Consider the following 72089-nt stretch of genomic DNA (forward strand, 5'->3'; position numbering starts at 1 on the left):
TTCATTCTTCTCTTCTGAGTAGGCTTAATCACACTTCCTGGCAGCAGATTTTTCCCCACCAGCGGTTTTTTCTTAGACCTTTTAATAAGATCATTAGGGGGATGATTGTGCTAATAGTGCCACCACAAGGCAAGATGGTGGAAATTTCCCCGTGCTCTTTAGCGACTATGTGAACATACTTTTCCTCTTTTTGCTCCAAAACTGACGGTTCCTAATGGAGATTCTACCTGCACCCTTTTCCATCAACATTTTTATTTCTAGAATGAGAATTTCACTCTACAGCGGAGTGTGCGCTGATATGAAACTTCCTGGCAGATTAAAACTGTGTGGCGGACCGAGACTCGAACTCTGGACCTTTGCCTTTCGCGGGCAAGAGGTCTACCAACTGAGCTACCCAAGCACGACTCACGCCCCGTCCTCACAGCTTTACTTCCGCCAGCACCCGAGTTCGAGTCTCAGTTTTAATCTGCCAGGAAGTTTCAACATTTTTATTCTTTGATGACAATTAATGAAATTGAATTCATCAAAAATTGCTCTGAGTTTTTGAAAATGATGGTTTAAAATTAACTTTTTTAATTTTTATGCCAAAGCATTGTTCAATCTTGGCACTTTTCTATTTCAAACGTCCGGGCTTCTGTTTGAAAAAAATTTCAACCGCCACATCCCAGCCTTTCGTTGCACAAAGTCGTTTCTGATGTTGTTTTCAGTACAATATCGGTAAACCTTAAATTACTAAACTTTGGATGTGATTAGATAACTAACATTATTCATTCTGAAAATACGAGCCCGTAGATCGTTTTGTTGTTTAGTATTAAGAGAAGGTTTACCACCAAAAGTGTATTTAAATGTACAATCCGGGAAGAGATATCGGCAGAGTGTGCACCTAGATACCGATAAATTTGTCACCTGCCTGAAGAACGGAAATCTTGATTCTTTTCGCCTCTTTGATCGCCTTGGATTAGGACTGCTGTGTCCATGTACCCCTGCTCTTCAACTGGTTGCCATCAGACTTATCTTCTTTTGCTATGATTGAAAATCTGCAAGGAAGAAACCATCCTATTGCATCCATGCTGAATTGTTATTAACGTGTTCATGACGTAGCCCAGCTGGCTACAACAGTGTTTGGTGATACGGCACGCCTGGCAGTAGACGGGCCGCACCAACATACAGCGTATTTTTTATAAACAATGGCTCTGAGCACTATGGGACTTAACATCTATGGTCATCAGTCCCCTAGAACTTAGAACTACTTAAACCTAACTAACCTAAGGACAGCACACAACACCCAGCCATCACGAGGCAGAGAAAATCCCTGACCCCGCCGGGAATCGAACCCGGGAACCCGGGCGTGGGAAGCGAGAACGCTACCGCACGACCACGAGATGCGGGCTTTTATAAACAATGTACCGTAATCCTGTCGATATTTAAATTACGCAAAAATGATTCCGTTTTTAGAGTCTAAGTAACTGCTTGATGAAATATTAACAATCAAAATAATAAAATATGATTGTTAGCTAAGAAAATAGATGCTACGAACCTGGAGTAAAAGTAACAACGCAGAATCCAGCTTCGTTTTACTCTAGCAAATGACGGCTTACAGTCAAGGCCACATTATTCCCCACTCCTCCAAACGTCGTAACTCTTGGGAACTTCCTACAGTGCATTTCGTTCCCATCTATCGGAAGCTGCGCTTATTAATCTGACAATAAAAGATGCGCCATAACGCCAAACGGGCCATAACTCCCTCAGGTACATTATCACTGAATGTACCTGAAAAAATTTATCATTGTACAATGCATACTTCAGGGAGATATGACGTCATAAACATTAGGATGTCCCGAAAACCATCGTTTGCTTAAAACGTAGCGCAAATTGCCCAGACTATACATATCCAGCATTCAAGCACTTGGCAACTTCTGAGAAACTTTAAACATAATTTCGAAGCTTTAAAAAAATTTTCTGGCTTACATGCTTAATGTCAAATATTTAACATATTAACTCATTTGTAAAGTAATAAGAAGTCTGAAGCTGTTTTATACACGAGAGTTCGATTCTTTACAGAATCCAGGGTTTACTGGTTTTCCCCTCATCTGTGCTGGATAAAAGAACAACCTTGTTTATTCTTCTGAACAAATTTATGTGATATTAGCACAAATAAGCCCTCGGTCACAAATATTAAGTCAAAATTGACCGGGTTTCGACGCCACTATGAGCGTCGTCTTCAGAATTAGACTAACTGTTCTAAAACATATTAAGTATATAATACATTAATAAAATTAAAGTTTGTACTGAGTGGAAAAAGATGCAGTACGTCATGACATCGCCTTTCCGGGTTAGATCTTTCTTAATGTGTGACTCGTAAGTACTGCATCTTTTTCCAGTCAGTACAAACGTTAATTTTATTAATGTATTATATACTTAATATGTTTTAGAACAGTTAGTCTAATTATGAAGACGACTCTCATAGTAGCGTCGAAACCTGGTCAATTTTGACTTAATATTTGTGACCGAGGGCTTATTTGTTCTAATATAATTCTGACACGGTCACTGAACCTTAGCAGCTATGTCCAAAGTTTTAAATTTATGTGATGTTGTAATACAGTGAATGAAGATGTCGCGTCCTGTCTCCGGTTTGCTGGCAGGTTTACCCACCGGCATACGGCCCGCCGGCGTACGGCCCCCCGCAGTACCCGGTGACTGGTTACCAGCCGCCCACGGGTACCAGCTTCAGTGCCACCTCGGACACTTTCACCGCCTCCGAAGGTGGCTCCAACGGCGACACCAAGTCCGAGTCCAGCTCCGAGAGCGGTTCTGGCAGCTCCGACCTCTCCGTGCTGGACGACCTGGGCGGACTCGTGGGCCTGCTGGGCGGCGGCGACAGCGGCGGCAGCGGGGGCGGCGGCAGCCCCCTGTCCGCGCTCATCTCGCTGCTCCCACTGATCAACAACCTGGTCAGCCTCAAGAGCGGCAAGTTCGGAGGCAGCGGCAACGGCGACGCCAGTGGGGGCTCGCCTCTCGAAGCGCTGGGATCACTGTCCGGCCTCTTGGAGAGTGCTTCCGGCCCGATCAACAAGAAACTGCAGGCGGTGCAGGCGGTATCCTCGCTACTGCCCGTGCTACAGCAACTGAAGCACTCCAAGCCGGTGGGCTTCCGCACGTCGCTGGCCGTCGGCCGAGGTTTCGACCCCAACCGCGTGCGGAGGTCGCCGCAACGTATCTCCAAGCGGTCGCTCCTCCTGCTGCCCAAGAAGTTGGCGGTGCTGGGCGCCATCTCGAAGCTGCAAAAGATTAAATCCGGCAAGAAGGAACCTTTCAGCTTCTTCAACCCCTTCTCTTTCATTCCCGGCCCGTTCGAACTCGTGAAGGAGGGTCTGAAGACGGTGCTGCCGAGCTTCGTCAGTGGACTGCTGGGCTTCGACGACGAGGAGGAGGAGGAGCCGGGAACTCCGGGACCGGCCGGACCGCCGCTCCCGCCAGGGTCCTACCTGGACACCTCGGCACTGCCCGTGCTCCCGGGCCTGCCCCCGATTCCCATCAAGACCGGGCTCTTTGGCTTCGGCTTGCCCCCCAAGTTCATCTTCCAGCCCGTCGCCGGCGGTCAGCCTTATGTGTCCGTACGTTACCCTCAGAACGGAGCCAGCCCTCCGGAAGAGGACACCGGCACGCACTACGCGGACGGTCCGTACTCTGCACCCTACGAATATCCTCCTCACCCGTCGCCACAGTACGGTGCACCAGTGTACAGCCCTCCAGTGTACAGCCCCCCACCGAACGGCGCAGATCAGCTTCCGCGGTCTCCTCCTCCCGAGCCCGATTCCAAGCCGGAACCGGCCGTAGCGTACCACGCTTCGCAAGTGATCCCCCAGCTCCAGATCCAGATCTCGCCGTACCCTCTGCCCCAGGCACAGCACGGCAACGGGTACGGCCCGCCTAGTCCCGGTTACGGTCCCCCCGGACCCAACTACGGCCCACCGAGCGCCACGTACGCGCCTCCCCTCGAGCCTCCTCCACCTCCGATGGAGGAACAGGTGGTGTCACAGGAGCAGGAGGTCGAGGTCCCCGAACGTCCGGAGGCGCCTTACCCACAGGCGGTGCCCCTGGAGCCGTCCACGGAGCCTCCCCCGTCGCCGGCACCGTATCCACCTGCTCCGCCACCACCGCCGTATCCACCTGCGGGTGTCCCCCAGCAGTCGTTCTCCCCTCCCGACTCGTTTGGCAGCAACTTGGATTACTCGCCGCCGAGCTTCAGCCACGATGGCGGCTACGCTCCACAGCAGTTCGGACCGGACGACGGTACCTACTACCCCGGCCCCAGCCTGCCGTACTCTGCAAACGAGATCCACGACCCTCTGGCCTCCCCGTCGGAAGTCAGCTCCTTTGCGGCCTTCCGCAACTCTCAGCCTTACAGCCCAGAAATCTTCAACTCGGAAGATAGCTTCGTGGTAAGTACCTAATGCTTTATTCACCACCATGTGCCTCATAGCTTCCGCATCTACATGTACATAAATACTCCACTGTACAGCGCATGGCACAGTGTACATTGTATCAATGTTATCAGTTCTTTTTCCTATGACGTGCTACAGACGCGAAATTTAACAGACAGGAAGAAGATGCTGTGATATGCAAATGATTAGCTTTTCAGAGCATTCACACAAGGTTGGCGCCGGTGGCGACACCAACAACGTGCTGACATGAGGAAAGTTTCCAACCGATTTCTCATACACAAACAGCAGTTGAGCGGCGTTGCCTGGTAAAACGTCGTTGTGATGCCTCGTCTAAGGAGGGGAAATGCGTACCATCACGTTTCCGATTCTGATAAAGGTCGGATTGTAGCCTATCGCGATTGCGGTTTATCGTATCGCGACATTGCTGCTCGCGTTGGTCGAGATCCGACTGTTAGCAGAATATGGAATAGGTGGGTTCAGGAGGGTAATACGAAACGCCGTACTGGATCCCAACGGCCTCGTATCACTAGCAGTCGAGATGTCAGGCATCTTATCAGCATGGCTGTAACGGATCGTGCAGCCACGTCTCGATCCCTGAGTCAACAGAGGGGGACGTTTGCAAGGCAACAACCATCTGCACGAACAGTTCGACGACGTTTGCAGCAGCATGGACTATCAGCTCGGAGACCATGGCTGCGGTTACCCTTGACGCTGCATCACAGACAGGAGCGCCTGCGACGGTTTACTCAACGACGAACCTGGGTGCACGAATTGCAAAACGTCATTTTTTCGGATGAATCTAGGTTCTGTTTACAGCATCATGATGGTCGCATCCGTGTTTGGTGACATCGTGGTGAACGCACATTGGAAGCGTGTATTCGTCATCGTCATACTTGGGTGCTAACTAATGATACCTACGCAGGATGTATATTTGTGGTAGCACATCCTCTTCGAAAGCGGATTCGTTAAATTTACTTTACAGAGTTTCATTTTTGTTATGAAGATTCTCATTTAACTTCACAGAGCATCTCGTTTGCAATTTTGTACGGCCTATACTGACGTGTTACGGTCATCGCAGCGCACGTCCGGTGTCTGCTGTCGTGCATATTTCATGCAGAAATGCTGGAGCAGTACCATAGAAATAGTTCGACCTGCCTCTTGTTATCGATTTCCTTTACAGAGTCAGCCAACAACTTTAAGTCAGGCATTAGCCTTCCCTGTAACAGATTTTGCATGTTCAAGCCATTTTACGCTGCTTTTATAGTGTTACTCCTAAATGTTCAAAGGATGTTACGTGCTCCAGATAGTCACTGCTAACAATGTAATCCGATATAATCAGTTTTTTATGAGTGCCGTCATGTGTTTACACAGTGGCGGAAATACAATGGCGTGCAAAAGTTAAGGGCGAAAGTAACTTTCAAAAAAATGGTTCAAATGGCTCTGAGCACGATGGGACTTAACATCTATGGTCATCAGTTCCCTAGAACTTAGAACTACTTAAACCTAACTAACCTAGGGACATCACACAACACCCAGTCATCACGAGGCAGAGAAAATCCCTGACCCCGCCGGGAATCGAACCCGGGAACCCGGGCGTGGGAAGCGAGAAAAGTAACTTTCCCATGACGTGTCTTTGCCAAGTAACATAGCACGATAGAAAGAACTGTTACAGTATAGTACAGAAGGCAACTGAAAGAAACATGCAATGACACGAAGAGAACTGGTAGTTTCATTCAAAGACTATAAATTCACAGAAGTCAGAGCGATTCACGGTGCTCCCCTGGGCATTACAAAAGGTGGGACATGTTTCTTAATATTGGGTATGATCACCATGAACGGCAAAGAATACTCCGTAACATGCTCTCACGACGACACAAGATTAGTAACGAGTTCTCGTGGTAGGGCATTCAATTCCTTTTCCGGTGTAGTTGATAACTGTTGGGTGATCGTTGATGTACGTGGACGTGCTTTAATAGGTCTTCCTATCACATTCCACACGTGCTCGATGAGATTTAAGTGGGGGGTATGGGCACGCCACTCCATTTGCCGTATATTCTTACGTTCCGAGAGCTGCTCCACCTTTGCTATTCGATATGGTCGCTCACTGTCATCCATAAAAATGACGTCAGTGCCGAATCCACTTGGAAAGTTGTCATGGCGAAGGACGACCGTGTCGCGATACCATTGACCAGTGAGTGTGCCGTGAGCAGTACACCCATGCAACATTATGCCTCCCCACACCCGAACACCGGGATCACTAAAATGGTCATGTTCGACAACGTTCCTGGGTACATTACATGTTCCCATTTCTTGGTGGAACATGCAGCATCGTCGAACATGATCAGTTACAAGAACGAGTATTACGTGAGTAATCTAGTAATACATTACAGCCCCCTATGTATGGCTCCCGTAGGGGCCGCGAAGGTACATTCACATTACAACGCGCCCAGAGGCATTTTCGCAGACATTCTTCTCGCTCCCCATACGCGACTGGAACTGGAAGTAGCCAGTACCATGCACATCACTTGTGTTTTAAGCTGTGTTCCCCTAAATTCAGAAAATAGTGATTAACCGAGTCCGTCACCCGACAAGAACACAAGTTCATGTCTGTGTATGTCCAAACATGTTTCACCAGAAATCTGGTTTTGTCAGTTGTCGTTTATTTATTCATTCTTCGATTCTATTTTATCTTTCCTGTATCTGTCTTCCGTTTTCACTCACAGGTCTCTACTATATGCAGCAATGAGCCTACTTTTCTTCATTAGTGATGCTAATAGTTTTCAGCTGGTTTTGTCATGAAATCTGGCACTTATTAAAATATTCTGGGTTCTTATGCCGTGGTCGAATGAATTTATTGAAGGAAACCTACGTTTATTCTCAATATGGGGAGATCGTCTTCAGATGGTGTTGTATTGCCTATAATGGGAGTTAGAAGACATTTATCCAAGAGCAAGCCAAATTTAAAAGAATGCAAAATCCCCAAGATTGGCGAAGTTTCACCGAAATTCGAAATTTAGCGCGAACTTCAGTGCGAGATCTTGTTAAGAATTTCCCCAATGAAATCTGGCAACAAATCCACATGGATTCTGGTCGTATGTAAAAAAACATAAGTGGCAAGAGACAATCAGTACCTTCAAAGTACCTTCACTGCATGATACCGATGGCAATGTTACCGGCGACAGCGCCACAAAAGCGGAGTTATTTAATGTGGTTTTCTGAAACATCTTCATCAAGGAAGACGAAGTAAACATTCCAGAACTCAAATCAAGAACAACTGCTATCGTGAGTGACATAGAAGTAGATCCTCTCGGTTTAGCAAAGCAACTTAAATCACTTAATAAAGACAAGTCTTCCTGCCTATACCGTATACCAATAAGTTCCTTTCGGAGTATGCTGATGGGCGCTAATGACCATAGACGTTTTGCGCCCTAAAACCACAAACAACAAAAAAAAAGGAGTATGCTGATGTAATAGCCCAGACTTAGCAATCATACGAAACCGATCGCTCGACCTACAGACTGGAAAGTTGCACAGATCGCACCAAATATATAATTTAAAAAAAAAATAGCAGTACTCCGCTGAATTACAGAACCATATCAATGAGGTCGATTTGCAATAGGATTTTGGAACATATACTGCGTTCGAACATTATAAATTACCTCAAAGAAAACGATCTATTGGCACATAGTTACCACAGTTCCAGAAAATATCGCTCGTGTGCAACATAACTAGCCTTTTATTCTCATGAAGTAATGGGTGCTATCGGCAGGGGATATCAGACTGATTCCGTATTTCTAGATTTCCAGAAGGCTTTTGATATCGTTCCTCCCAAGCGGCTTCTGATCAAATTACGTGCCTATGGAGTATCGTCTCATTTGTGCGACTGGTTTAATGATTTCCTGTCAGAAAGGTCACAGTTTGTAGTAACTGACGGAGAGCCACCGAGTGAAAAAGAAGTGATATCTGGTGTTCCCCAAGCAAGTGTTTTGGCCCTCTGTTGTTCATAATCAATGTAAGTGATTTAGGAGACAATCTGGGCAGCCTTCTTAGATCGTTTGCAGTTTATGCTGTCATTTAATGTCTAACAAAGTAGTCAGAAGATCAAAACCAAATGCAAAATGATTTAGATAAGATATCTGTATGGCGCGGAATGTGCCCTAAATAATGAAAAGTTTGAGATCATCTAAAAGGAATCCGCTAAATTTCAGTTACACAGTAAATCATACAGCTCTAAAGGTTGTCAGTTCAACTAAATACCCAGGGATTACAATTACGAACAACTTAAATTGGAACGATCACACAGTAACGTTGTGGGGAAGGCGAACCAAATAGTGCCCATTATTGGGAGAACACTTAGAAGAGGTAACAAATGCACTAAAGAGGCTGCCTACACTACACTTGTCCGTTCTCTGTTTGAGAACTGCTGTGCGGTGTGGAATCTTTAATGAAATTACATTAAAGAATAATCAGTTACCTTTTTAAAATTTGTTTTTAGTTAATTTGCCTTTCTTTCCTTCTGTACGTACGAAGTTTGTTGTAGAACCTCTTATTTACGTGTGGTAATAAAAATTCATTTACACAGAATTAAGTACATTTAAAATTACGTGAATTCATATTAACTGATTAAGAATATTTAGTTGAGAATTAAATCCTTTACATAATTCGGCCTTGGCACACATTTTCTAAATGCAGTGTTTTTTTTTAAATATTTACTGAATTCTTTCCCGGCATTAGCTATGAAACACAAGACTGTCTCTATTAGCAGAAAATGGTTAAATATTGCCAAGCCGACGATTAACTATCATTGATAAAACACACTTCATTTACATTTAAGTTATTTGAAAGAACCAAAATTGTTAAATTTCAACGTTAACTATCCGCCTATGAATGCACAAATGTGAAACTAGTAATAAATTCCGTCAGTCTCAGGATCGCTGTAAAAGAAAAACATTTTCTTAATTCACTGCTAATTTTTATCTGCTCCCGATTTACGGGTTTGGTTAATTTTTCTTAGCGGAACAATTTTTTAAATGTGCCGCCGCTGCAAATCGTTCGGTCGCGGCACAGCCCAGCAACACCGCTAAAAATGCTGAAAATTCTTTAAAGAAATATCATAGATGACATGGGCAAGCTAATTTACATTAGTAATACACACTTTTGTTAAATTATAATGTATTCAGACCACAACAATAATTCAGCTTACATTAGTTTGTAATTTCTCCTCTAATGGCGGCTAAATCTAGATACAGACAAAAGAAGTCTACCCATTCATAAAATGCTACGTCACAGGTTCCTCTCACTTTCAGCTCTCCACGAAGATGACAAAGAATACACACTATGTGGTGCTTTTTATACTACTGCTGACCATTAATATCTCTTTGCAATCTTACAACATTATTTTCCTCTGTGGCTGAATTTTACATTTTTGTTATCGCAGATATTGACACATTTCGCAATTACATTATGAGTATAGAAATATTACAATCATAAATACATCGAGAATATTACTACAGAAAATATTACAATAATAACGAATGTCCTTTACACAGAATTAAATAATATTTTTTGTTAAATAATTACAGTATATACAAATTGCTTCATAGCGGCGTATATAGTACAATTAAATTTTAGTTTATTAATAGTGTGTGTTGCCAGGGAACGTTACAAATCCTTACCAAATAGAATTGACAGAGACAGCAAAAAAGTTCAAAGAAGAGCAGCTCGTTTTGTACTATCGCGAAATACGGGAGAAAATATCACAGATATGATACGCGAGTAGGGGTGGCAGCCATTGGAACAAAGGCGGTTTTCGTTGTCGCAAGATCTTTTCACGAAATCTCAGTCACCAACTTTCTCCTCCGAATATGAAACATTCTGTTGGCGTCCACCTACAAGGGAAGAAATGATCATCGAAATAAAATAAGAGAAACCAGACCTCGTGCTGAAAAACTGAATGTTTGTTTTTCCCGTGCGCTGTCCGAGAGTGTAACGGTAGAGAAATAATGTGAAAGTGGTTCAACGATCCCTCTGCCAGGAACTTAAATGTGAATTGCAGAATGAACATGTAGATATGTATGAAATGGGGGGGGGGGGGGGGGCGGGGCGGGGAATATTCTAAACTGACCGTTTATGATATACCCTATTCGGTGACACTGAAGATGTGTTGTGAGGCAAATATTAAATTTTTTTTATAGGAGATACACAGAACTCATTGCGTCTCAAGAAGTGATAACTATCCCCTCAATATTTTTTGGATGTAGCCTATTTCGATACCCAAGACGTAAGCACATTTTATCTTTGAAAAAAAAAAAAGAAAGAATAAAAAAACTACATTCGGACGGAGGAGATCAGCGACTGATGTATTGTGAACTCCCTTCAGTTTCAGGCACAGTCACATTCTGTCACGCAATCATTACCTATTTCGGCTTACAACGGCAATCTCCACATTATAAGGTCGCTACCATTATACTGTCCTTGGTCACAGTCTCGTAGTTCCTTAACTCTTGGTTCGGGAAATCGAATGTAGCTGTCTTAGGCTGCGATCATTGTAGCACCGACGTTGGGGAAGTTCACCGACTACCGACATCGGCTAATCTTTACAAATTAATATGCCAGTGCGCGCGCCGTCTCAGTGCAGCCAATCTCATCCCCCGAACGTAAAGATTTCGGACGACAATCGGTGAAATTCAAATCAGTTTGTTTCTTCGGTCAAATCGGCCGACGTTTCCACACGCAAAAGATGGATTGTGAGATATTTTTACGTTTAGTAGAAGAAAGGAGGAGTTTGTAGCATTCTGGGGTTGAGAAAATAATATAATAACAAGGGTACGTGTCGGAATCTAAGGTCTGAAATCGCTACTTTATTGGAAACCACATGTTTCGAACAATTCAAAAATTTCATAAAAATTCACTAAACATAGCCTTACACTGAGGTGACAAAAGTAATGGGGTACCTCCCAATATTGTGTCGCACCTAGTTTTGCCGGCTTAGTGCAGAAACTGTTCGTGTCACGGACTCGACAAGTTGTTGGAAGCCTCCTGCAGAAATACTGAGCCAGGCTGTCTCTATAGCCATCAATAATTGCTTAAGTGCTGCGGTTGCGGGATTTTGTGCACGAACTGACCTGACCTCCCGATTACGTCTCACACATGTCGATGGGATCCATGTCGGGCGACTTGGGTGCCCAAATCATTCGCTCAAATTGTCCAGAATGTACTTCAAACCAGTTGCGAACAATTGTGGCCCGATGCCATGGCGCATTCTCGTCCACAAAAATTCTAGGCGCTTCAGTCTGGAACCGCTCGACCTCTACGGTCGCAGGTTCGAATCCTGCCTCGGGCATGGATGTGTGTGATGTCCTTAGGTTAGTGAGGTTTAAGTAGTTCTAAGTTCTAGGGGACTGATGACCTCAGCAGTTAAGCCCCATAGTGCTCAGAGCCATTTGAACCACAAAAATTCCATCGTTGAATGGCTGAAAATGGTCTCCATGTAGCCGAAATATAACAGTTTCCAGTCAATGATCGGTTCAGTTTGATTCCATGTAAACACAGCCCACACTATTGTGAAGCTTGCACAGGACCTTGTTGACAACCTGGCTCCATGACTTCAAAGGGTCTGGGCCACGCTCGAACCCTACCATCAGCCCCTAGCAATAGAAATCGGTACTCGTATGATCACTCCATGGTTTTCTAGTCGTCTAGGGTCCAACCGATATGGTCACGAGGCTGAGAGAGGCGTTACAGGCGATGGGCAGTTAGCAAAGGCACTCGGGTCGGTCGTCTGCTGCCATAGTCCATTAACGCCAAATTTCGCAACACTGTCCTAACGGATACATTCGTCGTCCGTCACATTGATTCCTGCGGTTATTTCACGCAGTGTTGCTTGTCTGTTAGCACTGACAACTCTACGCAAACGCCGCTGCTCTCCGTCGTTCAGTGAAAGCCGTCAGCCTCTGCGTTGTCCGTGGTGACAGGTAATGCCAAACATTTGGTATTCTCGTCACACTCTTGACACTGTGGATATCTGAATACTGAATTCAATAACGATTTCCGAAATGGAATGTCCCATGCATCTAGCTCCAACTGCCGTTCCGTGTTCAAAGTCTGTAAATTCCTAGCCGGCCGTTGTGGGCGAGCTGTTCTAGGCGCTTCAGTTTGGAACCACGTGACCGCTACGGTCGCAGGTTCGGATCCTGCCTCGGGCACGGATGTGTGTGATGTCATTAGGTTAGTTAGGTTTAAGTAGTTCTGAGTTCTAGGGGACTGGTGACCTCAGAGGGTAAGTCCCATACTGCTCAGAGCCATTTTTTTGTAAATTCCTGTCGTGCTGCCATCATCACGTCAGGGACCTTTTCACACGAATCACCTAAATACAAATAGCAGTTCCGCCAATGCACCGCCCTTTGTACCTCGTGTACTCGATACTACCGCCATCTGTAGATGCGCATAACGCTATCGCATGATTTTTTTGTCAGTGCATTGTATATTACATTGTGCATGTTTGGTGGCTGTGTAGCCGTTACAGCCTATACTCAGTGTAGATTGTGATCTGCTGCACAGACACAAATTGTAATGTAAATTTTCATTCTAGATTATAATTTCAAAAAGTTATGTGTTCAACTCAGAAAGATGGTGCACGTAAATTCTGATGCTCAGAGTTACTGTAGTGGACCTTTTTTGGGTTGTCGTATGCGGAAATTACCTTTTAACGAATTATTGTTACTGTTTACGGGTGTTTAACTGGCAACGGCAAGGAAAATGTTTCTGAAGAGGAGAAATTTGTTAACATCGAGTATAGATTTAAGTGTGAGGAAGTCGTTTCTGAAAGTATTTGTATGGAGTGTAGCCATGTATGGAAGTGAAACGTGGACGGTAAATAGTTTAGACAAGAAGGGAATAGAAGCTTTCGAAATGTGGTGCTACAGAAGAATGCTGAAGATTAGATGAGTAGATCACGAAACTGATGAGGAGGTATTGAATAGAATTGGGGAGAAGAGAAATTTGTGGCGCAACTTGACTAGAAGAAGGGATCGGTTGGTAGGACATATTCTGAGGCATCAAGGGATCACCAATTTAGTACTGGAGGGCAGCGTGGAGGGTAAAAACCGTAGGAGACCAAGAGATGAATACACTAAACAGATTCAGAAGGATGTGGGTTGCAGTAGGTACTGGAAGATGAAGAAGCTTGCTCAGGTAGAGTAGCATGGAGAGCTGCATCAAACCAGTCTCTGGACTGACGACCACAACAACAACAACAACAACAACGGGTGTTTAATGCCGATACGTTGATGATTCTGTTATATGAAGTAGACTGCAAATGTAGTGTACTTGTTTCAACTTTTCAGCGCTTAAGTTATTCAGAATATGTGTTTGACTTTTACACGTGTGCTGAGTGACAGTCTTTCAAGATAAGCTGGCATACGGCTGTTTTTTTCTGAATTTATTTGAAGTTATGCAGAGTGTTTGTTGTCCTACTTTTCAATGTCACCATGAATCATCTCGATTGTGTAATAGAACGTTTTTGTCTTCATCTCCCATATTCGTAAAACCTGTCTAGAATTTCCAATAACTGAGAAAAGAGTGTAGAGTACCCGCCACATCCTTTTCGAGAGAGATATAGCTCATTCACATGTATTCGGCGTCTTCTTAATTGGAAAATCCACAATACAGCAGTCGTCTCGAGGCACAGGGGCGTCTACGTCTAGACCTACATTCATGCTCTGCAAATCATCGTGAAATGCGTGGCAGAGCGTAGGAATTTTCCCCGTTCCATTCACGCATGGAGCGCGGTAAGGATGGTTGTATAAATGCCTCTGAGTGTGCTATAATTAATCTAACCTTGTCCTCATCCGGTAAGGGAGCGATGCGTAGGGGCTTGTAATATTTTCCTAGAGTCATCATTTAAAACCGTTTCTTGGAACTTCGTAAGTAGGCTTTCTCGGGATAGTATACGTCTACCTCCAAGAGTCTGCCAGTTCATGCCGGCAGGGATGACTGAGCGGTTCTAGGCGCTACAGTCTGGAACCGCGCGACCGCTACGGTCGCAGGTTCGAATCCTGCCTCGGGCATGGATGTGTGTGATGTCCTTAGGTTAGTTAGGTTTAAGTAGTTCTAAGTTCTAGGGGACTGATGACCTCAGATGTTAAGTCCCATAGTGTTCAGAGCCATTTGAACCATCTGCCAGTTCAGTTCTCTCAACATCTCCGTGACTCTCTCCCGCGGGTCAGACAAACCTGTGACTAATCGTGCTGCTCTTCTCTGTGTACGTTGAATATCCCCTGTCAGTCTGTTACAGGTTCCAGACACTTGGTAAATATTCTAGGATAGATCATACGAGTGATTTGTGAACAGTCTGCTTTGAAGACTGATTGTATTTCTCCAGTATTCTACCAATCAAACGAAGTCTGCCACCTGCTTTACCCACCATTGTGTCTATGTCATCGTTCCATTTTATAACCCTACGAAGTGTTATACCTAGGTATTTGTATGAATTTCCCGATCCATTTTATAACCCTACGAAATGTTACACCTAGGTATTTGTACGAATTTCCCGAATCCAATTTTGACTCAGTGATGTTGTAGTTGCAGGATAATGTTTTTTTCGTTTTGTGAAGTGCACAATTTCACACTTCTAAACATTTAAAGAAAGTTGACAATCTTTACGCCATTTTGAGATATTATCAAGATCTGAATGGATATTTGTGCATCTTTTTTCAGACTATGCTTCACTATAGATAACTGCATCCATCATCTGCGACAAATTTGAGGTTACTCCTAATGTTGTCCGCAAGGTCAATAGCAAGGGATTCAACGCACTTTCCTAGGATACATCCGAAGTTACCTCTCCATCCGTGAAAACGTGCTGCGTCTTCATTCAGCCACAAATTTCGGCTGCCGTGCTTCTGATAGTAAGCATAGGTGTGGTATTGAGTGAAATGCTTTCGGAATTCAAGAAATACTGTCTCTACGTAACTGGCTCGATTGTTGGCTTTCAGTATTCCATGCGAGTAAAGTGCGAGTTGGTGTTCACACGATTGATATTTTCGAAATCCGCTCTGGTTGGCATGGAGGAGGTCATTCTGCTCGAGATACCTCATTATGTGGCATCCATCTCGCCCACAGATTCTACCGCAATCTAAACTTCTTGATCGAACCAAAAACTGACGGAGACCGGACTCACTGTGCCCAAGCTACCGGCCGATGTGATTGGGCCGGCCATTGTGGCTGAGCGGTTCTAGGCGCTTCAGTCTGGAACGCGCAACCGCTGCGGTCACAGGTTCGAATCCTGCCTCGGGCATGGATGTGTGTGATGTCCTTAGGTTAGTTAGGTTTAAGTAGTTCTAAGTTCTAGCGGACTGATGACCTCAGATGTTAAGTCCAATAGTGCTCAGAGCCATTTGAACCATTTGATGTGATCGGGCAACCGCTACCGACGGCGTCTAGTGACCGTTGACGCTGTCACTGTGAACTCAGCGTTTCACGAGGGTTCAAACTGATAAATCCATTTTTTTGTTAGTGAGAGTTAGTGTTGTCATCGGAACTTAGGGAACGGTGGTTGAAAAACTCCGTGGTTCAAGGACAAAAAGTCAGGATATAAAAAAAAAAAATGTTCAAATGTGTATGAAATCTTAGGTCATGCTAAGGTCATCAGTCCCTAAGCTTACACACTACTTAACCTAAATTATCCTAAGGACAAACACACACACCCATGCCCGAGGGAGGACTCGAACCTCCGCCGGGATGAGTCGCACAGTCCATGACTGCAGCGCCTTACACCCCTCGGCAAATCGCGCGCGACCAGGATATAAAACGGAACGTTTATTTTCACTCATTAGTTATATCCCCCCCCCCCTCCATGATCTATCTACCTTGCCGTTGGTGGGGAGGCTTGCATGCCTTAGCGATACAGATAGCCGTACCGTAGGTGCAACCACAACGGAGGAGTATCTGTTGAGAGGCCAGACAAACGTGTGGTTCCTGAAGAGGGGCAGCAGCCTTTTCAGTAGTTGCAGGGGCAACAGTCTGTATGATTGATCTGGCCTTGTAACGCTAACCAAAACGGCCTTGCTGTGCTGGTACTGCGAACGGCTGAAAGCAAGGGGAAACCCGATGACATGTAGCTTTACTGTATGGTTAAATGATGATGGCGTCCTCATGGGTAAAATATTCTGAAGGTAAAATAGTCCCCCATTCGAATCTCCGGGCGGGGACTACTCAGGAGGACGTTGTTATCAGGTGAAAGACTCAGAAGTGTGTAGGTTGCAGTAGGTATTGGGAGATGAAGAAGCTTGCACAGGGTAAAGTAGCATGGAGAGCTGCATCAAACCAGTCTCTGGACTGAAGACCACAACAACAACAACAATTAGATATCTTCTTATAACAGATAACAGACCAACGCCAAAAAAAAAAAAAAAAAAAAACCGTAACACCAATAAGGAATTGTGCGGCATAAACGAAAGTTGGTAGGCGTGTTTCTACATCTGAAATATGACGTTTGTTCAAATTTCGCGCCAGTAGCATAAGAGAGGCGCTTGTAGCGCCACTATGAGAATACAAATCAGATTTACCGTTACACACTGTAACGGACGTGAACGTTAGTTACCTTTGAGACTGGACATTGTGATTTGATGTTAGCTAAGAATGTCGTTAAGGCGACAAAGACGAACACCTCACTGAGTTTGAACGAGGTTGTGTAATTCGATTGTGAAAAGCTGGATGTTCCTTCTGCGATATTGCAGGAAGACTTGTAAGGAATGTAGCCGGTGTACATGAATGCTGGCAGCGGTGGTCTCGAGAATGCACGGCCGCAAGCACACCGGTCTTTTTTTTTTTCATTTTGTTCGATATAGTTCGTTGCGTTTGGTCTGGGCGGACGTCACAAGACATCCGTTAAAGTCGATCGTTGATTCCTCGACTCAGTTTATTACAGAGAGCACGCAGACCTCTGACCGAACACGCTGAGCTACCGTGCCGGCAAGGGCTCTGGACAGCCACGTGGCACTACCGACAGCGAAGACCATCGTATTCGGCGTTTGGCTCTGGCGTATCGTACTGCATCTGCAGCAACAGTTTGAGTAGCAGTTGGCACCACAGCGACACGACAAAAAGTTACAAATCGGTTACTTCAAGAACAGCTCCGAGCTGCCGTTTGCGACTTCAGTGGTGTCAAGCGAGAGCTCATTGGAGGGCAGGGTGGATGTTTGTTGGGTTTTCTAATGAAAGCTGGTTCTGCCCCGCTGCCAGTGATGTTGATTAGGAGGAGACCGGTCGAGGGCCTGCAATCAACCTGTCTGTGTGCTGGACACGCTGGATCTACACCTGGAGTTATGGTCTGGGTTGCGATTTCGCGTGACAGCAGGAGCACTCTCGCGGTTATCCCACGCAACCTGACTGCAAAATTGTAGTATATCAAATCTGGTGATTCAACATGTTGCGCTACCTCATGAACAGCGTTCCTGGGGGTGTTTTCCAACAGGATAACGCTCGTCCACATATCGCTGCTGTTATCCAACTTGCTCTACAGCGTGTCGACACGTTTCCTTGCCCTGCTCGATCACTAGATGTATATCCAATCGATCACATATGGAACAGCATCGGATGACAACTTCAGCGTCATCCGCAAACAGCATTAACCGTTGCTGTTCTGACAAACTAAGCGCAACAGGCATGGTGCTCCTTCCCGCAAACTGAGGCCGCCACCTGTACAACAGAATGCACGCACGTTTGCATGCTTGTATTCAACATTCTGGCTGTATTAATCACCACCATCTCACATTTTCAATGGCTTACCTAGCGCCTGATAAACCTGTGATCTTGCAATGTCAATCACTTAAATATGTTACCTAGACAAATGTATTTCTGAAATGTCATTACGCTACATTAATTATTTTGCGGTGCTGCCATTTCTTTGCTTCAGTGAATATTACGAACGAAGTTAGTTCACTGGTGCAACTGCACTAAAAAGTACTTTCCTCTTCATAAAAAGTACGAACTGCTAACAAAAAATTTCCAGCGTGCTTGAACATGAGTCAAAAATTATTTAAACGTTAATCCTCATCTATAACGTGCATATTCAGTAGCTAGCCTAAGCTCTTACGGGAGTTATTCTCGCCGTCCAACCTCAGTTGTTTTCAATATGTCATTACAGTGCCTGTGTTCTGAAGAACGATGCATTTGAACTTCAGACATTCATGCATGTCTGAAGGAACATGGCATTGTTCTTCTGAATAACACGAGCACTGCAGCATCGTATTTTTCAGTCGATACCAGGTAGCGACTTTCAGTTAATCTTCGTTGATCCATTATGGACCGTGGGACAACGGCTGGCACGTATTTCTTGATGCAGTAATTTACCAACAGCCGTATGTATTGTAGAAATTTATTTTATGAACTTCTTATGTGCTACCAGTTTCGGCATTACATTGATGCCATCTTCAGGCCCCTGTACAATGAGTAGAACAAATGTACTATCATAAAAAATGTAGAACATAATTTAACAATTGACAGGTATCATGTTAATTATGTAAGTGGCTCAAAAAGACATATTGTATATCATTAAATCTATATGTAACATTAGGGCAAATATGCTTCTGCCTATGTCATGCTGTTGTTAATAGTTTTCACTGTTTTACTCGAATATAGCATGATAGATGAGCATATGTATACGCTATTATTCATAAATCCGTACCACACAGTTGTAATAGGCCATGCAACACATCAAATGTACTGCAATCATATTTCCAGTGGAAGTTGTCCACTGCCATAACTTGCAAATGTGTCCAACATCCTTTTCTAACCCGTCTGGTTTACTGTACTGTTCACCTGTTGTTGCACTCTTGAGTTGCCACTTAACCAATTTTATACTTGATGCAACACTGCATTTCCTTGACACTTAGCTGATGGATATAAATTCGTTATTGTTTGATTTTAGCTACTCAAATATTTTGACCAGTTTTTAGGTACCGTGACATTTTGACCCATCCAGACCATTTCCGACTCATTAAGGTCATTAGACAGAATATGACGAAACTGGATGATGTACTTAAGATCCTGATAGTCATCTCATGCGTTACTACACCCAGTCTTAATGCAACCATGAGAATGATTTTACATGGTTATACGTGGTACCCTTAGTCTTAGGGATGGTATACATTTCATTTTGTGGTTTATGTTCGGACTTATAGGCGGCCTCCTATATTTTTCTTTTTCTTCTTCTTCCCTTCCCTTTTATTCGTTCGATTCCACTTGATATAATCCTACATAACTGTATAGGACTTATATGCAGGGAGATAGACATTTTTTGATATACAGAGATTGAGAATCTTCTTTGTAACTATGACTATATGAGGCAGCTACTGTCTTTGCATTAATCAACTCAGCACAGTGCAGGGTGGTCTTACATAGGAGTTCTAATGAAGTGCGCACGGTGGCAAGGTGTTTGATGATTTTTATAGTACGATTGCATTGGTTTAATTCGTGGATGCAATTGGATTTTAAGACAAACTCTTTTATGCTTTTTATCGTGAATATTGCGGCAGCTATTTGTCATACCACACACAGTACGACCTAGGCTACACATATGTACTTATGTATTCTGACATGGTTATGTCACATTTTCTGGTATTTTAATTTATTTTATTACTTATTTATACTAGTTAATTATTTAAAAAATATTCTTCCACTGGACATATGATTGTATGCAGTACATTTGTTGTGTCGCATGGCCTTTTACAACTGTATGGTACGGATTTATGAATATAGCGTATACATATGCTCATCTATCATGCTATATTCGAGTAAAACATTGAAAACTATTAACAACAGCATGACATAGGCAGAAGCATATTTGCCCTAATGTTACATATTGTTTTAATGATATACAATATGTCTTTTTGAGTCACTTACATAATTAACATGATACCTGTCAATTGTTAAGGTTTTTCCATATTTTTTATAATAGTACATTTGTTCTGCTCATTGTACAGGGGCCTGAAGATGGCATCAATGTAATGCCGAAACTGGTAGCACATAAAAAGTTCACAAAATAAATTTCTACAATACACACGGCTGTTGGTAAATTATTGCACCAAGAAAGATTTTCAGTTAAAGTCTCTTCCCTGTAGGGGTATTACATAATGTGTGTATGAGTAAAGCAAGTGACGAACGAACGACGACATATGGAAGTTTGTGTTTGGCCGTGAGTAGTACATGAATAGCCAAAGTGGATAAGGCGATCGCACGCGTAAAGCCGGAAATCTGGGTTCCAATTGCGGACCGGCACAAATTTTCAGTGTCGGCATTCCCTGTAAGTATTCGCAGCTACGAACGCAGTTCGTGTATCAGCCGTTTCTGGTCACTTGCAGTGAACACACGCACAACAGAAATTGAACTATCGGTAAGAAATTCTACACGATTACGAGCGGCAAGAGAACTGATTTTTGGCGTATATTGGTAGCGAATCAGTCAGGTGTTCTGGCGGTGCTATAGTTGGGAAGGTTCAGGAAATTATGGAGTCGCCGGCCTCTGGTAGCTAAACGTCCTTGGAAAACAGCGGCGTGGCGGTAATAATACAACAGTTGAAGCTACAGGGCTGAGTATTTGAGAAACACACAGGTATGTCATGTCCTAAGCCCTAAGGCGTACCCGTAGTTAACTGGATTCTTGCGATCTCTGGTGTAAGGTATTTAAACTTCCTTGGCTAATGCCATCGACGCGTTGAGGAAGTCAGTTCGGAAATTTTATGTGTTCGACCGCTTCTGAAGTGAATACGCATTATATTTAGAATTGTTAGCAGTGCCCAAAAGTGGGGGCACTTGATGTCCCTCGTAAAGCCGCGCGGGGTAGCCGTGCGGTCCGAAGCGCCTTGTCACGGTTCGCGCGGCTCCCCCCGTAGGAGGTTCGAGTCCTCCTCGGGCATGGGCGTGTGTGTTGTCCTTAGCGTATGTTAGTTTAAGTTAGAATAAGTAGTGTGTAAGCACAGGGAAAGATGACCTCAGTAGTTTGGTCCCACAGAACTTACCACAAATCTTCAATTGTCCCGGGTTAGGCTTCGTGCGGAAGTGTCATGCCATCTCTAAAAACAGGGACATCACGCAGAAATCGGGACATTTGGCAACACTACTGTTCAGTGGCGTTTCGCGAATATACAGGCTGGGTGTTCACAAATTTTTAGATTCAGAAAAATATGAGAGCGTGAAATTAATAGCATCTGCTGTATAACAGTTACGCTTATCTACAAGGTTATACAACTTTCAGTCACAGTCAATAATAATAACAACAGTAATAATAGTAATAATAATAATAATAGTAATAATATGCATAACTTATCTGACAAAAAACAATTTTATTTTTTACTTTTGTTGTTTTGTTCATAGTTAAGTACAGTTTAGGGCAATAATGAAATAATGCGTAAGCTTTCTCAACTCTCCATTTCGCATTTTTGTGTAAGTGGGAATTTTCGAGCTTTTCCATTTTTTTCGGACAAATGAACAAGATTTCTAACAAATGTATTTCACGAATTTACTTCCGGGATGAAAATCAGATGTTCTTTCGCTGCACCCACACAATAGCTTGTGCTAACTGTACACTTCCTTGTTAAAAGTTCGCTTGTAGTCAAGCTTATCTGATTTCGTCACTCTCTCAGTCAGAGGATATGTTCTCGGAGGCTCCAGTTCCTTTGCGGCTAACTTTTCGCGGTAATTTACTTTTCTGTTCCCAGAATGAGATTTTTCACTCTGCAGTGGAGTGTGCGCTGATATGAAACTTCCTGGCAGATGGAAGTTGTGTGCCAGACCGGAACTCGAACTCTGGACCTTTGCCTTTCGCGGGCATATGCTCTACTGACTGAGATACCCAAGCATGACCCACGACCCGTCCTCACAGTTTTACTTTTCTGTTAGTATTTAAAATAGATTCAACATAGTCCATGTTTACACTGCATTCGAAAGTCGATTCTTCCACAGTCAACAACCAAACCCCAAACAGAAGCTGCCATTTATGGAAATGATTAAACTAAAATAGTAATGTCTACCAACATGGTCACCTGTCTGGAACACAAACGAGGCGCTGAGATCCATAAGGGCCTAAAGCACACTGCCGTCGATCCCACTTCTAAGTGAATATCAGAGAAACCAGTGATCTAGCTTTTCGTGAATTTTCATATATGGGCCTAGAGCACTGATAAACTGGACTCACCATAAGGTCAACAGATTTCAGAATCATGAATACATGCTAGAGTCTCACAATCTACGGTGATGTGCTTTAGGTCCTTATGGTTCTCATTGTCAGCCCCTCAAATGGATTATTGCATGATAAACTTAATAACATAATATACCATAACTCATTCAGAAACCAACAAAATAGGTTTACTGTCAGTACAAGAATAACATATACTGAGGTCCGATCTAATTTTACTGCAGTCTATAGTGAGTGAATTAGCATATCTGAGGAGTGTGTCAGCATCTAGCAGGATTTATGCCGAGCAAACGGGGGTAAAAGTCTGCCGCAGTGTGCTACCACTGGTGGTACTGCCATAAACTTCATGTTGAGTGGCAAGGACTAGCTGTGCACACCGTGAACCGTGCACGCTGTTTATCAAATCCTTATATATTTGGCCCATAACGCAGTTACGTCACGCGAGTTGCTCTTGCGCAAAAGCTCCTTAGAACGTGCACAACTGAAGGTGTGCACACGACCCTGATGTCAAGTGTCATGGAGTCTTGGAGGAGTAGTAGATCAGTAGATTTAAGTGCCATATATTTCAGATTGCAGCATCTATGTTACGCTAACAGCATTCAAAGAAAAATAACCAATAAACCCGCAGGGTGTCGAAAGTTAGGGTGTTCTTGTGCTCTTACACTGCAACCATCACTACTACTGGTAGCCTTCCCCTCTGTAATAAAACTTCACAGAATACTACATGAAGCTGCCTAAAACTGGATTATCTGGATAATTAAACCTTGGACTATTTCACGAGGTCGCCCAGTATTTCAGAAAACTTTCTTTTCATCCGCAGACGAATTATTTCAAAGTCAGATGCTCAGGAGCGTTACAAAACTAAGACAGCTTGCCAACAAGTGACACCTGACTGCTACTGCCCGCCACACTTAACACAAGACCAATAAACACGGTGTTGGGGCCAAAGATGCATTTTCACTTATTCTCACAACTCCCCAACGCTATTACCCGCTAGCTTCTAAATACACATCCATATTTTGACTATCTGTCATAATAGCAACCTTATAAAATACACCAAGACAGAAAAGCCTATACTTCTATCTTATGACATGAAAAAACCTTCCGCCAATTTTGCTTCATTAGACATCACCTCAAATTAAACTTATTGACAAAAACCATGGTCTTACACTAGTGCACAAAAATTAAGGACGAAAGTAATTTTCGCATGATGTGTTACTGCTAAGTGACATAGCTACATGAAACTTGGACCATATGTACATTCATGCTCATAAATTACGGATTATTGCAGAATGTATTGCCACACAACGTGGCTCTACACAAAACTGGCGCTAATAGCTTAGGCACATAGGGAACACACACGACACAGATCTGTAGGGCCATAGTATTGGTGATAAGTTGAGAAAACCATCCCGAACCACATGTGTTACAAAACGCCACCATTCCCTGTGCATGTACCCCGACATCTGTATGGGATATGATCACCATGCACACGTACACAGGCCGCACAATGCGTTGGCATACTCTGGATCAGGTGGTCGAGCAGCTGCTGGGTTATAGCCTCCCATTCTTGCACCAGTGCCTGTTGGAGATCCTGAAATGTCATAGGGGATTGAAGACATGCAGTGATACGTCGACCGAGAGCATTCCAGACATGCTCGATGGGGGTTAGGTCTCCATTTGCCCGATATCTTCTGTTTCAAGGTACTCCTCCACGAAGGCAGCTTGGTGGGGCCGTGCATTATCACTAATCAGGAAGAAGGTGGGACCCACTGCACCCTTGAAAATGCGGACATACTGGTACAAAATGACGTCCTGCTAAACGTGACCTGTTACAGTTCCTGTGTCAAAGACATGCAGGGGTGTATGTGCACCAATCATAATCCCACCTCACACCATCAAACCACGACCTCCATACAGGCCCCTTTCGAGGACATTAAGGGGATGGTATCTGGTTCCTGCTTCACACCAGATGAAAATCCGCTGAGAATCACTGTTCAGACGTTCAGGCTATACCTGGACTCGTCTGTGAACATAACCTGGGACCACTGTTCCAATGACCATGTACTGTGTTCTTGATACCAGGCTTTAAGGGCTCTGCTGTGACCAGGGGTCAGTGGAATGCACCTTGCAGGTCTCCGGACGAATAAACCATGTCTGTTTAGTCGTCTGTAGACTGTGTGTCTGGAGACAACTTTTCCAGTGGCTGTGGTAAGGTCCTGAGCAAGGCTACCTGCAGTACTCCATAGGAATCTGCGGGCACTGATGGTGAGATATCGGTCTTCTTGTGGGGTTGTACACTGTGGACGTCCCGTACTGTAATGCCTGGACACGTTTCCTGTCTGCTGGAATCGTTACCATAGTCTTGTGGCACACGGAGGGCCCGTGCTACAACCTGCTGTGTTTGACCAGCCTCCAGTCGCCCTAGTATTCTACCCCTCATAACGTCATCAATATGTGTTCTTTGAGCCATTTTCAACACACAGTCACCATTAGCACATCTGAAAACGTCTGCACACTTACTCGCTGCACCGTACTCTGACATGCACCAACACACCTCTGCGTATGTAGACTGCTGCCAGCGCCACCGTGCGACGACCGCAGGTCAAATGCACCGTATGGTCATACCCCGAGGTGATTGAAACACGCAAACCAGAGCGTTGTTTCACCATGTATCAGCATTATTCTTAATTTATGAGCATGAGTGTAGAAGGTACGAAAAATAACTACAGCAAACGCCCAATACGACGAACACAAGTGACATTTTTATTCAAAGACAATAATTACATTGAAGTCACCGTGATTTGTGACGATCCCCTGGGCACTACAAAAGATGGAACATGGTACTTAACAGGGTGTGTGATCACTACGGACGGCATTGCATGCTCTGCAACGTTCTCCCATGCTGGCCACAGGGTTGGTAGGGAGTTCTCGTGGTAGAGCGTTCCATTTCTCCATTAGTGTGGCTGACAACTGCTCGATGGTCGTTGGTGCTCGTGGAAGCGCTGCAGTACGCCTCCCCAACACATCCAACGTGTGCTCAATAGGATTTAAGTCTGGAGAATGGGCAGGCCATACCGTACCATTCGCCGAATTTCTTCCCATTTCAAGAGCTCTTCTAACTGCACATATCGACGAGGTCGCGCATTGTCATCCATAAAAATGAAATCAGGGCCAAATGCTCCTCTGAAAAGACACACATAGGGAAGAAGTACAGTGCCACAATAAAGTCAACCAATGAGTGTACCATGGTCAAAGATTTGGATGTCAGTGCAGCCTTGCAACATTATACAGGGCTATTACAAACGATTGAAGCGATTTCATAAATTCACTGTAGCCCCATTCATTGACATATGGTCACGACATACTACAGATACGCAGAAAAACTCATAAAGTTTTGTTCGGCTGAAGCCGCACTTCAGGTTTCTGCCGCCAGAGCGCTCGAGAGCGCAGTGAGACAAAATGGAGACAGGAGCCGAGAAAGCGTATGTCGTGCTTGAAATGCACTCACATCAGTCAGTCATAACAGTGCAACGACACTTCAGGACGAAGTTCAACAAAGATCCACCAACTGGTGGATGCCTCTGTAAGAGGAAATCAACGGGTCGGCCTGCAGTGAGTGAAGAAACGGTTGAACGCATGCGGGCAAGTTTCACGCTTAGCCACGGAAGTCGACGAATAAAGCAAGCAGGGAGCTAAACGTACCACAGCCGACGGTTTGGAAAATCTTACGGAAAAGGCTAAAGCAGTAGCATTTCTTAAACAGGAGATTGGAAAACCGATGGATCGGTCATGGTGGAGATCATGATCAACAATTGATGTCATGGCCTCTACGCTCTCCCGACTTAACCCCATGCGATTTTTTTCTGTGGGGTTATGTGAAAGACTCAGTGTTTAAACCTGCTCTGCCAAGAAACGTGCCAGAACTGCGAGCTCGCATCAACGATGCTTTCGAACTCATTGATGGGGACATGCTGCGCCAAGTGTGGGAGGAACTTGATTGTCAGCTTGATGTCTGCCGAATCACTAAAGAGGCACATATCGAACACTTGTGAATGCCTAAAAAAACTTTTTGAGTTTTTGTATGTGTGTGCAAAGCATTGTGAAAATATCCCAAATAATAAAGTTATTGTAGAGCTGTGAAATCGCTTCAATTATTTGTAATAACCCTGTACATCCCCACACCATAATACCTGGACCACCAAAACGATCATGTTCGACAATGCTGGCGGTGGGATCACATAAATGCATCCAGAAACATAGTGAAACATGGAAATGCTGGACATACCTTCACATGGCGAGAGGAGGGAACACGTAATGCCCCCAGGAACATTGTTGAACGTGATTGTTTTAGTGCTCCAGGTGTTATGGAGTGGGGGGGGGGGGGGCATAACGTTGCGTAGGCGTACTGAGCTCCATATGTCTGAACACGATACACTCACCGTTTGATGTTATTGTGACACTGTCCACTTTACCCATCTGTGACTTTTCAGGGGGGCATTTCTCCCTGATTTCATATTTATGGGAGGGCAATACGCGATCGCATTGAACTGTGCAGGTGGAGGGGCTCTCAGAACGTGAGGATATATGGATAATGGAGCATATATAGGTATAACAAAGTGTGCATTGCCAATCCCTGTCTTTGTCTTAGATGAGTGAGTCTTCTATATGTCAAATTTTTAAGTGTGACAACCACAAAGAACATCAAAATTACGTTGAAAATGCTAACTATTATTTTGCAGTTGAATGAACATTTATTTTAACACTGAACAAAGCGAATACAAGAGAAGCTGTCAACCACGGTCCAGCGAGACATAGACAAAGTGAACTGAAAGTAAAGTCAAAGAACATAAGTTCAAAGACATGGCGCTTCACGCCATGGTCGCCACAGAGCATCCCCCCCCCCCCTCACCTGCCCCAGCAGTGTGGAGCACAGGGGCAAAGCTAGCTCACTTCAACACAAAATCCTCGTGCCAGTGCAGCAGATGAAGGTGGCATCTGGCGCACGATGTGAGGAATTTCGCGAAGCGAGAACATAAGCATCCTTGCAGGGCCGGAGTGGTGTGGGCAGGGTGTCGGCATCAGATGAGAACTGAGGGCGTGGCGCAGCAGCCACGCGATGCAAGGAATCCTGTGAAGCAAGAACATGAGCGTCCTGTAGATTCACCAGCGATGGTGTGGAACCGGTAGCAGGGGGAGGGATACTTGACACGAGTGATGCAGTGTGAAGATGCAGTAGAAGCGGTTGACAGTTCCAAAAGAAGTGGCTCTGGGGACAGGCTGTCGATCGTACTCCAAGGATGTGACAAATCAGCAGAGGCGCCGGCAATGCGGGCGCATAATGCCTCGTTCTGTGTGCGGAGCTTGTTGATTTGTGGTTGCACAGCTGGGGAATCGGAGAGCTGTGTAGTAATATGCTCGAGCAGAGATGCATATATAGAAAGTGTTGCCAAGGAGGCGGAGAGCGAAGTCGTGCTGAACTCGTTTGAGCACGGAACGGTAGAACCAGATGCGTGGCGGCCTGCAGGTCTGGCGAAGGTTCGTAATGGTGTAGGAGGTCCAACCCAATCACAGGTTCATCCAAGTTGGCAATGTGGAAAGTCCAAGGAAAGGCGGCGACCGGTGACAGGCGAAGCGACATTTTGATGGAGCCAAGGACTGCGATAGGAGAGTGATTTGCATCGATCAGAGCAAGGTTAGCAGGAGAAAGCATGCTGGCCATGTGCTTGGCTGGGATAATGCTGACTTTGGAGCCAGTGTTGATGAGAAAGCAAGTGCCCAATGACAAATCAGTGGCATAAGGCGTTGCGCCGCTGGAGCAAGTGGTGTGGCGTCAGAAGGAAGGTGTCGTGAAGGGTCGTGGTGGAATGTAGTGCCTAAGCATGGCCACAGGTCTCGGTTGGAAAAGGCGCAAGGTGTGCGGCAGTAGTGGGTGGTGTCTCCATGAGTAGCGTGGAACCAGCACTGTCCATGAAGCAGCCTTTGTTGTGTAGTTGCACTCGATGGTGGCCATGTTGAGCCAGTTAAGGTTAAGTGGCTGCCGGCATGGCTGGGAATGGGTAATTGTTCACTTTTAACCAGACATACTTTAGGTATACCTGTATATTCATGATCAGAAGCAAAGTCAATTAGGTCTGCTATGCTTGCACTGGAAGACACTTGTAGATCCATTATTCTGAAGACAATGTGGACTGGCACATGAAGTCTGTTAATGATGAAAAGAAGCACAAAATAATTTTCGAACACACGCCGATGATGTCAGGACCACCACTGTAGGTATTATGTGGCGTAGAACTGTAATAACACACTTTTGCAGTTGAATGGACATTTTAACACTGAACAAAACAAATACAAGAGAATTGTCGAATATGGTGTGTAGCGAGACATAGACAAAGTGAACTGAAAGTAAAGTCAAAGAACATCGTTTCAAAGACATGGCGCTTCACACATATAAACTTGCGAGACGATAGTCTGTTTGCCTCAATATCTTCCAAACATTGTTGCGTCACAGCCTCAGAATAAGGTTTGTATGGGGGACCCTCAGTCTTCCTCATTGATCTCTTACGATCACTCATTGCTGTCTATAAGTTGCCTAAAAAAATGCCATATCACTCTTCATTTGTCTTCATGCTATTAATTACGTGCCAAGAAATGTATTTTTAACAGTCAAGAGCATGGGACACAATTATGGTCCATCCTGGAAAGTGCACTATAGATGTGCTCAGTGTCACACGTTTTACTTTTATTGCACATTTCTCATAGATAACGTCAGCAGATATGTACCAAACAAAAGATAATCTATTCCAAATATATTAAAAGCTAAATAAAGGCAATTCAAAGAAGATAACTTTTACCTTGCTCTCAGTACGAAGGAAAGTCGGACAACCAAGTTGAAAACGAGCCTCTTCACGTTTTCGCTATGGCTACTGTGAAGTGTGGTTGGTGCTTTACCATGCCCGACCTCGCAGTTTCTTAACCTGCCAGTAGAGGGCAGAGCACCTCAGAATTTCGAGAGCGATGGTAGCTCTCGGCCTTTACCAAACGGTAGAGTTGGGCAACACGATTCTTTTTCCCGATTCGATTCCTACGATTCAATCTCACATTGAGAATCGATTCTTACGATTCGTTCACGATTCTTTCACGATTCATTCTAGTCTGCGATGGCACGATTCTTACGGAATGCAAAAAGTTCTACATCTTACTCACAGGTGGCAGGACATTGGTGAAATTGCCAATGGGGTTAGAATCGAACTGTCATGATAAGATACGCCAGAAATAGTTTATTTATGAGAAAACATGCATATAACGTTACAAGTGTGATTCTCGATTTATACGTGTAATGCCTTGATTTGATTTGATTGCATCTATTGTTTTATTTCAGTATGCCAGGAAAGAGGAGTCGATTTGTGCGAGAGGTAGTGCAAAATTGCTTCCTTTATTCACACGCATCCTCCACTTGACTGCCATCTGGCGGTCGTAATCATTCGGCACGACTCGGCATGATTCGGAAGTTGCCTTCGAAGCATAGCGTACTAAGAATCGATGAATCGTTGGAACTTGGAATCGTCACGACTCGGAAACACGCAATCGTTCTTACGATTCTTTTGAACGACGATTCGTCCGTATCACGATTCGATTCTTACGATTCTTTATTTAGAGTCGTTCAAATGAGCGACTCATTCACGAATCGCCACAACTCTACCAAACGGTACTGGGTGGAGTCTTCATAACAGTTTGGACCATAGTTGTGCTCAAGGACCGTAGTTGGAGAATTTACGGTAGTCGAAGTTCGAAATGACAGTCCAAGTAAAATCGGCAGCTGTGATACAGCAACATCGCTCATTACAATCCGAGGGCAATTAACGAACTTTAGCCATAGTGCGCCATAAAATCGTTTGATGTTAGAGACTGGCAAACACGCAATTTGTGCGATTACGGTGGAGAGAGACAGATAACAAATAACTCAATGCAGATGTTTGTAGTTTGTTTTTGCGGAGACTAAGCACCCGGAACAATACAATTCGTGAGGCAGTGCTGATATTTTTTTTTGTAATAGCTATTTCTAAACTCACGCAGGTTTATTTGAGGGCGTCACGGAAGTGCTGAAAAATCTGAACGGGAAAACGCATGAAAACAGATGCCTGCTATCCCACAGAAACCTTGTTACAAAGTTTCAAGAACCAGTATTAAGTGAAGAATCTAAAGATATTCGTCAGGCCCCTATGTATCTTAAAGTTTGTGAAGACAAGATTACAGGGTGCACAGATGCATTTAAGCATTCTTCCGCGCTCCATACGCGATTAGAATATGAAGAAACCAGAAATGTGGTTCAGTGCTCTCTGCCATGCACTTTCTATTGGTTTACAGAGTAAGTATGTAAACGCAGACGTAGATATCGTGTGACCCCGTCACTATACACACAACCTGCAGGCCTTTTGTATGACTGCAGTTCTTGTTGTTATGATACAGCTATCGAATATCTGTAACAGGAATAGGTACCGGTACTCTACCTGCTAGTTCGGCTTGAAAAGTAGGTATTGCAGTGTGATTCTAAGGGTTGTTAATTTAAGTGAAATTCACTTACAGTGAATTTCAATTTGGAGGAGGGGGGGGGGGATGAGGATCACAGTCAAAGAATAGTAGAGTAGAATCTTACACTTGACTTAAATTACACGGGTTTTAACAGGATAAAAAAGGGAGATGCAGACTCTAACTGTATTGGAACCACTACCATGACAATTTTATACGTTAATCGCTTTAAATAGGCTTTGGACATTTAAAAAAAAAAAAATTAGTACCTAGTCGTCTGAGGGAAGATCTATACACAATATAAAGCGCGATGGTTGGCAACGTGGCTCATTTTAGATAGCCCATGAATGATGGTGTATCTCTCCCTAAACCAAATTAGCAAGGCTGTATGTTAGGTGAAGCATATAAGTTCCAAATGTATATGTTGTTTTGCTGCTTTGTTGCAAATGGTAAAAGTTGTGTGACGTAACAAGATCGGCCTATAATTGCGTGTCTGATGGGGGTTTCAGAGATGCTGTAATGAGATCGCTTTTTGTTTCCGAGTTTTGAACCGTTCTTATATGCATATCAGATATTGAGAAGATTTTTCGCTATGTCAGGGTTTTCGTACGGTGGCGTGTGGTATTCGAACGTTTGTGGCGACTGATGATTTTTGTGGTGAGTAGGTTTATTGGTAACAAACCATATCAGTAGCGTTACAGTTCGTTAACTCATAGTTGATCTATCAGCGTCGTACTTTCCTATCCTTAAATCGTTAGAAGTCATAAGACAGCAGAAGGCTTCCACCGGTAGACATTATTTTTGGTCGCAGCCAACATTGCCCAGCTGACTGTTGTGTGACGTAGCAATTGTTGACTGCTGTGTTACTGTGTTGTACGGTACTGTACTCAGTTTCGTAGGTCCTGTTTCATGGTAATGAGTACGTAATTGTTGCGGTTTGGATCATTATTAAAAATTTTGCACATAAAACTATTGCAGTTTTGATTGCGAGCAACATTTCGGTGAACTTTATTTTCGTGCATGACATCTGCTTTCTCGGAAGCATGAACTACAGATTAAGGGGCCTACTGATGAACTGGGCAGGGGCAGTAGAGATTGTTCCACCCGCACGGCTCCTCATTCGGGCACTGTGTAAAACGGAGATCGGACTTGCTTCCTCCGCACCACGTAGTCCCTTCAGGTATCGTCCAGCTCATAGCTAATTATAGTTGGTGATACGGGGAGGATACATTAAACAACTTCATATCTATGTTCTAGCACTGACATTTTTATGTAACTTGGGTGCTGTTTGTTTGTTTGTATTGTCCAGTTGGAGCCTTCGGTCGTGCTCTGTTAAAACTTAAGTTGCGGCTTACGTTTCAGATTCACACTGTCACCAAAGGAAACAAGCCATTTGCCATGATGACAGGAAGAAGTCCTTACCACATTGTTAAAAGTTCCTCACAACATTTACCAGAAGTTGAGAAAGACATAAAGACTTCCCAAACTAGCATATGCACTACCAGCTGTATTCTTAGCTTTAATGACCAATGAGTTAATAATAAAAGGAGCATCTAACTCCTCAATGGAATATTTTGCGTTATTGTATATTGTGTGAAAATGCCAAACATTCTAAGTGAATCAAATCTGGACTTTAAATAAGCATATTTTGACACTAATGTGATAAGAAGGCTCGCATCTGGATAAAAAAAAACCACATGGTTATGTTACAGTTACATACAGCGTTCTGCTGTGAGAACTGAAGAAATGTCGGACAATGACCCTGGGGAATACATAAGCAGTGTGTGACCTGCTTCTCTTGTTGGAGTTGTTACCTCTCATTAACAGTGGTTATGTAAGTCCCAGTGTGAGACACTACTTCAAGGGAGCATCATAAGAATAGATGAACATGAGCACTTCGTGCCAGTGGCACTAATTCAGTAGGTGATGTTTGTGTGGCAAACTCATACCCAAATTTTCATTAGAAATCATAATTTTTTATACTTATAATTCAGCTCCTTTGTAGCTCATGAAAACAATGAATTCTATCAAATGTAGATGGTAAAATTATGTAAAAGGTGGATTGCTGCTCATCATACAGTGGAGATGTTGAGTCACAGACTGGCTTAAGAGTCTGGTCTCAGCAACCAGAGGCAATGGTCATGCACGCAGGTGTGTGTGTGTGTTTGTCCAATTAAGAAAAAGGCCTTTTGGCTGGAAGCTTACATGTTTTGAGTCTTTTTGTTGTGCCTGTCTGTGAGTCAACATCTCAGCTATATGGTGAACAGCAATCTATCCTTTTTATAATATTTTCATAATTTTGTCATTATTCCGTCCTGGATTTTCCATTGTTTGGAGTATTGATGATACAAAGAGTTCAGATGTTGTTAACATCAAAGTTGTGAAAGAAAACCTTAAAACAATATTTTTGACACAGGTTATGTTAAGGGTTACACAATTGGGTCACATTGCAATTGTTTTAGTTTACATATCATATAGGAACCAAAACACTCGAAGGAAATTTCTTTTATTTAAAACAGATTTTTCTGAATTTAATACCTTGCACTTTAAATTTTGTAATGAAAAATGCACCAAAGATGGTGTGAATGTAGACATCAGGCTGTGCAACAGTGTATTACTGCAGTCTTTTTTTCGGATTTACATGCATTGGCTCTACCAATTCACAACTAAATTATCACCTTCAAACCCATCTGTGGCAGTATAAGCTCTTTGTGAATACAGGCTCTCCCGACATGCACTGTTGGTGGAAATCTCGGGTTTCCATACGGGTGGCAGTTTTAAAGTAGGATGAAGTTTCAGTGAGTGTCTTCTGGCAAAGACATTGAGTGTGACACCCATTGAAATGTCATGGTATATTAACACTGCCAGACGGCTGGAAGCCCAATTGCTTTTTACTTGCAGTATCAACTATTCTCTGCAGTTCACTACAATTCATTTCAATTCAATCACTGCTTGTGGTCCTGAATTGTAAGCCATTTCCAGCACAGTATAACAGCAATGCATTCAAAAATCTACATATTTCCATCATTGCATATTATTAGGTTTTATATCTATATCATTATCAAACTTGTGATATTGTGCTAGCTCATAATTCAAAGTTTAGTCCATTACAGTTATATGTTTGATGTTAGACCTATGTGGCATCTTTTCAGGTGTATTTTCCTGGAAAAGCTTGGACGTACATTTATCTTATGTATATTGGCAACTTATGGTCATAAAACAAGCATTATGATTGATGGTTCTTGATTCCCTGTCTCAGAACTCAGTCACATTAGTTTTTTTGACTCAAGACGAATATCCTATATAATTGACATAACAGTAATGGCTGCTGTGACATCACATTTTGTTGTGTATATTCAGTTCTTCAGTTGAGGAAGCCTACAAATGTGAAGGCAATATAACTTGGTTGTTGTGACAGACTGATCTGTAGCGTTGCCTGAGGTCTTGGTTAGGTTGAAAGGTAACAGTTTGGTTTTGAGTTGGTAATTGAAAAAATATGAAACTAAAAAGTATGGTTGGGGTGACTGACTGATCTGTAGCATAGAACGTTTGAAAAAATCACCACTGATATTACGTTATTGGAGTCTTCAAGTTGTTTACAGCATTTGTCGTGTTTTCTATGTCACTAGTCAAAGGTGAGAACTCATATGAGATACAGATATTCTTCTTTATCCATCTCTTCCCTTTATAGAAATGATGGTAAAGCACTATGTTATAGAACTGTAGCTGTACACATTGGAGTAGGGATGTAGAAGTTCCAAAACAAATTTGTATGGCATGTCGAGCGTACATATTGTCTGCACAGAATTCTGTATTGCATGTGCAATATATTATTTCTTGCACATATTTCGCAACAGAATCATATTAATATAACTGAGCTGTAAAATTAATGCATTATGTAATTTTGAAGTAGAAATGGTGTGTGTATCATGTCCAATCATAACATATTCAGCATGCACTTTATTTATGAATTTTTTTTTCTAGAGACCCTTTCCTCTTGTTTATCACGGGGTGAAACCCTTGAGTCTGAAAGCTATAGCTGAAATGGTCTAAGAAGATCCCTGACAGCTCACAGCGCTCTTGCCAGCATTCAGCGCGAAGTGATAATTGCTGCAGGCAAAAACGGGTAGCGTTCTACACAGCTGTGGCAAAATCGCGGCATGTGATTCGTTGAGGTAGGTCTGTGAAGCTGCTGCACCCAGCTCACTGCAGCTGTCAGGGATCATCTTATGCCAACTTGTCTATAATGTATTGTCATCTTTTGCTTATTCTGTAGCTGTTACTGTTTATTACATTATTCAACCTGTATTTTGTTCAGAGGCAAATCGAGTAAGGTATGAATTTTGGACTAGATTTAGAGCAAATATTTGCTGTTTGTTTAGCTAATAGTGATGACCATTGTGTGTTTGTAACAGCCTATGCAGCATGCAGTGGCCAGAAATGATGTTAAGACCATTCTCTTGTCAAATAAGGGAAGTGGTGCTGGACAACCTAAAAGAAGCTAGAAACGTCAAGAATTTCTGGTTTCACAAGATTTGCTCCGGTGAGTCTGAAAATAAATAAAGATCTGTCTTTGTCTCTATCATCATGAATTGAATGATGGTCATTATATTTAAGTGAACTTGGTGATGAAACATTTGATCAAAACACTGTTTCTTAAACTATCACTGCCATTAGACCTAAGTTTCTGTCACAACTGAAAGTGACAGTATTATGAAAAAGATAAATAGGTACTCACCACATAGAGATGTTTAGTTGCAGGCAGGCACAACAAAAAGACTGTTAAAATGTGAGATTTTGGCCAAAAGGTCTTCTTCTAAAGTAGACAACACATATATCCATGCAAGCACAACTCACACACACGTGACCACTGTATGTCAGTGGTCAATGTGTGTGTGAGTTGTGAATGTGTGTGTGTTTTGTTTACATTAGGGGGGGGGCCATTTGTTTGACTGAACGCTCAGATATTTAGCAGTTTTTTTGTCATGTCTGTCTGCTACTCAAACATCTCCTCTTTATGGTGAGTAGCAGTCTATCCTTTTCATAATGTTGTCATTACTTTCAGTTGAGGCAGTCACTTATCCTCCTTAATGTATGCAACTTATCACAATGGTTGCAATTGCAATTTATATATTTTCTGTGTGAATACTGATCAGCTAACATAACAATTTGCTTGTCTGTATTACATTTTTGTCGAAGCTGTGGAGGCAATTACTTTTTGAGTAGGAATGGCTGATAGTATTAATAATGTTAGGATAAACGTAGTCACTTCATAATTTCCCTTTTTATTTATTAAAAGTAGACTTTCTGGCAACATATAAACTGTAAAAGATAACAAAACAGCTTCACTTGTCTGAAATCTGGTAGTTGTGGCCTTCCCTTGCACCCACTTTTGATACTAAAGGTTACACAGCTGTTACATGCTGTAATGCAGCAAGGTATTCTATGTTCTGCATTTTTCTTGTATCGCATCTTATCCCATAAGTTTCCTTGCATAATATTTTGTGTGTGTGTGGGGGGATCTTTCCCTTTCTTTTTGCTGTTTCTTAGTGATTTATAATTATTTTGCCTCAGTCATTAAGAACAGGTTCAAATAAATACTATGCTTGTTAAATGAATGTTAATTGCATGTGATTCATACTGTAACTAAAGAAATAAAGAAAACTTGGTTTGTTTTAAGTGCAGTTGTAGATAAACAGTCCCTATAGTTCCATAGGTGCTATGTCTAGAATTACTCGTGCTATAGGTGTTGCATTGCTTATGCATTAATTTCAACTTGAACATTGTGATCCATTTCAATTGATGTTCTTTGGGTCCACTGAAATATTAAGCTAAAGCCACTCTCTTTTTTATTTAGCATAAGGTTCCAGTTGTGTAACATGGTGTTGTGGATGACAGTGGTGAGTGTTTACTAGAGCACAGTGATATGTTTGTGGATGAAATGCAGGAAGACAGTGAAGACTGCTATTGATACATAGGCTTCTCTCAAAAACATACTAAATAGGCCATTATGATGGTCCAGTTCAACAGGTTGATCATCCTCATGCTAACACATAGCCTACTCCTTCTGAGTAGCACCAAGGAGTCTGCCAAGCTTAATGTCTGTCATAAGGACCACCTTTGAACTCCATCATTTGTCGTCCTTTTCCCACAGCAATACTGGCAGTGAAAATGTTTCAGTGCCAGGATTCAACCTGAGAAGGAAAGGAGGGAGACACTACTGTAGAAGCAGAAGGATGGAGGATTGGGAATAGGGGATAGACAGCAGGAGAGATAGTTGTAGAGACTAGAGGAGACTGAGCCAATGGGGTGTGTGGAATGAGATATATGGTGCAATGAAAGGTGTGGATAACAGATAGGATTAAAGTATGTTGTGTTAATAAGAGAGAGAGAGCCCTGCATAATCCAGAGAACAAGCAATAGTCAAGATTTGAAACTTGATTACCAGCAGCATTGTTGAATCCTCCATTCAGACATTTAAAAAAAAGCAATACCCAATTACTATGCTCAACAATAAAACACTCCAAGAATAAAGCAAAAACTCTTTGGAACATGCTTAAAAAAGGAACAAACAAAACTAGTCATCGAAATGAAAATGAGCTCCCGAAAATAGTTCTGGGTTCTGGAAGAAATGGTGATGCTTTCAAGTTTTGGCCACTAGATTCAGTGATTATGTGCTTACTGTCATTGCAAACACTTCATAGAGTAATAAACAACTAAGTACAGATGTGTTTAGATTTATTTGTGCTGACACTGCTTGCAATACAAACAAACATTAGTTTCAAAAAATACAACCCCAAAGTAGAATTCATCAGCTCACTGCATAGAGTAATAAACAACCAAATACAGATGTGTTTAGATTTAATCGTGCAAACACTGCATACAATATGTACATTACTCTCAAAAAATGCATCCTCTAAATGAATAGAATTCATCAGCTCATTAAAAATTAGTGATTTTTCTCTCTAAATTGGTGTTTCTAATAGAGCACTAAGATCTTGTGCTGACTTGATAGGATTATCCTGAAGGTATCTTTGTAATTAATCAATGACTTGGGAGATATTTGCTGCTAGACTTAATGAAAATATGCTGTAATAATACTCATCTTAAGCCGGCCGGTGTGGCCAAGCGGTTCTAGGGTCTTCAGTCTGGAACCGCGCGACAGCTACGGTTGCAGGTTTGAATCCTGCCTTGGGGATGGATGTGTGTCATGTCCTTAAGTTAGTTAGATTTAAGTACTTCTAAGTTCTAGGGGACCGATGACCTCAGATGTTAAGTCCCATAGTGCTCAGAGCCATTTGAACCAATACCCATCTTCAAAAATGGAGATATGCAAACCACCACTAGTGACAGACCTATATCACTCCTTCCAGTCTTCTTAGCAGTATTTGAGGAAGTAGCCTATGATAGAATAATGACTCAATTATGGACCAGAAATTGTTAACTGCCTTTAATTTGTTTTTCATAAAGAATTCTCCACACACAGCAAATACAACCCTAAACAAACAAAGTGCAAGCAGAGCTAAACAAGAAAAATGATTATCCTGTCAGTATATTATGGGAACTTACCAAAGCCTCTGATATCATGAATCAAAAAATTATACTTAGTGAGAATCAAACAATGGAAAGTATAGGTTGGAATTTCAACACTGTTATGAAAAGGATAGGTTACAACTCATTGTAAAGATGACATGTTGAGTTTCAGACAGTCACAACAAAAAGACTGTTGCACATTGAGCTTTCAGTCAAAGCCTTCTTCAGAAAGGAAAAAACACATGCAGTCACTTAAGCAAGCACACCTCACGTGCACATGACTGCAATCTTCTGGCTGCTCCGGTCAAAATGCAACTGGAAGCAGCAATCACGAGTGGGGCCGGGAAGAGGGTGGGATAGCAGGGTGTGAGGAGGGGGTGGGGGGGGGGGGGGGAGTAATCATCACTGCTGTACAGAGTGTGCCGGGACTAAGTGGTGGCAGAACAAGACTGCCAGGTGCAGAACTGGGAGGGTGGGGGTGGGGAATGAGGAGCAGAGAAGGGGAAAAGTCCAGAAGATGTACTGACTTAGAGCAGCATACAGTGAAGGCGAGCAGACTGCATTGGGAGGAGGTTATAGGACAGAGGGGGTGGAAACTTGGGTGGAAGGTGTGGGGATGGTGGCTTACTGTAGGTTGAGCCGGGATGATTTCGTGAGTGGAAATATGATGTAAGGATAGCACCTCATCTCTGCAGTTCAGAGAAGCTCATGGTGGGAGGGATCCAGATGGCCCAGGTTATGAAGCAGTCTTTGAAATGAAGCTCGTTATGTTCAACTCCATGTTGTGCTACAGGGTGATCCACTTTGATCTTGGCCACCGTTTGGCAGTGGCCATTCATCCTTGTGGACAGCTGTTTGCTAGATATACCAATATAAAAAGTTGTACAGTGACTTCAGCACAGCTGGTCTGTGACATGGCTTCATTCACAAGTGACCCGGCCTCTGCTGGGATAGGATAAGCCTGTGACAGGACTGGAATAGTAAGTGTTGGGTGGGTGGATTTGTCAGGTCTTCCACCAGTGTCTTTCACAGAGATATGACCCCTGTGGCAAGTGGTTGGGATTGGGAATGACATAGGGATGGACTAGGAAGTTGTGGCGGTTTGGCGGGTTACAGAAAACCACTTTAAGGGCTGTGTGAAGGATCTTGGGTAGGATGACCCTCATTTCAGGGCTGGTCATAGATCTATTGGATGAAAGATAATCTATCATCATGCCCTGAAATGAGGGACATCTTACCTAAGCTCCTTCCCAACCCTCTTAAAGTGGTGTTCTGTCACCACCCGTCCTCCACAACATCCTAGTTCATCCCTAGATCTCCCAATCCCAACCCATTGCCACAGGAATCATTGCCCTGTGGGATACCCAGGTGCAAGACCTGCCCAATCCACCCACATAGCACTTGCTATTACAATCCTGTCACAGGGTTATTGTACCCTGTCAGAGGTTGAACCACCTGTGCTAAGAGCTGCTTAAATCATTTCACAGCTTTTTATGTTGGTATGACTACCAGCCAACTGTCCACAAGGATGAATGGCCACTGCCAAACTGTGGCCAACAACAAGGTGGATCACCATGTGGCACAACGTACAGTTGAACTTTGTGTACCTCTATCGGTTTTCTCTTGTATTCCAGTCTCGTATTGTTCGTGGAAAGAAAGATTGTCGGTATACCTCTGTGTGGGCTCTAATCTCTCTGATTTTATCCTCACGGTCTCTTCGTGAGATATACGTAGGAGGGAGCAATATACTGCTTGACTCCTCGGTGAAGGTATGTTCTCAAAACTTTAACAAAAGCCCGTACCGAGCCACTAAGCGTCTCTCCTGCAAAGTCTTCCACTGGAGTTTATTTATCATCTCCGTAATGCTTTCGCAATTACTAAATGATCCTGTAACGAAGTGTGCTGCTCTCCATTGGATCTTCTCTATCTCTTCTATCAACCCTATCTGGTACGGATCCCACACTGCTGAGCAATATTCAAGCAGTGGGCGAATAAGTGTACTGTAACCTACTTCCTTTGTTTTCGAATTGCATTTCCTTAGGATTCTTCCATTGAATCTCAGTCTAGCATCTGCTTTACCGACGATCAACTTTATATGATCATTCCATTTTAAATCACTCCTAATGCCTACTTCCAGATAATTTAAGGAATTAACTGCTTCCAGTTGCTGACCTGCTGTAGTGTAACTATATGATAAAGGATCTTTCTTTCTATGTATTCGCAGCACATTACTCTTGTCTACATTGAGATTCAGTTGCCATTCCCTGCACCATGCATCAATTCGTTGCAGATCCTCCTGCATTTCAATACAATTTTCCATTGTTACAACTTCTCGATATACTACAGCATCATCCGCAAAAAGCCTCAGTGAACTTCTGATGTTATCCACAAGGTCATTTATATATATTGTGAATAGCAACGGTCCTACGACACTCCCCTGCGGCACACGCAAAATCACTCTTACTTCGGAAGACTTCTCTTCATTGAGAATGATATGCTGTGTTCTGTTATCTAGGATCTCTTCAATCCAATCACACAGTTGGTCTGGTAGTCCATACGCTCTTACTTTGTTCATTAAATTACTGTGGGGAACTGTATCAAACGCCTTGTGGAAGTCAAGAAACACGACATCTACCTGGGAACCCGTGTCTATGGCCCTCTGAGTCTCGTGAACGAATAGTGCGAGCTGGGTTTCACACAATTGTCTTTTTCAAAACGCATGCTGATTCCTACAGAGTAAATTTCTAGTCTCCAGAAAAGTCATTATACTCGAACGTAATGCGTATTCCAAAATTCTACAACTCCGCCACACACTGTCAGGTGGCTTGCGGAGTATGGATGTAGATGTAGATGTAGATGAACGTAACATCCTTTATTTCAGTTGTTGCTTCACAACCCAGGCCATCTGGGTCCTCCCCTCCACCACGAGCCTTTCTGAACTTAATAGATGTGAGTTATCTTCACAGCACATTCTCTGCTCCTGAAATCACCCTGGCATCATCTTATGGTAACCTACTGCCTGTACACTCTCCACCCAATAGTTTCCACTGCTCTGTCCTATTGCCTCCTCTAAATTCACATTCCCTCACCCTCGTTGTGCACTGCTGTCTGCCAATGCAGCCACCTGTCTTTCCCTTACTCTGCTCCTTTCCTTTTCTGGTCCCTGTCCCCCCCCCCCCCCCTTCCCTTCCCCCTGTACCTGGCAGCCTTGTTCTGCCACTATCTAGCCCTGCCCACTCTGTCCAGCAGTGCTTATTTCTGTCCCTCACCTGTACCCTCCTGTACCTCCCCCTTCCGCACCTTAATCCTGATTGCTGCTTCCAGTCAACCCGACACAACTGCTTTCTGGCCAGAGCAGCTGGAAGGTTGCAGTCACGTGTGTCTGAGGTGTGCCTGCTTGTGTGACTGTGTCTGTATTTAACTTCCTGAAGAAGGTTTTGGCCAAAAGCTCAAGGTGTGACAGTTGTTTTGTTCTGCCAGTCTGTAGCTCAACATGTCATCTTTACAGTGAGTAGCAGTCTGTCCTTTTCATATATTGTTATAAATATACTTAGAAAAGTGTTTTGTCATAAATGGCAACTGTCTCACCTGGTTGGTATCTTAGCTCCGTAACAGACAGCAGAAGATCTCATTAACAGACTGGATGGAGGAACATAATGTGTGGAGTGCCAGAGGGGTCATTATAGGCCCATTCTTGTTTCTCACCTACATAAAATGACCTTACAATGACTTTAAAGGGCAATTAAAAAATGTAATGTTTCTGATGACACAAACATACTAATCAAGAGTATAAATTCAGCCATGGCAGACACAGCTCAGGTCTACAAGGTCTACAATTGGTTTACACCAAACAGTTTAATTTTTTGTTTCACAAAGACTAATTCTATTCCAAACAACCAAACGACCATCTTGTACCAGAATTAGATGTTAATAGTCATACGCTGAATGATGCACACTGTGTTTCTCAGGGTTCTCCTCGATAACAAGATAAAAATGGAGTAAACATGTAGATATGTTAATGAAAAAGCTCAGTCTATCACCTGCCTCTGTGGCCCAGGTTGCTAACGCACACTTGTGTGGTGGCACTTGACCTGGGGGTAAGCTGGTTCAAATCCTGGTGGTGGAAAAAAAAATTTCACTGCCAGTGTTTGCATAAAGTTCATGATCGCCATATTTTGTGCCAACATTCTGGTTTAAATATCAGGCCTCTCCACACTCTCTCATGAAATGAGGGTATGTGACTCTGTTGGTGGTGATCCATCCATCCAATGACAACGTTAAGTTTGGCAGCCCCTATGGAGCTATTCGTGAGGAGTAGGCTATGTGCCGGCACCTGGTTTCGCCCTGTCCCTTCTCTCATCATCATCAGCCAACACAAACAGTATACTACACCCACACACACACAAAGTACATACATGTAGTATTACAAATAGTGTGTACTGGAGCATGTTGTAAATAATGAAACAAAACAAAAAAAAACTCAGTTTAGTGTATTATTCCCTTAGAAACATCTCTCATTCAGTTGACCTGAAAAGAAAAAGGCTTATTTTGCATATTTTCACACCATGTTTTACGGGATTATCTTATGAGCTAATGTACCTAAAGTAAATAAAGTGTTTGTACAGCAGAAGTGAGCAGTAAGAAAAACATTATACAAAACAGATAACTGTAAATCCTGCAGAAGCTTTTCTAAGGATCTTGGAATTCTTATGCTTCCTTTTGATACATTTACTTTCAATAATTTTTGTTGCTTATAATAAAGACCATTTTCAACTAAACTGTGATATATACACACACAATACAAGACACAAAAATAATTTTCATGTAGACTTTGGTGTCCTTTTCCAGGGTTCAAAAGGGTGTATGTACCAGGAGATTATAATTAAAGTGCAACTACTCATGGAGGTCCAGTGTGGACTGTACTTATCATATGGCAACATAACTTGGTAAATTTTCTAATGTGTTAATGCAAAACTGATTTACAGTGGAAAAAAATTAGTTCCAATTTTGGCCACCAGGTGCCAATCTGATGCTGTGAATGCAAGAAAGACTTATAAAAATGTTTCCGTACGTGATGGATTAGGTATGTAGGCAGGAAAGGTCAAACAAGTGAGAAGGGAATAATGTTGATTTTATTATTAGCCACTGCTTACACAATTTGTTCAGTATGAAAACTGGAGCCATCGAAGAGATGCTAGGACGCCTTCCTCTTCTAGGTGCCCCACCAAGCTTACCCATGTTTTAGAATTTCATTATCATCTTTAAACCACATAATGACATAGGGCCTCTCCTCAGATGTTTCAGTCGGCAGTATTTTCTCAGTGCAGCACTGTAATTGCCACTGTTCACAAATAACAGTTTCACTAACAGTGCACAATCTCTCTTTTCGATAGCCATACTGTTCACTCACGTTGTTGCTTGGAAAATGACTGCGTGGATATCGTACCATCATACAAACAGTGTACAGTGTTATATTTGCATCTGGTGCCCAAAATGGGAACTAATTTTTTTGCAGGGCAAATCAGTTCCACATTAACGCATTAGCATATCTACCAAGTTTTGCTGCTATACGATTATTGCAGCCCACACTGGACCACGATTATTGCAGCCCACACTGGACCACCATTAGTTGCTGCACTTTAGTCATAGTCATCTGGTGCTTTGGTAATAAGATATTCACCAATGTCCCATCTGAGTTAAGCAAGAAATTGGTTATCCCTACCAGTTCAAAAGAAAGTTAAAAACACACTTCTTAGCCACTCTTTCTAAAAATTACCTGAATATCTAGATTCAGTGATTGAAAACCTCTGATAGCTAGATGGCACATTGCAGTGTGTATTGTAAAGATGTATGGTAAGTAATAATGTTTAAGTGATAATGTATGAGATATATAGCTGAGTTGGTGCAAGTTGGCCCCTGACAGTTGGGCTGGACACAGCAGCTTTTCAAGCCAATGTCAGCCAGTCACATAACACAATTTTGTAAATGTCTCTATGGCAATGCCTCATTGTTGTCACAGCTCTGTAGATAGCTACTGTTTTCACCTCCAGCCATTAGCGCTTCATAGATGAAAGTTGACTATAGCCCTAAGAGCTGTCAGGAATCTTCTAACACTGTCTGTACTATAGGACTCATTATTTAAAGATGTAAGTATATTTTCCTTGAAAAATACACTTGTAATTAAGTAAATATTAAGCTTCTAATAGTAGACGAACAGCAGCTATATAGTGATGCTGAGGAGGTAGCAGCTTGTTTCAAAGAAGCAGCTGTCTTATTATTTTACTCGTTAAATTTCGATTGCACAGGTATGAATGGTACCAAGCAGTATAGTGATAATTACTGTTAATACACTGTACAGATTATGTTTCTGTGATGTCTTTGTCTTATGTTAATGTTTGTCTTGAATCACTTCACATTCCTGAAGATGCTCCTTCTTGGTGGAATCTGGGGAACACAATGAATGGTGAATGAAAGAGTTTCCATCTGCACTGTCAAGTGAAGCTGGTATCTGAGAGGAGACTGCAAATAGCACAAGTTGTGTAGTAACCAAAAAAGTCAGTCACATTATATTTTACCATGTGCTCTAGATCTGGGCTCTGGATTCATCTTTTGGTGACAGAATTATGCTGATTATTTCTGAGTGTGGATAGTTTGCTCTTGGTTTTATCTATATACCTGTAGAATTTTGTTCCATGGAGGCCCTGCATTTGATGGAATAGGAAATGTCAGTGTCAAGTGACAGGTCTGAAAAAATGTATGGTGACAGTTGCATGACACATGTCCTGCTCATGAGTCTACCAAGGTCCATTCATTTCGTATGACATCCAAATGAAACAGACAAGTTATAACACTATCCTTTACACAACACTTCTCTACAGGTTGTATGAGCTGTTATTCTACAAAAAAAGTTAGATTGTTATCATTTTGCTAATGGTTAATCAGGCAATCAGACTCAAAGATAATTAATTCTCTCCAAAACATACTGTACTTAGTGTGCAAAAAAATTGTTTTTGTTAGATCACACAAATCTGTAATTACACATTGTAGTGAGGTAAACTTATGGCCACCAGTCTCATATCAGACTTACTTTTTAATGAATAAAGAAATTGCACAATTGAACCCAATTGACTGATTAAGTGTATGCACACGTAGATACTGGATCATGTCATTTACAATGCTAAACAAAGCGTTACATTGCTTGGAGGTGATGGTGCAAAGATCTTTATTGATATCATGAAATATAATGAAGTTTCAGTCTCAGTGCTTACATGGCTCGCACATGGCTTTTCTTCTTATAAACAGTTGCCATGGAGCACTGTTTATGTATTCCACATCTTTAATTTTATGGAGTTTCCATGGAGCCTCCATATACGATCAGAGATGTGTTCACTATGATGGCTGACTACTGACTGGTGCTTTGTCCTCATTTGGTGTACTCTCTGCACGCCTTCCACATTTCACATTGCTCATTTCTGTCTCTCTAACTCAGAGGTACTTCCCTTCAGTTTTTCTGTCCTATCTTTACAATTCTATCGACCTTATACATAGATCAACCCATACAGTATTTTCACAGATTGCTTTGCATGTATAGAAATGGTTTGTAATGTGGAACAAAAGTAATGATATATACACAGATATAAGTAAAATATTATCTACTAGTGATTTAAAATTATGGATGACATAAAGTGTTGGTGTTACAAAGTAACTAATATTTTCTGTTTCTGTTTTTAACAGTTTCATCAATGAAAGGTGCTTATGCAAAATTATTTTAGGATGATTATCAGGCATATTGCATAATGTATTATAGAAACATAGGAAACCACTTCTGCCACCATTTTTACAATTTTATAATTTTAGTATTCAGGTGGGTGATACTTATTTTCTAGTTCATGCTGTTCCAGAGCCATCTGTAGTTCTAGTTCTTTCCCTTTGGGCAAGATGGCCTCTTGGTTTGCTTCTGGGTAGGCACAGATGGTATAGGCTATGTGCTAGGTAGCCCAATCATATGCCCGTTTTGCATGAACCATCCACTTGGACACACTTGTCTGTGCATGTTCGATCAGTCCAGAACGGACATGTAAGCTACGGCCTGGCTGCCTGATTCCCTGTGTGTCAGCCGTTTGCTTACCTGTTCCTGCAGGCGCCTTGCAGCCCACCAAAAGGCATATGAGCTGGAACAGCCTGCTCTGGTTGTTATAATATGTTCTTGCCAAGCAAAATAATTATCAATGCACTGCTGGAGTGAATGCTTATTTTATTTAGAGTGAACATAGGCAGAGCCCTTAACTGCTATGGACATCGACAGGAACACAGGTCTATGGAGGGGTCTCTCAGACTGCATTTTTATTTTTTGTGTACAAAACCAGTGTTTTGATGAATATTTTTTTCCTTGACTTCCTGTCATTCATTACACTTCTGAGAAGTAGACTTTGTGGAAATTTGGATGTTTTTAAACAGTGCAGGATTTTAAATGTTTAGACACAGCAGAATTTGTGGTATATTTTTAATTTTTGTGTTATGAAAATAACAATAGATAAATAACCTTAGACACAGCAGAATATGTGGTATCTTGTTAATTTGTGTGTTATGAAAATAACAGTAGGTAGTTAGCTCTACTCACTCACATATTATCATCAGAAGATAATATTACAGATTCACAACATACTAGTTGGAAAAATGCACTTCGTTTATGAGAAGTTTTATGCAAAGTCAGCTTTGTGTTTAGTGCTTCTTGTTTCAATGCAGAGTGACTATTGCACCCCATAATTCAAGAAAGAGAGAAACGTTGCCATATTTTATTTTCAAAATAACAAATACAAACTAATCATGTAGTCTTATGAGGCCCTGAGTCATATTTCAGTCATTTTCATTATGCTAGCAATTCACACAGACCTTCCTAGACCACTCCAAACAAATTGGAACGCCACACTGTTGATGTGGAAATCTTACGTTTCTCTTCGGACAAGGAGGGCAAAAGGCACATGTTTTTCCTTTTTCGAACTGTTCTTTCAGTATCTGAGGCTCATCTTGTATGTGAAGTATTCCTCTGATGTTGTCACTCAGTTCTCATGGCAAGCATCCAATAAAAAGCCTATGCTTCATATGAGGTTCAGAAAGATCTCTTGCTAGAATCTTCATGGAGATCAATCTCTTCTTTATTTCTGCCTTTGGATAATCTTGGTGTACACATAAGAATTCACACAACAAGCAACATCCACTAATGTGAAGAAAATGGCCTAAGGCCACTTCTCATGCAGTGACTTGATGAATAAGCTACAAAACTCTGGTCGAGACAGTCCACACCACCTTTTGTCATGTTATAAAACAGGATGAGCTCAGGTTTTCCTGATTCAGAATCATTGTTTACTGCATGGGTCATAGAAAAGATCAGGATTGCAGCTTTGGACTTCTTGGGCACAAAGGAAACCCGTGTCATGTCTTCCGTAAAACCATAAAAGTTCTCTTCATATCTTGTTTCTTATTAGGTACAAACTGCTGTGGTATCTCCTTTTTATTTATTTTCAGTGTATCAATATATTTGAGGCCTGTTTCGAAAGTTCATAGACTACTTCTACTGGTGAGTACCAGTTCCCCTGTAATATTTCTCTGTGTGTTTTCAATAGGTTTCATCAGTCGAACAACAGCCTATTGTGACCTCCCTCACAGTGTGAAAGTGTGTGATCATCACTGCCTTTGCCAGAAAAAAATGTACGCATTATACAAGTAATTTGTACGAGCATCAGTCAAGCACTGAATTTTCAAGCTGTATTTTGCCAGTTTGTTTGTCATAAATATTCAAAATCCACACCGTCCACAAAAAGTTACTAGCATTTCATCAACACACACTGTTGCACCTACAGAACAGCAAAGTTGACTGTTTTTGATGAAACACAGGAAGATTTGTGAAATTGCTGCTGACTTTTCTACTTCCTTTCACTCCTCCCAGCCATCTGGGTTCTCAAATAGTAATACAGACAATAAAAACAGTAATATTTCTTTATTAGCAGTGCATCCTAAAACACCTCTGCCTGCTCCGTCAGTTGCAAACAAACTGTAAACCGATTCATTCCCTGATTTGAAAATAGCTGAATACTCTAATAGATCAATAGTGCTTTCAGTTCAGTGACATTAACATCTTGTAGATAGGACAAGTGATCATTTGTGTACTGTACTCTAAACTTAGATATTTTCAGATTTGTCCACATAATGATTTAATCTCGAATATCTTGGGTAAAGAACAATTTCATTACCTCCAAAACAGCAGGGTTTTGTCTGAGACTTTTCGCCATCTGTTGCAGTCCATGAAGCTGCTAGACGATGTTGTCTTGCCTTTTCCTTACGTTAGGTGGCAGCGATGCTGTTTTCTCCAGCGAAAACATCTTCTCTTACCAAAGAAGTAACTTTCTCCATCATCATTTGCTGTCACATCTTTGTCACTTTGTGTTCTGCTCTGAATTAGTGTTGTGATCACTAAATATTGTGAAATCAGGATCATTATCACTGTTGCTTAAGTCTTCACCTGAGAATTCACTGGGATGTTCTTGAACATCCATATCTGTCGTACATGCACGTTGCATAGAAGGTCCAGCTGTCCCCGTCATAGAGAAAAAGTAGCATTCAACAGAACGATGACACGCAAACTCTATGGTACATCTGTGAACCCTCTCAAGGCCCATAAATACGACACAAAGAGCAGCAATAATGTGAAAGTTTTGGCACATGTAGCTTGCAGTCCCATAGGTAGGTACACAGAAGAGTTCGTTCCGCTTTGCAGGTGTGTGTGAAATATCGCGAGACAAAAAAATCATAGCGGTCTAAGAGACAGTCCATTGCAGTTAACAGTTAGGAGAGATATTATTTTTCACAGTACTAGGAGATTTTTCTATTTAGAATATTAATGACTTTTCGAGAGTTGTTACTGGAAAGGCCAACTTTCAAACAGATTTTTTTAAATATCCGGCAGCTTCTAAATTGTTTACTAAGGATACATTAAGAAGTTGCAAAAAAATTTTCTTGGGTTTTATGCTGCATCAATTTGCAGAGTGTGTCTGGTGAATATGGGAAGAGTTCATGCCTTCCAAAATGTTATGGACATGTTGAAAATTCACAAGGCAAGAAACCTGAGAGAAGTGTATTGCATTGACATGCTGTGAAAGAAAAGCTTTATATGCATAAAACTGAAAACGTGTTTCTAATACAGTTACTGTTTTCTAGCTAAGAAGTGGGACAGTTAAATCATAAATTCATAAAACAGTAATGCAAAAAGTAACTCTGTAGGAACTTGAAAAGATTAGGAAGACATGAAAATATTCAAGTAAGAGCCTGCTTTATGTTCACCTTACACTCCCTACATGGATCCATGCCCAAAAACTATTCTACAGATTATGTTATTTGAACTTTTGAATTCATTACATGTATATGACTGACATTTATGAAAATTTTGTGATGTACAAGCGTTGAGTGGCTTTCTGTTTCATAAAATGTTTGTTGTTTTTCAGAGTCTCCAAACAGAAATTTGCAGATCATCAGTAGCATATGACATTTCCCATATCTTATTTGGTTGGAAAAGGTTTTGCTGCGTCATCACATTAATCAGACTAGTCTGCAATGATTTGTAACACAGTAATAGATTGTAAGTGTGATACAGAATATTTATTTTAAAGCATATATCTGTTGAGAGCAGAGCCATTTGTACCATCTTTTCATACATTGATATTTCACAAGTATTTATTAACTTTGTTTTGCCATTAGTGTGTAGCATTTACCAAAGCTTTCACTGTAGGAGATTATTTTGTAGCTAGCTTTTAGATGAATTAAGCTTATTGATCAATTTTATATGATTGTTAGAAATGTATGTAGAATTAGGGCATTTGTTACAAGATGCTTTATTAAAATATAATTAAGTTATCCATGTCTGTCCTTGTTTGTATAATATATTTAAAACCCTATTTTAGTCAAGCATAAAGAAATGTTTCAAAAATGGAATCTAAACTCATATTGATTACAAACAATTCCACAAGTGAATATTTTGTATTGCAGGAGTAGGGTCAGATCTCTTTTTGACCATCCAGATTTAGGTTTTCCATCCTTTCAATTAATTGTTTAAGATGACTGCCAGGATTGCTCCTTTGAAAATTTCCTACTCCATCCTTATCTACTATAAAGGTGTGCACTCTCATTACCTTATTGTCAATAGGACACTAAACCAAAATCTTCCATATGCGAAAAATGATATGAAGGGGAAAGGAGAAACAACAGCGATGTGATTTGAGGCACATAATAAATATGCTGTTTCTAATAAAAATATAGAGAAAGTGCAGTTGGAACAGATTTTTTTAAAAAATTTCATTCACTTCTATTGTGTCACATTATAAACAAAAAATGATCTTTTGATATAGAACAAATTTTGTATTAGCATAATTACATGCGTCAACCAATAATATGACCTCCACATCAATCTACATGTACATGTCAGCTAATCACGTGTTATTTCCCAGCCTATAGATTTCTTTAAATTTGTTATGGTATTCTCCTATATTTTTCTTACAGAAAAAAGACTTTCAGAATTTTAGTCTGTGATACAGATCTTTATTGGTTCTTATGTATTGTTTTATGAGAGTGCACATTTGCATTTTTTACCAAGTCTTAAAATATAATCAAATTGTTTCATATATATATTAGGATGGGAAAGTCAAATTATCACAACTTTAGAAAACATTTCTGTATGAACATGTTTTTATTGAGCAACACTATCTGATGTAAATATGGTAAGGGTAGTTGTGCCCAAATGTAAATAATTTAGGTGTAAAGGAGACAACTCACTGAATAGTGGAAGTCTTGGCTTGAAAACAGGCACCCAAAATGGAATGAAAACTTTGCTAGCTTTCAGACAAATCCTTTAACAAGCTGGAATCTCTCTCTCTCTCTCTCTCTCTCTCTCTCTCTCTCTCTCTCTCTCTCTCTCTCTCTCTCACACACACACACACACACACACACACACATATATCTGTGCAGCTACATTGTGACAGCACAAAGTAGCTGCACAGAGAATATATGAGTCTGTGTGGGTGCCTGCGCACTTGTGTCCTTGCGAATGCTAATGTGTGGCAAAGATTACAGTTGTGTGTGTGTGTGTGTGTGTGTGTGTGTGTGTGTGTGTGTGTGTGCGCGTGTGTGCGTGTGCGTGCGCGCACACGTGTGTGCATGTGTGCGTGAGGGTGAGTGCTTGTTGATGACCCCGTACTTCCACTGTTCGATGAGTTGTCTTACTTACTCCCTAAATTATTTACTAACTGATATTAATACTGTATCAGTCACACACAAGCCATTAATCTTAATCATTTGAGTCCCAGTAATACAGAAAAAATTAATTTAAAAATGTTCTGCAAAATTGATCTTTGTCATCATAGTATGCAATGAATATAAGAAGAAATTATCAAAAAGTAAACAGTTATTTTAAGGAGGTGATGTCACTTTGAAATATAATTTTATTTTTTTCACAGAATTAACCTTTTTACCATTGTAAGCAATGAATACAAGGAGAAACTGGTGAAAAGTAAACAGTCAATTTTCTAAGGTTGTGCTTCACTTTGGGACCACCGGAACATACAGCTTTCAGCCATCCATCATTTCTTGAGATATATTTGAAAGCAATTTTGCATTTTTTGTATCGAAATCTCAGATCTCTGAACTCCTAATGCCTTCAATTATAGTTCCAAATAACAAGCAAGCAAAAATGGACCTAATACTTAAGAAGTTCACATAAGGAGTACTTGTGCACCAGTGGTTTCATTTCAAAACCACTTATAAAGCAGTAGTACAGAAAACCATGACGACACTTGCCTTGAATGCTGTAAGTGACTGCTACAATGCACTACATTCATAGAAGTACCTCTTGTACTTAAAAAAAATCAATAAAATGTTGGGTTCAGGCGGAAACCATTGGGCAACTTCATCTGAAATCATACAGATCAATAGTGAATGTGTCACATCATTATTACAAAATCTTGGAAAAAAAAAATTATATCTAAGTTCCACATGACACCTCTCAAAAACCAAAATATTTTGATTTTCTAATAATTTGTTGAAATGTAATAGACCTCTCTAAACGAGAGCATTTGTGAAACTGTCATAATGAAAGGGAAAATTAAAAAAACTGCAATCGATAAAAACTACAATCGATAGAGATCTGAATTTTTTTTTTGGTAAAAACCTTGTTCACAGCACTATCAGACATGATTAACAAATACACACTTCTTAGCTTTTTTTTCATCTCTAATTTGGAAGGATACCTATGAAAATATGTAAATTTCAGCAAACTACAAAATTATGTTTTGAAAATATGAATAGTCACAGGATGATAACTGTCTTGAGAAATGATAAAGTGGAAAGACTGCAGTGAACTATGACATTAATGCCTGAAATTCTTAAAATATAAAAGTATTTCCACGTATGAAGATGAGAGAATCTGAAATTTTCTGACTCTTTGTAAATTATTTTGTCTACAACCCCACTCCTGAACATTCTGAAAGTTGCATGTTACTTTAATTTGTCATTGTACTAATGGAATGTCCAATCAGAGTGGGCAGTTTTTTGTGCTGCAAAATTTGAGAATTTTTTTTAGACATAGTTACTCTCAAGATCAAAAAATCCTGAACATTTAAAAATTTAATTGACTGTTGATGTTGAGTAAACGTAATGCAAAACTGGTTTATCTTAGTCAAAAGAAGTATTTTGCAGCCTTGTAAGTGAGTGGGACACAATTACGCATTTTGTTCACGCATTTTATTTAAAAAAATAGACATAGAAAATAGCTTTGTATATGCAGTTTTCTGTTTCTGATATTATTCACAAATTTTTACTGACTTCTATCACGATTTTACTTCTTTATGACATTCCACAGATCAAAATTACCTACACTGTTACAGTCAACACTGCGCCGTTGAAAATAATTCATTTGTTTTTATCATCTGCTCCTCATTAAACTTGACAATTTGAAAAGACTAGATTTCTGCTTCCCATATAGTGGAGATGTTGAGTCACAGGCAGGAACAACAAAAAGACTACTGAACACATAAGCTTCAGCCAGAAGGCCTTCTTCTGAAATAGACAACCTACACACACATTCACACAATTGCAGCTCACACACACGTAACTGCTATCTCTAACAGCCGAGGCCAGACCGCGAGCAATTGAGCGTGACAGGAGAAGCAATTTGGGTGGTGAGGAGTAAGGAGGAGGCTTGAAGTTTAGGGGATATCAGGATAAGGGTGGGAGATGGTAAAGTGCTGCTTGTGGGTGCATAGAGGAATGATGTGGAGAGAGGATAGAACAGCTAGGTGCGGTCAGGAGGATGGACAGAGGGTGGGGAAGGGGGGGAGCAGGAAAAGAGAGGAGTAAAAAGATGTGGATGCACATGCGGAATAGAAGGCTGTGTAGTGCTGGAGTGGGAACAGGGAAGGGGTAGGTGGGTGAAGGACAGTGGCTAACCAAGAATGAGGCCAGGATGGTTACGGAAACATAGGACATATTGCAGGAAGAGTTCCTGCCTGCACAATTCAGAAAAGCTGGTGTTAGTATGAAGGATCTAGATGGCACATGCTGCGAAGCACTCATTAAAACGAAGAACATTGTGTCGGATAGTGTGCTCAGCAACTGGTGGTCCAACTGTTTTTGGCCACAGTTTGTTGGTGGCATTCATGTGGACATACAGCTTGTTGGTTGTCATGCCCATGTAGAACAAAGCAGAGTGGTTGCAGCTTAGCTTGTAGGTCACCTGACTGGTTTCACAGGTAGCCCTGCCTTTGATGGGATAGGTGATGCTTGTAACTGGACTGGTGTAGGTGATAGTGGGAGGATGGCCATCATCAACAGATCAGTGTGCAGTTCCCATTCTCCAAGTACTGCTCTTGTTGGATCACCCTTGTCCATGTGAAAATTCAGCTCAATGAAGAAAATTCAGGATGGGATAATTACAATATTATAAAAAGAATAGCTTGTTATTCACCATATAGCGGAGATGTTGAGTAACAGATGGGCACAACAAAAGACTACTGAACACAAGCTTTCAGCCAGAAGGCCTTCTTCTGAAACAGACAACATATAGGCACAATATTGTGCCTATCTGCAACTCTGCATGTGCACTGTATGGTGAGTGGCAACTTTCCTGTTCATAATATTATTACAACATATAAACACATTCACACAAATGAGAAATTCAGCTCACACACACATAACTGCTGTCTCTTAATTGCTGAGGCCAGACCGTGACCAACTGTGAGCTGTGTAACAAGTGGTGTTGTCCTGCTATAAGATGCCATTGTGCCAAGGAAAAACAAAACTGCATATAGGGATGGATGTGGTCACCAAGGATGGATGCATACTTCTGTTGCTCTATTGTGCCTTCCAGAATAATGAGATCAACCAGATAATGTCACAAAAACACTCTCCAGACCATAATGCTCTCTCCTCCAGTCTGGATCGGTGCAGTGCAGTACACACGAAACGCCATCCGTCCAGTGGAGCCATAAAATGTGATTCATCTGAAAAGGCCACCTGTCACCACTCAGTAGGTGTCCAGTTGTGGTACTGGCATGCAAATTCCAGCCCTTGTCACCAATGAACAGCAGTCAGCATGGGTGCGTGAATCGGGCACCTGCTTTGGAGGGCCATACACAGCAACATTTGGTGAACGGACATTGAGGTGACAGTGTTGGTAGCCTCTTGGTTCATCTGGGAGATCAGTTGCTCAACAGTGCACATCCATTCGCCCATAAACATCTCCACAGCTGTTGTTTGCTCCACTCATCTATGACCCATGGTGCTTGACAGTTTCCTAGGCACCAGTTTTAGATATAGCAATTTTACCATGTGTGGTGTACTTTAACCACAGCAGCACTCTAACAATTTACAAACTTGACTGTTTTGGAAATGCTTCCACCCCTGCCCCAAAAGCCAGTGATCATGCCCTTTTGCAAGTGTAAGTGGTTATTGTACATAAATTAGAGTAGCTTAGATTCAACTCTCATTCCATAGACCCAAAAATGAAATGATTCTCATGTGTGTGGAAACGTCCGAAAGTATAACATAAAAAACATAGAACATTTGAATATAATACTCACTATTCTGATCATTTTCTAGGAGATTGTTAAGATATATGAATATGTTACAGTAAACTGGAACTGGTAATATTTACAGAATTAATACACTGTCAGAATGAAACATGCTTATGCACTTTTAATAAATTTATCATACACAAAACGCCTAACCCTGACTGTTGTGACCTAGTGCTGTAAAAATTGAAATATAACAGACATTTTTACTTAATAAAACAATGGAAACTCCGAGTAGGATTATCAACAATGTAGGGAAAGGTAGATTGCTACTTACTGTAAAGAAGACACGTCAAGTTGCAGGCAGGCATGATTAAACAGACACACACACACACACACACACACACCACAAACAAGCAAGCAAGCACACCTCATGCACACATGACCACCAATTCCAGCATCTCGGGCCGGAGTGCAGTATCACATGGAATTCAAGTGGCAATCTGGAGGGGATGGGGAAGGGATACTGGTGTACAGGTGGGGAGAGAGATGAACGCTGACTGGTGGAGCATGCAGGGACTAGACTCCAACAGGCACAGTGTCTGGAGTTTGTGGGACAGGGAGGTGGAGAAAAAAGGAACAAAAAAATGAGAGGAGCAGGGAAGGACAGGGGGGGGGGGGGGGGTGCAAATAAACAGGGTGGGAGAGGAGAATGGGGAAGACATGATAGGACAAAGGGGGTGAAAACTGTTGGGTTCAGGGTGTGGGGACAGTATGTTACTCTAGGTTGAGGCCAGGATAATTATGGTAATGGGGAATGGGTTGTAACGATAACTCGCATCTGCATAGTTCAGAAATGGTGGCGATGGAGGGAAGGATCCAGATGGCTCGGGTAGTGAAGCAGCCATTGAAATCACGTGTGTTATGTTCAGCTGCATGTTGTGCCACAGGTGGTGTACTTTACTCTTGGCCCCAGTTTGGTGGTGGCCGTTCATCCTGGTGGACAGCTGGTTGGTGGTCATACCAATGTAAAAAGCTGTGCAATGATTGCAGCAGAAGTGGTCAATGACATGGCTACTATCACAGTTAGTCTGGCCCCTGATGGTGTAGGATGAACCCGTGACAGGACTGGAATACAAAGTGCTGAATGGGTAGATTTGGCATGTTTTGCACCTGGTCTTCCCAGGAATATGATCCTTGTGGCAAGGGGTTGGAATTGGGAGTGGCATGGGGATGGACTAGGATATTTTGGAGGTTGGGTGGGTGACAGAAAACCACTTTAGAAGAGATGAAAAGTACCTTGAGTAGAATGTTCCTCGTTTCAGGGCACATTTATAGGTAATCAAAGCCCTGGCAAAGGATGTGGTTCAGTTGTTCCAGCCCTGGATGGTACTGGGTGATCAAGGGGACACTCCTTTGTGGCTGGTTTTTGGGGGTGGTGGAAGGATTGGAGTTGTGAGGGGAAATGCCGTGGGAGATCTGTGGCAGACTAGGTCTGGGGGATAGTCCTGTCTGTTAAGGCATTGGTGAGACCCTCAGCATATTGAGCATGGAAGTTTTTGTCACTGCAGATATGCCATCCCTGTGTAACCGGGCTATATGGGAGGGATTTTTTGGTGTGAAAGGGATGACAGCTGTCAAAATGCAGGAGCTGTTGGTGGTAGGTGTGTTAATTTGGACAGAGGTGCTGGTGGAGCCATCAGAGAGAAGGAGGTCAACATCTAGGAAGGTGGCATGCTGGATTGGGGAGGACCACCTGAAGTGGATAGGAGAGGTGTTGAGGCTGTGAAGGAATGACGATAGGGTGTCTCAGCCATGGATCTAGATCATGAGGAGATCATCAATGTACCTGAACCAGACTAGGCGTTTGGTTTTCTGGGAGGCTTGGAAGGTCTCCTCAAGATGGCCCATAAAAAGTTTGGCATAGGAGGGTGCCATGCGGGTGCCCATGGCTCTGCCACAGATTTGTTTATATACCTTCCCTTCCAATGAGAAGTAGTTGTGCGTTAGGATAAAGTTAGTAAGATGTATGAGGAATGAAGTAGTTTGTTTGGAGTCTGAAGGACATTGGGAAAGATAATGTTCCATAGCGGTAAGACCATGGGCATGAGGGATGTTGGTGTGGTCCACAGTGAGGAGTAGGGATCCAGGAGGTAAAGGAGTGGAGATGGTGGAGAGTTGGTGAAGGAAGTGGCTGGAATCTTTGATGTGTGAGGCTGGATTATGGGCAGTTGGTTGGAGGTGTTGCTCAGTGAGTGCCAAAATTCTTTCAGTGGGGGTGCAATAGCCAGCCACAGTGGGACATCCAGGATAGTTGGGTTTGTGGATTTTGGGGAGCATGTAGAAGGTGGGTGTGTGAGCTTCAAAGGGGTGAGGAGGGAAATGGATGCAGTGGAGATAGTCTGGGAAGGGCGTAAGGAGCTTTTGTTGGACTTCAGGGATGGGAGTTAGACAATTGGCAGAGGCCTTCTGCCAGATAGTCGCTGCGATTGATCACAACAGTGTTGGTCTGCAGGTAGGATGATTAGGTCAGGATTTGTTTTGTGGTTATGTATGGCTGTTCTTTCTACTACTGAAAGGTTGGTGTTCTGAGGAAGGGACCTTAGGAAGGATCGTGAGGCTAAGATGGAGATAAGAAATTTCTGGAAGGTGAGCAGCAGGTGGTGTGGTTAGGTGGGAGGGGGGATCACTGTTGGATGGTGATACAAACTGGAAGAGGCAGGGTTCGGTGTTGAAATTGGGTGGTTTTGGTTGGAGGGATTGGCAGCAAAGAAGTGCTTCCATTGCAGGGATCAGGGGAAGGAGAGTAGGTCTTTGACAAGTCCAGCATGATTAAATTTGGATGGAACTGAGGGTTTGGGTGGAAAGGTTAACGATAGTATTATGGGAATGTTTTGGCTCTGGATGTGGTGGATGCTTGTGTAGGGAGTTTTGGGGGTATGGCAAGTTGAAAAGGTCAGCTAGGCAGGGTTTAGCTGCTGTGAGGGGTGGACCAGGAGGAAAACTGTGGCTACAATAGGTGTTGGATAGTGGCGACTGAAGGTGGCAGTAGGATGTCAGCAGGTTGGATAATTTATGGAGGTGGTGTCTGGAATGCTCCTTCAGTGCTGCAGAGCTGGGGATTCAGTTTTGGGGATGTAATGTATGGAGTAGAGATTGCAGAGTAGTAGTATCTTGTGGAGAGAGCAGAGGAGCCTGTGCCATGGAGATGTGTTTTTGGAGTGCCAGGGATTGGTGGAATCTGAAAAGGTTTAGGGCATTGTTAAAGGAGTGATGGGATTTAGAGAATGGAATCTTTACAGTTAGGCAATTTGGGGGGTCATTTTTAATCATGCCTGTCTGCGACTTGACATGTCTTCCTTACAGCAAGTAGCGATCTATGTTTTCCTATATTGTAGACATTTTTACTTAAGCTGATCTAACAATAAAGATATTCATCTATAGAGTAGAAGGAGTTACATTCCAAAAAGTCTTTCAAACTCTGTTTAAACTGTGCTTTATCTGAAACCAACTTTTTAATGGTTGCTGGCAATTTGTTGAAAATGTTTGTTTGAGTATGTTGGATCGCTTTTTTGACCATCATAAGCAATTTTAGGTCTGTATATAGGTTGTTGTTATTCCTAGTGTTGATACTATGTATTGGAGCTATTGGTTGGAAATAGAGATACATCATTTGCAACAAATTTCATTAAGGAATAAATATACTGAGAAGCAGTAGTTAGAATACCCAGTTTCTTGAACAGGTTTCTACTTGATGTTCTTGAACGTACACCACAAATGAGACTTATTACATGCTTTTGCACTCTAATAACTTTTGCTCAGTTTGACTAGTTGCCCCAAAATATGATACAGTATGATGTAATAGTATGAAAGTAAGTAAAGTATGCAAGTTTTTTTACATCAGACATCATTCACATTGAAAATACAGAGATGTTTTGGTGCTTCAGCAGTTCTGTGGCATGCCCTTCCCAACTGAATTTGTTATCGAGTTGTAATCCCAGATATTTAATACTGTCAATCTCTTCTACCTGCATGTCATCATATGTTATAACATGTGTAAGGTCAGATTCTGGACTGACTTTCCAAAATTTGATAGTGAATTAGCTTTAAACCATTTATTAATGTCAGTGAAAATTTGATTAGCAGCCATTTCTAAATCTGGACTTGACTTGCTATTTATTGCAAAGTTTGTATCATCTGCAAACAAAGCAAACTTAGCATCTGGCAATGTAACAGATGAGAGGTCATTAATGTACACAAGAGAAAGCAATGGACCAACAGATGAGTGGTCATTAATGTACACAAGAGAAAGCAATGGACCCAAGGTCGAACCTTGAGGAACATCACATGTAATTAATTCCCAATCAGATGATGACTGATTGCTTATTCCACAGGTATTTTGAAACATCATCCTTTGTTTTCTGTTAGTTAGATAAGATTCAAACCATTTTGCAGCACTGCCAGTGACACCATAAAATTCTAATTTACTTAAGAAACTGCTGTGATTCACACTGTCAAAGGCTTTTGACAGGTCACAGAAAATACCAGTAACCTCTAATTTCTTAGCTAATCAATTAAATATGTTCTCACTGTCTGTGTAAACAGCCTTCTCTTTATTGGAGAACCCTTAAGGAACTCAAACTGTGACTTTGTCTGTATATTGTTTGCGTCAGATGCGTAAGAAGACATTCAAACTAAACTTTTTTAAAATTTTTGAAAAAGCCAGGAAAAATGAAATTGCTCAATAATTTGACAGCATCTCTTTATCCCCCTTCTTGTAAAGAGGCTTAACGTAAGTGTATTTCCGTCAGTATGGAAATGTTCTGCTGATAAGAGATTGATTACACAAATAAGACAGAACTCAACTCACATGAACAGCCTTTGATTAACTTTATTGATATGTTGTATTGATACATTTTCATAACCACTAGAGTACTTTGTTTTCAAGGATTTTATTATAGATGCTACTTCATTTGGAGAAGTGAGTGTCTTTCCATTTTATTGAAGTTATTTGTGGAGAATTGTCTCAGATATTCCATTGCACTGTTTACTGAACTGTATAAACCCAAATTGTCAGTAATAGAAATAAAGTACTTGTTTAAGAGGTTTACAACGCTACATGCACTTCTTACCAGTGTCTCATATATATTTAGAGATATCTGTTCCGCTTCCTTTCTGGCCCCACCTGTTTCCGTCTTCTCTATATCCCAAATAGTTTTTATTTTGTTGCCTAATGTAATTATCTTTTTCTCTTAATAAAGCTGCTTTGATATCTGGATCAATTGCATCAGTATTTTGCAATATTCTTTGTAATGCATTACAGTGCTATAATCAGAGCTGTTTTTAGAAAGTAGAAACAGTTTTCTTTTTGTCCCACATAATATCTTTATTCCTTGTGTACTCTGTGGTTTATTGTTAGACTTCTGTTTGATTTGAATTAATTTTTGTGAAAAACAATTTTCAAATGAATTTAATGAATGCTTTGGATTTTCCATTTCAGTCAGAAATATTATAAATGTCTATCCACTTCATGTATTTGAGCAATATCCTAAAATTCTCATTTTTGACTGATTTGTTACCCTCCAGATAAGTTTCAACATTTAACATAAGATGTTGCATGTCATGATCAGATAGCCTATTTATTATTGGTCTTGTGATATTACATTTTCCCCCGGATTTGTCTACAAAGATATTATCAATTGCAGTCTCAGGGCATTTACATACTGTAGTTGTGAAGTTCACAGAAGGAATTAAATTGAATGACAATGTTACGGATTGCAATAATTGTTCACTGACAGAGTTTTTCAATAAATCCATATTAAAATCATGGGCAACTGCTGTTTCCTTGTTTTTTGTATTGTGAGATTGGACAACACAGCTTCCAGATTTTTTATGAAGAGGTTACAGTTTCCTGAATGTGCTCTGTGTGTATACTTAGTATTATAAAGGAATTTTTACGAAATATGTTGCACAAGTGCTGCTCTGAGCAAAATTTATTTATATTAATATTCTTGAAATTAAAACAGTTTCTGACAATTGTGGCTACTACAAAAGTGTTAAGGCTTTCGTGGCCACTTGGTGACAAACTGCCTATTTGCTTCAGCCTCGGGTTCTTCAACTGACATTTGTCTGATGATTTTACTGACGTTTCACCAGCATGAGTGGCTGGCATTGTCAAAGCTACACCCTCCATTGCTGGTGGTGAACTGGAGCCGAGCTCACGGCCGCAGACTATATGTACCTAGTGCGCCAATGTCCAAGGGCTTCTCCGTGGTCATTTCCGGTGCAGTTCTCCTCTTGCTACCTGTGACGGTCGCTCGCTGCAGTATGGGAAGCTAGGATCCATTTACCTTAAGGTTTCTTCTTTCTTGTTGAAGCTATTCCTGTGTTTGTGTATTTCTACAGCTTCTCTGAACGAGCAAGTGTGATATTGCTTCTCTACAGCCAGAACTTCCGTGTTGGTGAATTTTATTACATGGTCGGTCTCACTCAGCGTGTGCTCTGCCATGGCCGATTTCTCCACCTGCCCAAACCTACATTGTCGCTTATGTTCTTTGATCCCGGTGTTGATTGATCGTCCAGTCATTCTGATATAAACTTTTCCTCAAGTGCATGGTAAGCGGTTTATTCCCGACATTGCAAGTGGGTCCCGTGTGGAGTTGCTAGTCTCCCATCGGGCACCTCCCCAGGTGGCGGATTGGGGAATGTTCACCAGATGCGGTGGACACTGGGGAAATAAAATACCCGGGGCGGACCAAAACTAGCAAAACAATAACTGCTGCCTTGCAGTTGGGAGTTGGGTCTCCAAAGGTTAAGGGAAGAAAACCCTGATTAAAAATCACCCGTCCCCAGGTAGGGGTTGGATGCAGGGTTGACAGCCTGCTCTGTAAAAAACAACTGTTGTGAAACTTCTACAAAGTAAAGTTGGACGGATGAAGGAAGATGGACCTGGCATGGAAAAGGACAAAGAGGATGGAATACAAGTAAATGAAGGAGGGAAAATTAGGAAGAAGAGAAATATAAGGCGTAGATCAGATCCATATATTGGTACTTGGAATGTGAGATCCCTATATTGACCAGGAGCACTGAAAGTAATGCTGGATCAAATAATGAGTCTGAAGCAAAGTATAATAGCACTACAAAAAATTAGATGGACAGGGAGTGGAGTTTTAGAAAAGAAAGAGGCGAATATATTCTATAGCTGCAGTGAAAGAAATCACCAACTGGGGACAGGATTTGTTGTACACCATCAATTAAAGCATTTGGTAACAGGGTTTACACCCATTAGTCCAAGATTATCAACACTCTGGATAAAGGGGAAATTCTTTACCTACTCCATAATTAATGCAACAACAGAAGAATCTGAAGAAGAAGAGAAAGAAGTATTCCATGAATCTTTGGAAAGAGTATATGATAAAATAATAGCTGGAGACCTAAACGCTCAGGTGGGGAAAGAACAGATTTATAGACCGATAATTGGTCCCCACAGCAAACACGCAACAAGTAATGATAACGGAACAAGGCTTATACTGTTTCCAGCATCTAGAAATATGGTAATAGCATCAACACTGTTCCCACATAAAGAAATTCATAAGGGAACATGGAACTCACCGGATGGAAACACAGTAAACCAAATCGACCATGTGTAGATAGATATGAGACACAAATCGGACCTATTGGACGTGAGGAGTCTCAGAGGCCCAAACATAGATACAGATCATTTTCTGGTATGGGCACAGGTGAGGGCAAGGATATCCAACGCAGTGAAAGCAGACCGACCCAGGGCACAGAAATATAATATAACAACTTTAGAATCAGTGGAAGTAAGAGAACGGTATCAGGAGAAGATAACTCAGATTCTGGAAAACGCTGGAGAATATAACAATATTGAAGATCAGTGGGAAGCGATAAAAACGATGGTGGAGACATCGGGAAGAGAGATACTTGGAATTGGGTCAAGACAAGTAAGACCATCATAGTTTGATACTGAACGTGAAATAGTAACTGAAGAAAAGAACAAAGCATATAGAAGGACACTGCAATCACACTGTACGACGAGGATAGTAGAAGAATACAAAGAAAAACGGAGGATTGCAAAGAGGACTCACCAAAGAAAAAAAGAGAGAATGGATGAAAGCAAGTGTCAAAGAAATGGAGCTCCAGAGAAGCAAAAATGACATAAGAAAATTCTATAGAGAGGTGAATGCGGCACGGATCCTTTTGGTAGCAAAACAAGCTTAATAAAAGATGAGACAGGGAATATAATAAGTGAAGGGAAGGGAATATGCGAAAGATGGCAAAGATATTTTGATAGTCTCCTCAACCCTAGAATAACTATACCAGAGAACCCAACAGACACGAATGGGGAAGAGGACCCAGACAACAACACTACCCCACCAAATATAGAAGAAGTGAAAACTTCCATGAAGAAATTGAAAAACAACAAGGTGGCAGTGACAGATGGTATTCCAGCAGAACTGTTTAAGCAAGGAGGCAGAGAGCTGGAACAAAGCCTTCTGAAAGGGTTACCAGAATATGGGAAGAGGAGAAAATGCCCCAACAATGGAAAGAGGGTATCATATGTCCCATATATAAGAAAGGAGATAAGATGGAGTGTGGCAATTACAGAGGGATCACACTAATTAATTTGGGGTATAAAATACTCTCTAATATACTATTCGACAGAATACTCCCAATCATGCAGAGGGAGACAGGGCCGTACCAATGCGGATTCCTTCCTGGTAAGTCAACCATAGATCAAATATTCACCTTAAGACAAATCCTGGAAAAAACAAACGAATACGGAGTTGGCACGCATCACCTCTTTATAGATTTCAAAGCAGCTTATGATAGCATAAATAGAGAGCAGTTATATCAGGCTCTAGATGAACTGGGAATTTCTAGAAAGTTGGTAAGGCTGGTGAGAATGACAATTAGCATAAGAATAGGAGGAATGATGTCCAACGCATTGAGTATTAAAAATAGAGTGCGACAAAGGGATGCAATGGGATGCCTTCTCTTTAATGCCGCCTTGGAGAAGGTGATGAGAAATGCAAACCTTCTGAACAGAGGAATGATCGTCTGTAAATCGGTGCAGATACTGGCCTACACAGATGACATAGGTATAATAGCAAGAACCCCTAAAAGCAAGGGAAGAGACATTTACAGCTCTTGAACAGGCCAGTAGGAACATGGGCTTAATTATTAATGAACAAAAAACAAAATATATGGCAGCTGGAAAAGCACATACAGAAAATATGCCAAATGTAATAACAATGGGCAATTATACATTTGAGAGAGTTGAACATTTCAAGTATCTGGGCTCGACAGTTACACATCTAAATGATACCTCCTTTGAAATTAAGCAGAGATTAATACTGGCCAACAGAGCCTATTTTGTCCTAACAAGACTTCTATCCTCAAGGCTCCTGACTCATACCACGAAATTAACTATGTATAAATCACTTATACGACCAGTGCTTACATATGCCTCTGAAGCCTGGACATTAACAGCTAAATTTATTGAAACACTGGATGCATTTGAAAGAAACGTACTTAGACGAATTATCGGCCCAATCTGTGAAAGAAGAAGATGGAGGAGGAGATACAACCATGAGTTGTATACCATATACAAAGACCAACCCATCAGTCTGATAGTGAAATCATCCAGACTGAGGTGGGCAGGACATGTGGCTCGCATGAATGATACAGAAGTACCAAAAAGAAAATTACAAGAATAGCCAGGAGGGCAGAGGGGACGTGGTCGACCAAGAGCCAGATGGGAAGATGGAGTAACTGAAGATCTTAGGAAGATGGGCTATAGAAACTGGAGAGTATTGGCAAAGGACCGAGAGAGATGGAAGGAAATTGTAGAAGAGGCCAAGGCTCATCATGAGCTGTAGAGCCAAAAAGAAGAAGAAGAAGATTGCAAGTGGGTCCCTTTTATCCTTTGCCGATCTAAGACATTCCTTGTTGGTTTGAAAATTGTCTTTACACCGTGTTTGTGCAATATATGGCCGATTCTGTTTGTCACTCTGGGAATGTATGGCAGAAAGGCCGTACCCGACATTTCTTTTTCTGATTTCTTACTTCGCCGAGTGTTTGGCTCTGTTACACTTCTAATATCATTTGTGGAGTACCCATTGCTCCTCAGAACACTTTCCAGGTGTTGCATTTTGTGTTTGAGGTGCTGTTGCTCACAAATTCTTCCTGCTCGCCTTACGAGCGTATGAATCATGTCTCTTTTCTGGCTCGGGTGGTGGTTTGATAGTTTGTGCAGATATTGGTCCATGTGTGTCAGTTTTTGGTACACACTATGTCCCAGGTTTTTGCCATCCCTTGTGACCAGTACATCTAGAAATGGTAGTTTTTTGTACTTTTCTACTTCCATAGTAAATTTTATGTTGGTGTGGAGGCTGTTCAAGCGTCTTAGGAAGCTGTTCCTCACCATGGCTCCACACAACGAAAGTATCATCGACGTATCTGTACCACACCTTAGGTTTACAAGTCACTGAGTCCAGTGCCTGTGCTTTGAAATGTTCCATGAATTGTAGCTACTCCTCCTTTCTCCTTATTTTCTCAACCGAAGTAAGCAGTTAACTTAAGTGCTGTAACATTTAACATATCTGTAGCAGTGGTCACATGATGTTCCGAGAGGAAGATTATATCAACTTATTTGCTGGGGAGCAAGGAAGGTGCCTCCACATGTGCATTTTACTTACATGCTATATAGAAGAAAGTAAAATGCTGGCGCTCCCCGGAAACGTTACCCAATCGGACAACGGCCAAACCTTCCACCACCAGAAACCAATGCAATCAAAAGCCAAAAACAAGAACAGGTCCTCTTCAGGGCCAACCCTGACGATTGTCAGCCTGAATGTCGAGGGAATCACCAAGAATAAAGAGGATGTAATATCGCAACTATGCCAATCAGAAGAGTGGGACGTACTGTGCCTGCAGGAAACGCATAGAGATGAAACAGCAAACAGACCCAATATCAAAGGAATGCGCTTGGCAGTAGAAGCACCTCACAGAAGGTATGAGAGCGCAATATTTACCAGACCCGAGATGCTGCTCTCTTCCACTATTAAGACAACCACCAACAACATTGAAGTGTTAGCCATAGAGAGTGGATCATTTACAATATGCTCCATATATAAACTCCCCGGCCAGAACTTACACATTTCAACGCCAGAAAGCTTCAACAACCAAAGGGACACTTTGTTGTGGGCGACTTTAACAGCCACAGCACCACCTGGGGCTACGATGAGACAGACGCCAATGGTCAGCTGCTAGAACAATGGGCTGAGGCAAATAACCTCTCACGCCTCCACGACCCCAAGCTCTCCTGCTCCTTCAACAGCAAAATTTGGAAGCAAGGTTACAATCCCGATATTTGCTTCATCAGCCAGAGCATCTACGACACCTGCTGCAAAAGAGTATATGATGCAATCCCAAAGACACAACATCAACCTAGTGGAATCCAAGTCTACTCAACAATCAAAACAACCAAAATATCTTTCCGTAGGAGATTCAACTTTAAAAAGGCTAGGTGGTCAGAATATTCCCAAGCGCTGGATGAGGAATTAGCCAGTCTGACCCCAACACCAAATAATTATTTTATCTTTGTTGGGACTTTGCGAAAGGTATCTAGACGCTATATTCCTAGGGGCTGCAGACAACACTATATCCCAGGGCTCTCAAATGCCTCAAAGGACATCCTGGAGAAGCATCAAGTATTGTTCGCGGAAGTCCCCTTCAGCGGCGAAACCATCACCTGCGGCACAGCTTTAATGTCAGCCCTCAGCGAGGCACGCGAGAAGAAGTGGATAGCAACCCTAGAAAGAATGGATGTGTCCCACAGTAGCGAAATAGCCTGGAACCTGATTAAGAAACTGGGTGGTGACCCAAGGCTAAGCAAGGCCCCGGCCAACGTAACTCCAAACCAGGTGGCCAACCAACTCCTTCTAAACGGCAAGTTCAACTCCAAACGTCAGAAAACTAAAATCACACGCCTACTGCCAACGGAACACACCAACTTCCAGAAACCATTTGCCAGGAGAGAGTTGAACAATGGCATAAATACCATGAAGAATGGGAAAGCCACTGGGTTTGATGATGTTTGCGTGGAACAGATTAAAAACTTTGGCCTTGGCGCCAGGGACTGGATACTTGTACTTTTTAACGTGTGTCGTGAAACCATTCAAATCCCGAAACTGTGGAGGAAGTCAAAATTGGTGGCTCTCCTTTAAGCCCGGGAAGGACCCAGAGTCTCCGAAGAGCTATCGACCCATAACCCTTCTCTGCCACCTGTTTAAGCTCTATGAAAGATTGATCCTCAACAAAATAGAGAAGATCATTGACTCGAAACTAATTAGACACCAAGAGGTTTTAGACCTGGAAAGTCCTGTACCAGTCAAATTCTGGCATTGACGGAACATATTGAGGATGGGTTTGAGAATAAACTAATCACCGGGCTGGCACTAGTTGATCTAAGTTTCGCCTATGATACAGTAGATCACCGGACACTACTGCATAAAACCTACGAGACCCTGAAAGACTACCACCTAGTCAAGATAATCGAATCCCTGCTCCAAAATAGACAGTTCTTCGTAATGCTTGAGGGGAAAAAGAGTCGATGGCGGAATCAGAAAAATGGGCTCGCCCAAGGGAGCGTGTTGGCGCCAATCCTATTCAACATATATACAAATGACCAACCAACTCCAGACAAAACCAAAACTTTTGTATATGCAGACGACCTGGCAATAACAGTTCAAGGCAACAGGTTTGAAGCCATCGAGGAGAAACTAGAAACCGCCCTTTCTACATTGTCAACCTACTACAAAAACAATTCTCTAAAACCCAATCCCTCCAAAACTCAAGTGAGTGCATTCCATCTGAACTCGAGGTAGGCAAAGTACAGACTCATTGTTACCTGGGATGGGACATTACTAGAACATACAGGTACTCCCACCTACTTTGGCGTCATGCTGCACAGAGTATTGACATACAAATATCATTGCGAAAAAACACACAAAAAAGTAGAAGCATGAAATTCCCTAATAAGAAAGCTGTCCAACAGCAAATGGGGTGGAACTCCAGCCCAAGCTTTGTGCTTCTCAACTGCCGAATATGCCTGCCTGGTATGGTGCAGATCCGTCCACTCGAAAAAGGTAAATGTGAGCTTGAATGAAACATGCAGGATAGTGACAGGCTGCATGAAACCAAACCCCATAGAAAATCTTCACAGGGCCGAAGCTTTCACAAACCCTGACTCACGTAGGAAAGCCCATGAACATACGGAGAAGCTAAAACAAACCTTTGATGCCTGTTACTCAATATTTGGCCTAGAGTGTGGCCCCAGCAGACTCAAATCCAGACGCTGTTTTCTAAGTTGCGCCTTAGATGAGCCACCCATCTACTATCCACTAAGAGAGAACCCACCAAGCGGCATTTCTGGTGATTGGAAAACCTGGAGAATGCTTAACCGCATCAGAACTGGGATGGCTCCTGTGAAATCTAATCTGATCAAATGGGGTTTGTTGGACGAAAATGACGACAAATGCGACTGCGGCACTAGACAGGACATGGAACATCTCCTACAATGCCCTGCCTGCCCCCACAGATGCACCCTCGACGATCTATGGCTGGGTAAAGAAGAAGCATTGGATGTTGCCCAATACTGGGCAAACAAATTGTCGTTTCCGGACACGAAAAAGTAAAGTAAGTGCTCAACTCTAGTTCTTCAACACAAATAGGCAAGTCACTAATCGTACCCCACAGTCCTCAGATATTCTGGTGCAATAAGGATAACTGATTTTTTGCAGTGGCTGAATTACAACTGGATGAACTTAATTTTTCTGTCAGTTTCTGAACATCTCCAGTATCAGGGCCTGATTGCGTGAATTATGTACAGTAAAATTTGCTTCATGACTGCCTGTTTTATCATTGTAAATGTAATTTGCAACTTGTCTCTGGATATGTTTTGTTTCTGCCGTTTCTACCCTAGAAAACTGCAGTTCTGTCACTTGTATTCACTGATACTTTACCAAATGTGATAGTGCCCCCTTAAGTTATTTGCTATTATCCCAGACAGTTTCCCCTTTCCTTTCCTGTTGAGTTGAATTATGTCAGCAGGAAGCTCACCAATACAAGACTTCATATCCGATCCAAGCAGCCGTTCCACCTCTAAATTAATTCTCCCGACAAAAGAGTATAAAAGAGGCCAGTTATGGCACCTCTGAACAGACACAAGCTCAACACCAGTATGTTTTGTTTGCTGAAGCTGTCTTTACCAGATCACCCTCAATTTAGTAATTAGGGTCCCAGTCTGTGCTATTGCCTGCCCCACGTGTTATTACTGCCGTGTCTTCCTTTGTGAGGTGTTTGTAAAGTGAATCTACATTCTCTATCACCTGAGCCAGATTTGCACCAGGTATAAAGAAAAACTTATGATCCTAACCTTGCAACTGTTGGCCAACACCTCTACCATATGGACTACATAGCAACAAAACTTTCTTTTTCTTCACAACTTTTTCTTACTTCTTACTCCTCAAACTCTTTTTGAAAGTTTGTTGTGTCCTGTCTATGCCTACATCTACTTGTGGCTCATCAGTTTCCAACTGTGACAACAAATCAAACCTGTTTTCCACATTAACAACAAAACTGTCTGAGAAAACCTTATTTCTGTTTCTTCTGTAACCTCTTGTCATTTCCCACTTCTCCTTCCTCTTCTCCTCCCTTAACCTTTCTAGATCTTGTTTTGCTTTATCTAGTCCCACTGGAGGGCAGCAATTTTCTCCTCCAGTTCCATTATCTTCCTATCTCTAGAGCAAATCCTACAAAACCAATAAGACTGTTTTATTTCCCGAATTCCCATGTCTCTGCAATCACCCATACGAAAGAAAATGCAACAACTCTCGCACCACATGCTGGAACTAACAATCATATGACAAGTCATACTCTGCTCACCCATGGCAATAAAATTATAGCTTTAGTCTAAATTGAACAAGAATAACATCCTAGACAACTCAATTAACATATTAAATTTCTTGGTGTTTAGGCCTAAAGTTTGGAACTAAAACAAAACTTCCAGAGAAATGATTAAATCGGTAGTGTTTACATGATGAAACAAAAGTAAACAAAGAACTGCACTTACACTATATGAACTTTTCACTCATTGCCACACTTTCTCACTTTGGCTACTTACTAAAGACTCAGATGGATTGTGTATAAGAATACACTAACTACATAAACTTGCAGGCTTTCAAATAAAAATAAAATGAAATGGTGTGGATGGCCCTCAACTATGTACCCTTCGACTCAGAGTTGAAATATTAAAAGTTTTGGCTGGTTTCATTGTCTAGGGGCTGGGATACGTAGTTGCTGCATTACAAGCCAAATACTGCTGAGTCTACAGTATACAATATGAATAGACACATGAATCGAATGGTCGAAGGTTCCTATCACTTGGCAACTGCGAATTAATATAGAAATTTATAAATGCAAGATTGCAATTGAATAAAATCTGCAGGTACTATTTTAACGACTTTAAATGATGAGTACGATAGCAGAAATACTTTTGAGAATGCCGCATATTTCTGCAAAACACTTATTGGTGTCGATGATCCAGCAATTAATTAAAATTTATGTTGAATAACAGGGAGACAGTAGATTCCTACTGCATGTAATTAGCTATGAACAACAACATAGCTCCCGAGATATTCACTTCTAAATGCATACTACATCTTCACTGTAGAAACCTCGGAAATCTCACAAGTTCACAAGTCGGCACTCCAAAGTATTTCTATCTTTCGCGACCACGTGCAAACTGCTCCACACTCTCCAAGTCTCTCCACCACTGTGCATCCGTTGCGCCATCCAGCACCTCCCATGTCCTGTCCTGTAGTCCCCGAACTCTTCTCCCACTTCGATCCGGTCTCCCCTTTCACGAGCGCTGTGATTGGCGAGAGCACTCGCGCCATGTCTTCAAGCCAATGCACCCACACAGACATAATGAAACACATTCGAAATTCTGGATTTAAATTTAAATAACTTAAAATTAAATAAATATTCCTACGGCTGGACCATAAACACGCTCTAACACACATTATTAAATACATAAACAAATTAAATAAGCATATATCAAAGGAATAGAGCAAAAGGTAGGCCAGTAGCCTTTGTCTCCGTGCTTTCTAAAACACAGTAACTATTTAACCAGTTTCTTCATGAGTAGTATATATCAGATATAAACAAAGACATAGGCGAATAAATATATGTATAAATATGTTGCTACCGTTTTTTTGTGTCACTGTGGAGTACTTACGGCCTGACACGATTG

At 41.9% G+C, this 72089-nt stretch overlaps 1 protein-coding gene across 6 annotated transcripts; it reads left to right on the forward strand.

Moving 5' to 3' along the window:
• Positions 1-31484: 31484 nt before the first annotated feature.
• On the forward strand, positions 31485-50475 carry LOC124622540. 6 transcript variants are annotated; one of them, XR_006980644.1, is made up of 4 exons: positions 31485-31823; positions 35151-35341; positions 35582-35709; positions 50198-50475. XR_006980644.1 is itself a non-coding variant. In XM_047148275.1 (3 exons), exons 1-3 carry the CDS (start codon positions 32210-32212, stop codon positions 50236-50238), a joined length of 306 nt encoding a protein of 101 aa, XP_047004231.1. In that variant the 5' UTR covers positions 32087-32209; the 3' UTR covers positions 50239-50475. The 6 variants fall into 6 exon arrangements, 1 of the variants encoding a protein (XP_047004231.1); XR_006980645.1 differs by lacking the exon at positions 35151-35341 and having other exon boundaries at positions 31521-31561; positions 31676-31823; XR_006980643.1 differs by lacking the exon at positions 35151-35341.
• The last annotated feature ends 21614 nt before the right edge of the window (positions 50476-72089 follow it).

The sequence above is a fragment of the Schistocerca americana genome, chromosome 7, assembly GCF_021461395.2.
Source record: "Schistocerca americana isolate TAMUIC-IGC-003095 chromosome 7, iqSchAmer2.1, whole genome shotgun sequence".
Lineage (NCBI taxonomy): Eukaryota > Metazoa > Arthropoda > Insecta > Orthoptera > Acrididae > Schistocerca > Schistocerca americana.

Coding starts and splice junctions, on each gene's coding strand:
- LOC124622540 (XM_047148275.1), top strand. CDS start 32,210: ATGAACTACAGATTAAGGGGCCTACTGATGAACTGGGCAGGGGCAGTA. Junction 32,347..35,581: donor GCACCACGTAGTCCCTTCAG/GTATCGTCCAGC, acceptor TGTTTGTAACAG/CCTATGCAGCATGCAGTGGC. Junction 35,710..50,197: donor GTTTCACAAGATTTGCTCCG/GTGAGTCTGAAA, acceptor GTTGTTTTTCAG/AGTCTCCAAACAGAAATTTG.